At 32.0% G+C, this 59,947-nt stretch overlaps 7 protein-coding genes and 1 long non-coding RNA gene across 10 annotated transcripts; 6 read left to right on the forward strand and 2 right to left on the reverse strand.

Moving 5' to 3' along the window:
- The first annotated feature begins 2,326 nt into the window (after positions 1-2,326).
- LOC108464620 (serine/threonine-protein kinase Nek2-like) lies at positions 2,327-7,711 on the forward strand. The gene is made up of 15 exons (XM_017764988.2): positions 2,327-2,613; positions 3,669-3,771; positions 3,878-3,944; positions 4,101-4,166; positions 4,340-4,386; positions 4,469-4,514; positions 4,689-4,769; positions 4,871-4,913; positions 4,999-5,048; positions 5,133-5,214; positions 5,327-5,376; positions 5,636-5,709; positions 5,873-5,924; positions 6,166-6,609; positions 6,754-7,711. The coding sequence occupies exons 2-15, from the start codon at positions 3,686-3,688 to the stop codon at positions 7,423-7,425; spliced, it is 1,860 nt and encodes a 619-aa protein (XP_017620477.1). The 5' UTR covers positions 2,327-2,613; positions 3,669-3,685; the 3' UTR covers positions 7,426-7,711.
- An 868-nt stretch (positions 7,712-8,579) lies between these two features.
- On the forward strand, positions 8,580-10,269 carry LOC108462577 (protein IQ-DOMAIN 19-like). Its single transcript, XM_017762510.2, has 3 exons — positions 8,580-9,077; positions 9,153-9,392; positions 9,491-10,269. Exons 1-3 carry the CDS (start codon positions 8,685-8,687, stop codon positions 9,986-9,988), a joined length of 1,131 nt encoding a protein of 376 aa, XP_017617999.1. The 5' UTR covers positions 8,580-8,684; the 3' UTR covers positions 9,989-10,269.
- A 563-nt stretch (positions 10,270-10,832) lies between these two features.
- LOC108461129 (zeta-carotene desaturase, chloroplastic/chromoplastic) lies at positions 10,833-16,409 on the forward strand. The gene is made up of 14 exons (XM_017760842.2): positions 10,833-11,310; positions 11,777-11,901; positions 12,115-12,249; positions 12,483-12,555; positions 12,691-12,764; positions 12,976-13,080; positions 13,193-13,437; positions 13,558-13,645; positions 13,769-13,811; positions 13,906-14,062; positions 14,191-14,319; positions 14,542-14,614; positions 15,086-15,250; positions 16,122-16,409. The coding sequence occupies exons 1-14, from the start codon at positions 11,190-11,192 to the stop codon at positions 16,287-16,289; spliced, it is 1,701 nt and encodes a 566-aa protein (XP_017616331.1). The 5' UTR covers positions 10,833-11,189; the 3' UTR covers positions 16,290-16,409.
- A 594-nt stretch (positions 16,410-17,003) lies between these two features.
- Positions 17,004-18,342, reverse strand: LOC108462873 (60S ribosomal protein L2, mitochondrial). The gene is made up of 2 exons (XM_017762781.2): positions 17,983-18,342; positions 17,004-17,687 (listed from the first exon to the last, which is right to left on the reverse strand). Exons 1-2 carry the CDS (start codon positions 18,074-18,076, stop codon positions 17,170-17,172), a joined length of 612 nt encoding a protein of 203 aa, XP_017618270.1. The 5' UTR covers positions 18,077-18,342; the 3' UTR covers positions 17,004-17,169.
- Positions 18,343-18,371: 29 nt separating this feature from the next.
- On the forward strand, positions 18,372-20,313 carry LOC108461751 (40S ribosomal protein S24-1-like). Its single transcript, XM_017761680.2, has 5 exons — positions 18,372-18,511; positions 18,895-18,936; positions 19,040-19,210; positions 19,853-19,939; positions 20,024-20,313. Exons 1-5 carry the CDS (start codon positions 18,440-18,442, stop codon positions 20,054-20,056), a joined length of 405 nt encoding a protein of 134 aa, XP_017617169.1. The 5' UTR covers positions 18,372-18,439; the 3' UTR covers positions 20,057-20,313.
- A 3,716-nt stretch (positions 20,314-24,029) lies between these two features.
- On the reverse strand, positions 24,030-37,066 carry LOC108463060 (protein transport protein Sec24-like CEF). 2 transcript variants are annotated; one of them, XM_053024395.1, is made up of 25 exons: positions 36,904-37,066; positions 35,667-36,477; positions 34,709-34,930; positions 34,454-34,528; positions 34,241-34,339; positions 33,239-33,350; positions 32,782-32,909; positions 31,149-31,268; positions 30,283-30,363; positions 29,756-29,833; positions 29,472-29,564; positions 29,083-29,137; positions 28,445-28,521; positions 28,287-28,358; positions 28,069-28,152; positions 27,683-27,802; positions 27,517-27,585; positions 27,293-27,370; positions 27,029-27,167; positions 26,652-26,816; positions 26,263-26,414; positions 25,974-26,153; positions 25,131-25,219; positions 24,856-24,887; positions 24,030-24,389 (listed from the first exon to the last, which is right to left on the reverse strand). In XM_053024395.1, exons 2-25 carry the CDS (start codon positions 36,447-36,449, stop codon positions 24,280-24,282), a joined length of 3,213 nt encoding a protein of 1,070 aa, XP_052880355.1. In that variant the 5' UTR covers positions 36,450-36,477; positions 36,904-37,066; the 3' UTR covers positions 24,030-24,279. The 2 variants fall into 2 exon arrangements, with proteins under 2 accessions (XP_052880355.1, XP_017618486.2); XM_017762997.2 differs by having other exon boundaries at positions 35,667-37,066.
- A 9,877-nt stretch (positions 37,067-46,943) lies between these two features.
- On the forward strand, positions 46,944-50,239 carry LOC108464016 (bifunctional L-3-cyanoalanine synthase/cysteine synthase D1-like). 2 transcript variants are annotated; one of them, XM_017764075.2, is made up of 11 exons: positions 46,944-47,274; positions 47,394-47,474; positions 47,571-47,680; positions 47,794-47,851; positions 48,200-48,463; positions 48,541-48,678; positions 48,773-48,824; positions 48,926-49,005; positions 49,422-49,481; positions 49,577-49,657; positions 49,879-50,239. In XM_017764075.2, the coding sequence occupies exons 2-11, from the start codon at positions 47,436-47,438 to the stop codon at positions 49,966-49,968; spliced, it is 972 nt and encodes a 323-aa protein (XP_017619564.1). In that variant the 5' UTR covers positions 46,944-47,274; positions 47,394-47,435; the 3' UTR covers positions 49,969-50,239. The 2 variants fall into 2 exon arrangements, with proteins under 2 accessions (XP_017619564.1, XP_052880697.1); XM_053024737.1 differs by lacking the exon at positions 46,944-47,274 and having other exon boundaries at positions 47,281-47,474.
- A 4,589-nt stretch (positions 50,240-54,828) lies between these two features.
- Positions 54,829-56,459, forward strand: LOC128286927 (uncharacterized). Its single transcript, XR_008277616.1, has 3 exons — positions 54,829-54,911; positions 55,382-55,468; positions 56,095-56,459. It is a non-coding gene; the product is annotated as an uncharacterized LOC128286927 (long non-coding RNA).
- Positions 56,460-59,947: the final 3,488 nt, after the last annotated feature.

Here is a 59,947-nt window from a genome sequence, read left to right on the forward strand (position 1 = left end):
TTTATTAGGTCTTGTTTGATAAGTTTATTAAAAAATTAAATATTTATTATTTTCCCACAGCTTTAATAATCTGATAATAAGTATTATTTAATGGAATTCTTCGAAGAAAGTGTGTAAATGGTATGTAAAAATGAGCCATTTATTATTTAATGAATAATTTTTTAATCTATTTTATTTCCTTTAATATCAAATAAACTTCTAGATTTAAAATTTGATTTTCTTTAAATATTTCTAAAACAAGGATAAAATGTTAAATAAAAATCATAATTTGAAATTGATTTTATTAAATATTTTAATTATATTTTAAAAATAATATATTAAACATTTAAATTTTCAACACTTAAATTTTTAATTTATCAAATAGCACATTCACGAATGTTTTTAATTTAAGTTTAATTTGGATGAGAATTATAAATAAATAAAAATTAAAAATAGATATATATATATTAATTCTTTTAAAATGTATCCAAGCACAAATATAGTGATATTGCATAGAGTTGATAGCCTATATTCAAAATAATTTCCCGCGTGACTTCTTAAATATTAATTACTATATTATTTCTATTAATATTGAGTTTGGTGTCGTGAATCAATCAAACACTTAGATAATGATGAAAATGATCTTAAGTAGTATTCAAGAAGCTACTTAATAATTAGATTTGGGTGAAACTGTTTGTAATTATATAATAGTGACATATTTGGATAACCATTATAATTGATAGATCACATCAAATTGGATGTAATTGGAGAACTCCAATTACACTTTTCAGTTCTTAAGATAAGGTGAGAATTGAAGTAATTATGTATGTAACTACACCCAAATCTAGTTTTTAAAAAATATTTTTATACAAATTATAAAAAATTATATTATAAGTATAAACACGTATGAGTGTTTGAGATGGTTTAACAAAAAATTTTATATTATAAATCCTTTAAATATTGTATTATAAAAATAATTTGTGTATTTAATAAAATTATCACAAAACGACACATTATTTAAATCTTAAAAAATTCTAAAATTATGACAAAAAGTTTATTATAAAAATAATTTTCATGCAATAAAAGTGTTATAATATATTTATTTATAAAAGGTTATGACAAAGAAGTATGTACATAACTTATTTATGTGTCAGATTATTTATTATAAAAATAATATAATCAATCATAAAAAATGTTCTAATTTTTTATCTTAACTTATTTATAAAAAATAATTTTATTGAATTATGGCAAAACTTTATATTATTTATAAGAAATGTTGTGAAATTTTTAGACAATTTATAAAACTTTTTTTTTTGAAAATTATATATTATTTTTACTTAATTTAAAATTATAAAAAAGATATAACCTAAATGTTTTTCAAATTGAGTTTTATAATTAAATTTGGATTGTGAACTAAAATATTATAAGTTCAATGCTAATTATGCAAACAGAAAGAAGCTTTCTTATACCATATCATAAGATACACCAGACAACTCACAAACTTTTTAATTTGAGACATTCTAGGTTTCGAAATGTGATTTGAGAAAACATTTGTTGTTGTAAATAAATATTTCTCATATTAACATAATCTTAGTATAACACAAAAAATAAGGTTTGATTGTACTAACATATTGCATATTTCATAATTTCAATTATAGATGGAAATGAAATGATCCATACTTCAAATTGTATATAGAAGAAAAATATATCGATACTATTAATCATGCAAGTTCAAATTCAGATAATGATAAAATCGGTCAAGGACTAATAAATAATGATAAGGAGTATATGTTAAATATTAAAGAGAATAACCCAATACAAATGATGATTTGATTTTAATTTTGTTACTTATTTAGAAATTATTTTATCATACCAATAATTTTTATAGCAATGATTAATATTTTAAAAATATAAATTATGCAACTGCGTAATTACAATTTATACCACCAAACATGACATAAAAAATTACAATGTAATTATACTATGTCACTAACAAATAAAACTAGTGCAACTTAAACCAAAGCTACATTTAAGACGATAAACATCGTTAACCATCAAGTCAAGACATGATATTGTTTATTACATAAATTTTTATTATAAAATAATACACTGTACACTGATATTATTATAAAATAATATATGAATTAATCTTAACCACGTTAACTAAAACCGCTAACGAATCTTTAAGTAATAATCTGATAATTTTTAATTTTACAGGAGAAATTTGAAAACTGACATATGACTTGTTTTTATTATTATTTAAAATCAATTTAAAATATATTAATGTATTAAATACTCTATTAATGTGTTAAACAATTATTTTTCATATTAATTAAAAAGTAATATATTGCGGTCCAATCCAACTCTTTAATCTCTCACATTTACAATTTTTTTTGTCATTTTCTTCCTTGAGGGAAAAAAAAAAAAACCAACCCAATGGAGAAACAGCTGCAACAATCAGCAGCTTCCTCTGCTTCTTCATCTCCACCTTGTTCTTCTTCTCATATTTGGTTCTGCTGTAAACACTGTCTTTTTTCTTTAGCTTCAGCTCAAATGGTTAGGTCCACATCTTTCTTTTCATCGTGATCTCTTTGGATCAACAATCTATATACCCTTTACTGCTATCCCTCTCAGGTACATTCAACATTCTTTTTTTCTCTTCTGAATCTTTAGATTTCCTTTTTCCTTTTCTGAATCTCTATATCACTGTTCAACATTTTCCAAGTTCGTTGCTTTCTTGATTCTTGGTCAAGAAAATTGGGTTCTTGGTGATGCATTGTAATTGTTATTCCTTTATTTTTCTTCTAGGTGTTTTCAACCTAATGTGCATTTTATCTAAAGTTTTGGTCTTTTTGTTTGTTTAGTAAATAAAAATGTTGGTTTTTTAAGCTGATAACTATGTGGTGTATAAATTATAACAACTACTTTAATCAGATATTTCTTTTCTAATTTCTTTTTACTGTTCCATTTTTCTCTTCTATTCTTATGTTTTTGTTGGTTCTTATTTGGTCTTTAAATAGAAAGGTTTTAAAGCTTAGTACAATTAAAAATGGTTGCTGTGCTGAGTTATCAGTTCATGATTTTGACTAAACAAAATAATTTAACTTGACGGGTTGTAGAAAAAAAAAAGGGTTTAAAAATTGCAAGATGCTGACATTTTAATCTTTACTGTACCATGAAATTTAAAACTTCCTAACATTGTTGTCTGAAATATTTTTGAACCATTGCTTATATTAGTCCCCTTTTCTGTCTGTCATATGTTGAATGTTGATTTTCATTTTTGTTAAATTGCTGAATTGGTTTTTCCAATTCTAAAAAGCTGGAATCTTTTTCTCTTTCAGTGTATAAATTCTTTGTTTCTTATTTTGTCTATGTTTCATCTATGTTTTGTTGTTAGCGATTCACTTCTAAGAGTATGCATTCAAGTAACTGGACAGATAGTGTAGCATATCCCTTTGCATCTCCTATGTTACTTGACTTGAGTGTCGGATCCAGATATGTTCCAATTTTATTTTATTTTCCACTTATTTGGAGGATCCTTAGAGGGTCATATCCGATACCTATGTTTACTCTAGCACTTCAAGCAAAATGAAGAGTCTGAGCAAGATACTGCATCTCTATCATTTCGGAATGATTCATGGATATCTAATGTGCTGACTTCTTTTTTGGTCGAATCTGGAAAAATGAAGTCGAATACATCTACCACATGGAGCAGTATGAGGTACTAGAGCAAATTGGGAAGGGAGCTTTTGGTTCAGCTCTTCTAGTGAGGCATAAGCATGAAAAGAAGAAGTAAGACTGCGAATAAGACACATTGCCTTATGTCAATTAGAGTTCCTTGATTGACTCATTTATGTCAATTGATTTATCTTTTTATCTTTTCTTTGGGAATGATAAGGTATGTGCTTAAAAAAATCCGTCTTGCTCGCCAGACCGATAGGTCAAGAAGATCTGCTCATCAGGAGGTTTGTAATTCCCTGATAGGTCTTTTTAGTTCCTTATATTCTTTATGCTTCTTTTATGATATCTAGTGTTGCTGATTGTAGGCCAACTGCTTGTTTCTCTGGTAGGAACTTAGTTTTAATCAATCTATAGACTAACATTTCATGTGGTTCATGTAGATGGAGCTTATTTCTAAAATTCGAAACCCATTCATTGTGGAGTACAAAGATTCCTGGGTAGAAAAGGTATACTTTATTTCCACTATTTCCTGTAATATCTGCTCTGCTTGGTGGTGTCATTTTGGACTTTCTTTTTATTGTCTCTTATGTTATAAACCTCTTGCTGATTTGTCCATATCATCTGAATCTTTGCAGTGATCTATGGCCTAACACGGGTTCTCGTTTGTCTTTGTTTTCAGGGTTGTTATGTGTGCATTATTATAGGTTATTGTGAAGGAGGAGACATGTAAGTTCCTTTTCTTGCTGATATCGAGATATATTTCTGTAAGTTGTTATTAAATCATAATACTATTTTCCTTATAAACCAGGGCTGAAGCTATAAAGAAAGCAAATGGAAAGCTTTTCTCAGAGGAGGTTTTGTTTTTGTTTTTTTTTTTTCCCTTTCTTTTCGTTTTAATTTTTCAATTCGTCTTCCAGTCATTTCTCATTTCCTCTTATGTCGAAGTTTATTGTTATTTTAATCTCTTAGACAACTTTTATTTTCTAACAATTGCAAGTCCAAATTTTATTGTATCGAAACATGTTTAGAAACTGTGCAAGTGGCTAGTTCAACTCCTGATGGCTCTTGACTATTTGCATGTGAATCATATTCTTCATCGTGATGTCAAGGTTAGTGGCATGATGTTGTTCTTGTCCTGAATGTATTACGATCTTCTGTAATGCACCGAGTTACTTTCTACTGATAATATTTTATTTGATCTGTTTTTCAGTGTTCAAACATCTTCTTGACAAAAGACCAAGATATTCGTCTCGGTGAGTGATTTTACTGTTTTCAATTTAGTTCCTTGAAAGGGTTAGAATTTCTCCTCATAAAGATGAGAGTAAAACACTTATGCAGGTGATTTTGGACTCGCTAAAATTTTGACTTCCGATGATCTCACATCCTCTGTAAGTACTTACATACAATAAATTAAGGTCTCTTGATTTGGTTAATCATAATTCTATATCATTATTCAATGCTTTTTTCTTCAGGTTGTTGGGACTCCGAGCTATATGTGTCCTGAGCTTCTGGCTGACATACCCTATGGTTCTAAGTCAGATATCTGGTCATTAGGTAAACATGCTTCCACACAAAAGAGCAGTCGCCTTTGTCTGTCAATCTCTATAGAATTCCAAGATTTTAATCTTTATATGTGTTTAAATGACTTAAAAAATATATTTTCCAGGATGCTGTATATATGAAATGACTTCTCTCAAGCCTGCATTTAAAGCGTTTGTGAGTTTGTTTACCCTATCCTTTTTACTTCATAACAATTTGCAGCTTGTTGCATATAAATCTTTTAGGTTCTATTATTGCACATAATCTTGAGTTTTGACATTGTGTTGCATCCTTTTCATGAGCTTTTAGGTATAATTAATACTTTGACATCAGGATGTATTTCTCCTTCAGGAAACTTCGTTTAATGTTTAGTAATCATTTTCCGGTTTCATGTATTGTTTTCCTTTTCCTAATAAACTTAAATCATCTCGAACAGGATATGTTGGCACTGATAAACAAGATCAATAAATCAATAGTTGCTCCACTTCCAACGAAATATTCTGGGGCCTTGTAAGCTCGTTTTCCTTCCATGACAGGTGTCATTGTACTTTATTTCTTCTTGTTAAGGCGTAGCATAATAATTGGTTTTTGCCTTGTGAATTTCATTTTCTAATTTGCGCATTTTAGAATGATGGTTTATGTTGATCTAACTATTTCTTGATTTCCATTTCAGTCGTGGTCTTGTTAAAAGCATGCTGCGCAAGAATCCTGAACTCAGGCCAAGTGTATGTATAACTCTCCTCTAGTCTATGTCTTTTATGTTAATACATAGCATCTATATGAGTCGCCTATAATCTGCTCAAATGTAAGTCCATACATAAATGATTTTAGAATTGGATAGAACGAAACTACAGTTGTTTTAGTTGCCATACTGTGCTTTGTGCCTGGTTTCGGGGCATTCATTCATTTGCATGTGCACATTTCTGCAATTTATGATCTTTCTGATCATCATATCCGTTGTAACAGGCTGAGGAACTGCTCAGACACCCGCACCTTCAGCCATATGTTCTCAAGGCTCAAAATAAAATCAATAATCCAAGAAGGAACTCTTTACCTGTGAATTGGCCAGAAACCAATATAAAGAAAACTAGATTTTCGGATCCAGTAGAAGTCTGCTTCTCTGGTTACAGGGAGAGGCGTCAGCCGTACAGTAATGATCGGACATTGAATCCAAGCATTTCTGGAGCTGAGCAAGATTCGGTTTGCTCTACCAAAGGAATACATCATGCTGTACCGGGTTATTTAAATCAAAGATTAGAGGATTTGTCTGTTGATAGCAGCCAAGGAACAGTCATTTGCAAGCCAATTACTTCAAAACTTTCTAGTATCACCAAGACTCCAAGAAGTTCTTTGGCAAAAGCTGCTGCAACTGCCAAGAGAAAGACAGAGCCAACAAAGAATCGTGACTCTGTAAGTTCCTTAGAGTTCTTCTCCTTCCTTTCCCCCGTCTTTTCTTTTCTCAGACTCGTGTTCAACACATTCCTCGAGATTGCTAATAATAACCTTTTTCTAGTTTGAAAAGCTGCGGTTTTACTGTTTATCTTGTGCCAACAGTTTCCTGGTTCACGCACTCCGATTAAAAAACCTCTTCCGGCAACTCGGAGGACATCCTTGCCACTAGCAACAAGAACTACAGTACGAGAATCAGCTTCTATGTCTAAAGCTGGTATTCTTCACCTCATACAATCACCGGATGTTTCAGTTAATGCTCCTCGAATTGATAAGATAGCTGAATTCCCATTAGCCTCGTATGAAGATGCATTCTTCCCCATCCACAAAACTTCATCAATATCTGCACAGGGCTCCTCTGGCTTACCACAATTTGTTGATCGTTCAATCACAAAAGACAAATGTACTGTTCAAACAAGTGATCGAGCATCCATCAAGCCCCGTTTCACTGATGCATGGCAGGGAATTCAACGCAGCATGTTTAAAGCTGATGGAGAGAATGCAACCGATTCCTCCGATCAGAATGCCACTGCTGGGGCATCAAGCCGTACCTCATCAGACATACAGAGATGGAGATTTGACCCTTCATCGTTCCAGCAACGTGCTGAGGCATTGGAAGGGTTGCTTGAATTTAGTGCAAGGTTGCTGCAGCAAGAGAGGTATGATGAGCTTGGGGTGCTACTAAAGCCATTCGGACCAGGTAAGGCCTCCCCTAGAGAAACTGCTATCTGGTTGACTAAGAGCTTTAAGGAGAATACCGGTAAACCAGAGGATTAATAATGGTGAACCCTGCTGTCTGTATTATTATCTGTAGCCAAAAACCTGTATCAAATTTTTAGAGTCCAGTCCAGGCTTTTATCTGATTTTAGGCAATGATTCATATTGAGAGAACCTTAGCAATTAGGCATTTTGGTTTTCAAATAAATGCTAATTGTAAGTTCTAGGTTGTAGTTCCGTTATTTTCTTCGAAATGGATGATGAACATTTCTTCCACGGTTCTACCTATCGGCTTTTTATTTATATTCATGACGGATACGAAAAATGGATGATCTTGATGCTGAAACTGGTATCTTTGTTCCTGTACCTATAGAACTTACGGTTTTCACTTATCATTGCCATCTCAACCAAGATGAGAAAATATAGAAGAGTTACTTTGTGGTGATAAGAAACTCCCCAGGGCTCCATTCCAACCGTTACACAGCCTAACCCAACCACTGGACAATCCTCACCACCCGTCAAACCACCCATCTCAGACACCTCCAAATACTAGTTCACATTATTCCATTCAAAAGGCTCAGCAGAAGGGGGTTTGCAAAGGCTAATGAACAACAGTAAGGAAAAACGAATTTGAACACAGCAAGATTTGTTTGATTGGACATCAAACCATTGAAAGATAATAAATTTTTTAAATCTTGAATTGCTCTTAATTTAAGTCATACTTAGTTTTTCCTTGGCAGGTAAATGCTTTTCTATGTTGTTCTGGTTTTTTTTCTTGGTTTTATCCTTTACATTCGACACTCGTATTTGACATGATTACGGAGGTTTTGACTCCTCTAAATACATGGAAAAAAAAATTGACCATACTCATATCTGATACTTAAACTTGAGTCTAAACAATTATGTCCAAGATAATCTTGTACCACCAAGCTTAGTACTGTTGGAAAATATTTCACTCCAAGCTACAATTTACATCAAATGATTCCAGATTTAGTCTACTTGAGGGCCCATTACTTTAAAGAAACAGAAGTTTAGAAGTTAAGAAAACACTATTAAGTGAAAATGAAACTTTGCAAGAAATCTTCAAGAGAGTGGCAAATGGCTTCACCAGGATGAGTATTTCCATTGCAGGCCTTGGATAATATAATATTATTGCAAAGAAAATATATAAATAAATTCAATGGCAAGAAAAAAAAACATACTAATATACATGAATTAAAAAAGAGAAATAAAAAAAAAGTTACTAGTCAACAACACTAACAAGTTATCTGTATAAATTTATAAGATCTTTGGTCTTTTTTTCTGGGGTGTGATCAAACATGGGAAAGGCAAGCAAATGGTTAGTAAACTTCTTGCTAGGGAGAAAAGATGATAAAGGAAAAAGGAAGAATTTGTCCATATCTTTTGATGAAGAGAATTTGGTTTCATCCCCATCCGCAACTCCATCGTCCGCATCTTCGTTTAAGCGGAGATGGAGTTTTGGGAAGTTGTCGAGTAAAGATCGAGCTCATAAGAGTTCCCGGTCACTTGACTCAATGATTGCAACTCCACTTTTGAAGCAAGCTGTATTCAATATGGAGATCCGGCATGATAACAAGAGGGTTTTCACAATGGCCATGATGAATTCTAGCAGAAGGAAAACAAAAGCAAGATATGCAGCAGTGGAAAATGCGGCAGCGACCCAGATTCAAGCCGCTTTTCGTTCGTATTTGGTAATGATCATATGCTTAAGTTTTTGAATTCCATGGTTGCAGTGGCCTAATGATTTTTATTGATCAATATTGCAGGCAAGGAAAGCATTGCATGCTTTAAGGGGACTAGTAAAGTTGCAGGCATTGGTTAGGGGTTACTTAGTGAGAAAACAAACAACTGCTACTCTCCGAAGCATGCATGCGTTAATGTCTATACAAGTTCGAGCTCGGTTTCAGAGAATTCAGATGGCTGACCAATCACAACTTGATGTAAAATCCCAATCATTAAGATATGGCAGGTTTCTCCAGGAGATGGAGTTCAAAAGATCACAAAGAGTAAGTTTTTTCCATCATTTTCTAAGCAACCAAACATCAATTATTGTTGCAGTAAGTCCAAATTCAACAACTAATTTATCAATGTTATGTGCATATAGGAAGGTATTAATGAAAAACATGGGCTTGTGAAGAGCCAAAACGGTTTAATGAATCATTCACAAATGGAGAGGATTGAGCAAGGAATCATCAAATATTACTCAGGAGAGCTTCCAATCTTAAAGAGGCAACCAAAGCATGAGGAGTTCTCATTCACCACACACAACAGTCCCCGACATTCTCCTCCAACGTCGAAGGCAACGCCTGCTAGATCCTCTTTCAGTTCTCATGATTATCCGTACATGCCGAGTTACATGGCGAACACGCAATCTTCGAGGGCCAAACTCCGGTCACAAAGCGAACCAAGACAACGGCCTGCATTGAACTTCAAAGCCAAAAGCAAGAGAATAACTTCGGCCGAAGAAATGGATGATGATATTCTTCCACGTTATTCATTTTCGCAGTCGAAAGGCGTTGCGGATGAACATCAAGATCCATGGATTGTCAAACTTTATCAATCTACAATTAAACCAAAGATGGATACCTCTTCTTACAAATGAGGTAAGTCAAGTGTTCACTGCAGTAGGTCCAAGATTGAATCTCTGTCACACGGACTCCGGAGAAAAAGCTGGATATAGGTATATATCCGATACGAATATATTCAGTAAACTTTTATGTATTTGGAAGTGCTTGAAAGATGATATGTGAAATCCATATCTGAATATGTGGTAGGGTACACAAGTATCCAACAATGATACTTCAAAAAAATTGAAGAATTAGAATAATACAGGATTTAACAGATGAAAAATAATACAATCTTCTGCTTTTATATGAATGAAAAGATTGCAAATACTTTCAGATTCCAAATTTCCATTGCTCATCAGAATAACTGGGTATCCTGTTTTTTGTTTGCACAATCCATCAAAAGTATGAAAGGCAAAAAAGTTATATGAACAGATGATTTAATATGGATTCTGAAAGGGAAAGAAAAGTATACCACAGCCATACAAATATTCATAATCAACATTCAAACTGTGCAGTGTTCATTGTATGGGGAGTCCGGGAGAGCAATGCCGCCCGGAGATTTCAGCCCGGTATGTAATTATGTGTCATGTACACTAATTGAGATATTTTTATGGATAGAATTATATATTTTAATGGATCGAAATAGTCAATATTTTACAAATAGAGATCAATGGTGAAAAAAAGACAAAAATTCAGCTATTGCCAACTGGGACAGAAGCTGAACAAAAAAGCTCAGTTGTTGTGATAAGCCAAAATTTAGGCAAGTAGAACTAGAGTGGTCCCTCAGGCAATTCAACTGTGTTCTAAGATAATGGAAAAAATGACACCATCCATTAAAATTCACAGTTTAAATTACAGTTATAAAATTGCATTATATCATATTTAATTATAAAAATTAATGCGATAATTGAAAACAGAAGTTGGGTTCTGGTTGGTCGATTATAAGTTAGTGGCAAATTCACATAAAAGTCGGCTCCTTTTTCATTCTTCATTTTTCTCAAGTCTCTCAACTTCCATACTAAAAGAATTGTTTTTTAGTTTTATAGTACTAAAAAAAGAGAGAACTTTGGAAGTTGAATGCTCCAATAGATTATTTTAACTTCATCTTCCCAGACAAATACTGCTCATTTCGGCATCTTTGTTCTTTAGATTCCTTTTTTTGGATCAAAAAAGGGTATTCTTGCCTGTAATTGTATAAGGAAAGTTAAAAAGTAGCAAAAAATTTTGGGTTTATCCATGGCTTCTGCTTCTTTTCTTTTTGCAGCCACTGGTTTGAGTTCAGTGGGTGGGGTGAAGTCTCCAAGGCACTTTGTGAAATCTTCTTTAGACAACAATGTTTCCGACATGAGTGTTAATGGTAACCTCTATCTTCCTTTCTTTTTTCATGGTCTTTTTGATTTTCATAAGTGTTTTGTTTGTTGAGATTTTCTGGATTCTGGGTTTTCTTCCTTCTGTGATTTTATTTTACCGGAACTCTTTTTTTTTTTCTTGGTGCTCTTTGCCAAAGGTAGTTTATTTGGGGTCTTTTGGATTCTGGGTATTCTTGGTTTTGTAGACAACATAGTGAATTGTAGCTAATTTAGCTAAATTTATATAACAGGGACTTAGACATGAAATTTTGGGATGCTAAAGTGGGGTTACCGTGCAATGAATTGAAGTTAAACTGTAGGAGTGTAGGGATATATAGCCTAGAATTCTTGTTTGTTATCATTTAAAGATATATGGTTTTTGATGTTTGATAATCATGTTTGAAAATTATTGTTGTAATTTGTAGCAAAATTTCATGTCACCATGGTAGATAATTGGATTTGATTACTTTGCAGCTCCAAAGGGGTTGTTTCCACCTGAACCTGAACATTATAGGGGACCAAAGCTGAAGGTGGCTATTATCGGAGCCGGCCTTGCGGGCATGTCAACTGCGGTTGAGCTATTAGATCAAGGCCATGAGGTTTTTCTTGTCTCTACATACCTATTTTTACATTATCTTAACCAGATTGGCATTTTAATATGATGGGAATTACAAGCAGAACCATATTTTGGCATTTCCAGTTTCTAATAATAATAAAAACTGATTTTTGGAAATTTCTTTCCTTAGATATACATGGTTTAGTGATTTTTCAATATAGTGGCTATAATTTGATGATTACTTTGGTATCTTCAGGTTGATATATATGAATCAAGGTCTTTCATAGGAGGGAAAGTCGGTTCTTTTGTCGATAGAAGAGGAAACCACATCGAGATGGGGCTGCATGTTTTCTTCGGTTGCTACAACAATCTATTTCGTTTAATGAAAAAGGTGAAGAAGTAAGGCTTGTAATAGTGATAGGACCTTCTGACGGTCATTCGACATGTTGTCCCTTCATCTGAATTTTTTCATTGGAAAACATGTTCGACTTAGCAAGGAAATAGGTTTCTGAATATGGGAGCTACCTTGAAGATGGTCCTTTTAGCCATTAGTTGAAAATTTACTTATCAACCTTTTAAGGCTCGGTTATCTGATAGTTTTTGTTTATGTCTACCTTATCCTAGGTGGGTGCTGATAAAAATCTGCTTGTGAAGGATCATACTCACACCTTTGTAAACAAAGGGGGTGAACTTGGTGGTATGGTCTATATTTCACCCTATTTAAACAAATTCTGGGATAATTATTTTTATGTTAGAATCTCACTTCAAATAGGACTAAAAACATATTCTTTTAGCCATTCATTCCCATTCTTGACTTCAAGTTGTGATGCAGAACTTGATTTTAGATTTCCAGTTGGAGCTCCTATACATGGAATGCGTGCATTTTTATCGACAAATCAGCTGAAGGTTATACTCTTTCTACTACCCTTTTCTCGGCAGTGCATTAATATTCCTTGCTTCCGCTGACTGTTATCATACTTCTCCTGTTTTATCTGCTATAATTGTCAATACTGCTACAATATACCTTTTCTTTTCCTTAATGTAAGTTTTTTTTTTTGTAAGCTAAAGCAAATGATGCTTAAGCTAATCATTTCACTCTATATTTTTTCAAGTGTAGACTTACGATAAAGCAAGAAATGCTCTGGCTCTTGCCCTAAGTCCCGTCGTTAAGGCTCTTATTAATCCAGATGGAGCAATGAGGGATATAAGAGATTTGGATAATGTATGTAAAAACTATCCCTTTCATGCCCTTTTTGGATTCTTGTCAATTTTGAGTCTTTTAAAGAAATCTCTTTATGCTTTTCTATTTCTTTAAATTCATTCACATCTTGCAGATAAGCTTCTCAGATTGGTTTTTGTCTAAAGGTGGTACACGCATGAGCATCCAGAGAATGTGGGATCCGGTTGCTTATGCCTTGGGTTTTATTGACTGTGATAACATCAGTGCTCGTTGTATGCTTACGATTTTCTCTCTGTTTGCCACTAAGACAGAGGCTTCCCTTCTGCGTATGCTGAAGGGTTCTCCCAATGTTTACTTGAGTGGTCCAATCAGAAATTATATAACAGAAAGAGGAGGCAGGTATGTTATTAATATAGCCCTACAAACTATTTAGTTCAGATGATGGTTCACTGCTTTATCGGATTTCTTTGAAATGAGTTGACTGCTTCGCTTGTTTAACATCTTTACTTGCCGAAACAGGTTCCATCTAAGGTGGGGATGCAGAGAGATACTTTACGATAAATCTGCTGATGGAGAGACATATGTCACCGGACTTGCCATGTCCAAAGTAAACCTCCCCCAATGTTGCTTCCTGTAATTATTGGAAATTTAGTTGCAATTTATAGATGTTACGGTTTTTAGTTAAAAACTTTCTGTTTCATGCTTAATTTTAAGTTTCAAATCAATGCAGGCTACTAACAAGAAACTCGTAACTGCTGATGCTTATGTTGCTGGTCCGTAGTTGGATCTTCCTCTTCAAAAGTTCCATATTACCTTTATATATTATCTCGAAATGATTCTTAATCATTCTTACTCCGTTGATGGCAGCATGTGATGTCCCTGGAATAAAAAGGTTACTTCCATCCGGGTGGAGGGAATCAGAATTTTTTAATAATATTTATGAACTAGTGGGAGTGCCAGTTGTTACCGTGCAACTCCGATACAATGGCTGGGTCACAGAGTTGCGGGATCTACAACGGGCAAGGTGATTCTTTCATATGTATTACGGCTGTTTTCAATGGCCTAATAAAGTCTCCCTTTGCTTTTGCTTCTTAAAAACTAACATATCGCTTCGTGTGTTCCATTTCTTGGTTATCCTTGACTCTTCAAAAGGCAACTGAGGCAAGCTATAGGCCTTGATAATCTTCTGTATACTCCAGATGCGGATTTCTCCTGTTTTGCGGACCTAGCTCTCACTTCTCCCGAAGATTACTACATCGAGGGACAAGGTTCATTGCTCCAGTAAGGACACATATTTTCTTACTGTTATTACTTCATATATTTACGTTGTGCAAGGGTGTCTTTTTCGGTTAAATATTAGTTGATTTTTGGATTTGGATCTGAAGAAAATTGCGATGACAGAGAAATCCTGAGGTTGTGTATTCCTATAAAATTTTTTGATACTTGATCTGCTCCTCAATTGACCAAAATATCTTATTTCTTGTTTGGCTGTTGTCTTTTCAGATGTGTATTGACACCAGGAGATCCGTACATGCCATTGCCAAACGACGAAATCATTAAGAGAGTATCAAAGCAGGTTGGAAACTTCTAAGGAATCCTTTATTCTTAAGTTAATTGCAACTTTCAAGAGACCGAAATGCATAGTTTTCTTTGTCCGAGTTTAAGTCCATTTCCACTTTCTCAATAGTTAATCCGTGTATGCTCACAAATTGAAGTTGGTCTCAAATAGCCGTGGTTTGCTCATATGTACTCTAGCACCCTATCCCTATGTTACTTGCACTCAGTTGCAAGTTTCCAGTACGAGTATGTTCAAATTATTCTAAGCTTGTTCATGCATGTCCCAATATTTGTAGAATGTTCAAATAATATTAGTTTGGCTTGCCAGTGGATCTTGTCTGGTTTTAATGGCAGAAGAGAATCAGGAACAACTGGCTGTTGACTTTCAAGACTTTTGCTGTCTCAGGCGACACTTAATGAGATCTAGATGCACTATTATTTACCTTCAATACCTTTGTTTTTTACATCACTTCTCCTGTTCTATTGCCAGGTTTTGACTCTATTTCCATCATCCCAAGGTTTAGAAGTTATTTGGTCGTCTGTTGTCAAAATTGGACAATCTCTATACCGTGAAGGACCTGGTAAAGATCCATTCCGACCTGATCAAAAGACACCCATAAAGAACTTCTTTCTTGCTGGATCATACACAAAGCAGGTAACTTCTACCTTTCTATTGCCATCTTAGACGGGCTTGGTTATCTAATGCTTTCCTTCCAACCCAAGAATTAGAAAAAGGGTGACCAAGTGCCCAACATTTCTGCATTTCTAGGAAGACAAGCTGTTTCTGCTAGTTGAACGAATTTTTTTAAATTGTAGCACAAAGCCAATGTGGGGGAAACTAGGTTAAGGTTCGAACTCTAACATCTGAAATCCCTTCTGGATTTCTCCTATTCTGAAGCTATGGCCGCTTTTGTTTATATATAAAAATGCACGCTAGGACAGGAGACTGCAACATAAGAACAGGGGAAAGCTGGAAGGGGTGTAGATGTTTGGATTTGAACCTCAAACATACTGAATTTCACCTCTTAAAAGTTTCTATGAACCAATTAGGTTAAACACTGGGTTCGTTCTAAAGACGAGAAATTGATAAATCTAGCCTCCCAGAGAAATTTATGGGGCTCCATGTATAAACACGAAGGAGGCTGCAGCTTATGAATAGGGGAACGCCAGAAAGGGATCCAGATGTTAGAATTCGAACTCCAGGCATTCTAAACCCTACCTCTTAAAAGTTGAGGTATGAACCGATTAGGTTAAATCCTGGTTCAACCTAAAGACGAGATATGCTCGAGTTTCGTATTGACTCCCAAAACTAAGTTACTGTTTTTTGCTCTTCCTGACAACGACCCAATGTTTATAACTGAACAGTTTTCTGTAATATTTTAACCCCCAATCCTGACTCCTAAAAGGAAGGGTTTCTCCGATCTCACGCCAATCCTACCCGACACATAGTTGACTGTGATCTAAACCTTTCTTAACTAAAGAAAGATGGGAATGTTATACATTTAGCATTGTATTACTGTTTACAGGATTATATAGATAGCATGGAAGGAGCAACTTTGTCTGGCAGGCAAGCATCAGCCTACATATGTGATGCCGGGGAAGAGTTAGCAGCACTGCGAAAGAAGCTCGTGATGGTTGGTTCTCAAGAACAGATGGAAACTTCAAGTGTTACCGATGAGTTAAGTCTTGTATGATTGTTTATCTGTATAGTAATATACTCAAACCACCTAAAATGGCCGAGACAAGGTGGCTGCTGTTGCCTCCATTCAACATGTTATATAACATTTATATAAGCAAAGGAAGTTATAAGGAAATTACTTTTACACCCTTCCTATTTCCTATGTACATAATCTCAATAGATTTTTCCCAATGATTTTGTTGTTTTTTCTTTAAAAAAAACTACGGATAAAGTAATCTGACTCGATTTTGTTTACTGTTCTGTACTTATTAAATGTGAGTAACATTATCCGAATCCAAATTAAATCACATGACTTTTAACACAGAATTGACTTGAAATCTAATGTAAAACGCTTAGCCACTGATTTCTGAACCACATTATATGTTGTTTATTCATGCTAAGATAACTTACAGGGCAACAAAAATGAGAGATCAATCAAAAACATAATATCGACTGAACCATGGGTGGAGTAGAAAAGGATTTGATAGTCTCGGGTTTAATCCTAGACAACCCCTGCTTCTACTTATCAAAAAAGGAAAGAAAGGAAAAGAGCATAAACATCAAAGATGCACTCTTACAAAGTTGAATATGCATATAAAAATTTACCATCAATCTTTTGATGAACATGATTATCTGTAAGGCTTCAAAAAGAATGGGAAAGAGAAACTCTAATAAGACTACTTGACCAGCTGAAATATCGATCCAATTGAAAACATTCCAATTAACATGATTATTTTTTAACCTGTAGAAGTGCAAACATGAACATCCATATAACTTCAGCAGCTAAATGCCTCAATTCATACAAGGTGTTGTTTAACTTAACAAAATTCAACAAAAACCTGAAAATCAGATTGTTGTAAATGGATAAAGGAGCTAAATGCCAAATCAATCCAGAATTAGTTTCTGCGCCTGTTTTTAGCAGTCTTAAATCCACACTTACAAGGCTTACCCCAAGGTGTCCGAGAACCCTTCCCGTAACTTCCACTACTTTTACTCCGTCCCTCACCTCCACCATGAGGATGATCGACTGGATTCATTGCGACTCCCCTAACTACTGGCCTCCTGCCCAACCACCGACTCTGTCCAGCCTTCCTAAGCTTCTTAGCTCCATGGCTAGGATTCGACACTGTACCAACCGTTGCTCGACATCGGGTATCAATCAACTTTTCAGCACCCGATGGCAATCTAATCAAACAGTATCTTGATTTCGGTTCTTTGAGGATCTTAGCTGAAGTTCCAGCCGCCCGGACTAGCTTTCCGCCTTGACCCGGGTTCACCTCAATGTTGTGGATAAAGGTTCCAATTCGCATTGAAGCAATTGGCATACAACTCCCAATTTGTGAATTAATGTCAAGATTAAGTAAATCTCTTTTCATATTCTCAATCGTTGATTGATTATGAACATCGGCCGCAACTGCAAAAACAGATGAATTCTTTTTTTTTAAGCAAACGATATTTAAAGCTTCCTTTTATTTCATCCCTTGATGCAAGTATTGCGTTCAACAATGAACTCTAGAATTGTAATAACCCTAGAAATTACAGAACGATTTTCTATTCATTCCAATTCCTTATTCTGTCATTTTGCATCAAATTTTAAACTTACAAGAGAAGTAATTTCTCAGAATACAAATGGCGCTAAGATCAGACGCCATTTTGCAATATATATTTTAAAAATTGTGAAAAAAAAAAAAGATAGAGAAAAAAAGTACCAGAAGAGAGATTGCGATTTGGAGCACGAAACGATTGATGGAGAAGCCTATTAAAGAGATTCAAAGAAGCTGTGCGACCTCTCAATAAAGCCATTTTTTTTTACTTTAGTTATCAGATTTTGTTTTCCCAGAGCTAGGGTTTAGGATTCGGATTTTCCTGGAAAAAAAGACGACGGAAAACAAAACAAGAGGCAAAAGCCTAAAACGCTGCGTTTATTTGCCTAGCAGTCTGACGGGCTTTATATAGGAGGTCCAAATTTTCGAATTTCAAACTACTCAGCCCAAATAAAGCCCTAAAACAACCAAATCAGCCCAAGAAACCCTAATCCCCCAATCAAAGCTATTAAAAAGTTAGATGCCACTTGCGTACTCTTTCACTTCGAGCTCTTGCTGCTGATTTTAAAGCTGCACCCGAAACCAAAAGAGGAAAGGAAAAAGGAGGATTTTTTGTTTTGCGATGGCGGACAAGGCGGTGACGATCAGGACAAGGAAGTTCATGACCAACAGGCTACTTTCCAGGAAACAATTTGTAAGTTCCATTTACTCTTTTTCGTTCATTCTCCATTAATTTTCTCGGTAATCAGACATGGGCCAATTTTAGAATTTAAGTCTTATATGGGATTTAGTGTGAGCTGTAGATCTAATAAATGAAAGAAAATTGAAAAAAAAAGAGAAATAATTGTTTAGGGTTTTATTATTAGATTGCGAGTAAGATGATTGATTTAGGAATTTTTTTTTTTGAGAAACTGAAAATCAAATATGATCATTCAGAGACATGAGATTTTTTAAAAAATTTCATGTATTTGGAGGATCATACTCTCATAATATGTCCAGATAATATTAAGTTCAAGCAATATAGCTATTGGTTTTTAATTATTTGACTTAATTTAATTGTTTTTTTTTTTTTTGTAGGTCATTGATGTTTTGCATCCAGGGAGGCCCAATGTTGCCAAGGTAAATTTTAATGTTCTTCATTTGTTGTCTATTTTTGAACTGCTGGTAAACTTGGAGAGGTTGTGTTTACACGTATTTTGATTTGTTGATGTCGGATTGTTAGGCGGAGCTGAAGGAGAAGCTTTCTAGGATGTATGAGGTGAAGGACCCAAATTCGATCTTTGTGTTCAAGTTCAGGACTCATTTTGGAGGTGGCAAATCTACTGGATTTGGTTTGATTTATGATTCTGTTGAGAGCGCAAAGAAGTACGAGCCCAAATACCGGCTGATCAGGGTAATCTTCTATGTTGTTTCTATACGTTTTCTCTGGATTTTGCTAGTAGTATAACCTGCCTTTGCTTGGTATGATGTGATTGTCTAATTCGTAGAATGTTGAAGTCCTTTGTTGATAATATTTTTCATTTTTCTTGAAGTACTAGTATCCGACTCATATCCACATATGATTTTAAGGCTATGACCTTTCAAGGATTTTGTAAATATATAAAAATATTATAAATTTGAGCATACTCGTGTCAGACACACATTCGTAATTGATACTCCCACGGGAGTCCAAGTAATATAGCAGTTAATAACTCTAAAAGGCATGTAACTTAACCTTCTCAGTTCTATTGCATTCACTTCTCCTTTTGGTTCCCTAACTAACTGACTTGATGGTGGGTTATGGATATGCTCAAAATTTTTAGTTTTTTTGTATATTTTGAGAGAACTGAATCATATCTATAGTCACGTTCAAGGGTGTCAAAACACGGGTACTCTTTGAAAGGAAAAAAATGAAGAGTCGGAGCGATATAATTCCCTATTGCATGCGATTTTTCCTTTCCATTGTTAGTCACAAGTTTCAGTTGCAATGACATATCTTGGGTCCGGATATACCGGATGTGATGCAAGACACTAATTATTTACATTGTAATTTCAGAACGGACTCGATAAGAAGGTGGAGAAATCAAGGAAGCAAATGAAGGAACGGAAGAACAGGGCTAAGAAGGTCCGGGGAGTAAAGAAGGTAAAGAGTAATTCTTCTTTCTTGATAGCCTACTTGAACACTTCTGTGAGACTGAATCCTTTGACCATTTTGCTTGATGAATAGACCAAGGCCAGTGAATCAGCGAAGAAGAAGTGAGGTAAGAAGCCCGGAATGGAAAAAGGTGAGGATCGCGCTTATCTTAAAGCCGATGTTTCTCGAGAGTGATGCATAAGTAGTCCGAAGTTTTTAGGTGTTCTTGAACCTATATTTTTGGAAACTGAGTTTGGTGTTATTTTATTATTTAGTTATACGCTACTTATAGTATCTGATTATCCTATTTTGAAATATTTTAGTGTTATGCAGTTTTATTTCCAATAATATAAAAATAAATAATTTATTATGATTTTATTAAATGAGTACTCTTATCTATAAGAAAATGAACAATGGGGTTTCAAGTTGCAGTATGACTATGTACACCACATAAATATTATTTTAAATTATTCTTTTATATGTCAAGTATCGTAAATTATATTTTAACTGGAGGAAAATTATTCAAATCATTTACACTTATGGTGAAAATATCCAAAATATTCACTTATTTATTTTTAAAATTTTAAATGAAAAATAACTTATCCTTTATTAACTACTAATTATTTTATTTATTTTTCTTATGTTTAGTTTTTCATTAATAATTTTCAAAATAAGAATTTAATTAATATTAAAATTATTTTAATTATATTGAATTAATTATAAATTACATAGCATTCTAGTATATCTTAAATATTTTTTAATGTATGTTTGTTTATTTTAATACATGTTAAATATTTTAATTTGGTGATATATATCGACTTTGAGAGGAGTTTTTCTTTCTTTTTTGTTCTTTTTGCTTTTATTAATATTTTTCATCAAAACTTTCTAAATAATGATAATTAATTAATTTTAAGTAAAAAATAATTTAATAAACTCATTTCCAAGGTCAATATATAATTGTATAAAAATAATTTTTAAAATAAAATAATTGATAGATAATAAATATAAAATGAATATAATTATCTTTTTATTTGAACTTTAAGTAATCTCATTTGTTTTTTGTTTTTTACTTGTAAGTGATAAATAATAATAAAATATCTTCTCAAACTTAAAACGAAAAAAGGTGCATATTTTTAGAAACTATAGCGAGATAATGTATTTTACATCAAATCTTAACAGTAGAAGACATTTACCCTTATATCATGATGCGTTTTAGATACAGTAATTAAATATGCCAATTTAAGTCGAATTAAGTTGTGATTTATTTGTCAAGTGTTTATTTATTTTAAAAGTAATTTAAGTATAAATCATCATTGTATCAAACAAAATGTACATATTTAAATCAATCAAATTAATAAATTAATGGCAAAAATTTTATTTACTAATTTCAATTTTTCAACTCAAACTCGTTAAAAGGTGTTTTAAATAAATGAAAGGTTCTAATATCATATAATACTATTATTTCGTTCTTTCACAATATGTTTTAATAAATGATTTGGAAGAAATCAAAGATTTTAAAATTCTAAAAATAAATTTATTTATTTTAAATAACTTAAATGAGTATTTATTTATCAGTACTAGTAATGAAATCTTTGGGGAGCTTGAGGACCCTTTCAAGTTGGACTCCTCTTGAAACGGGTTGAATTAAACTCAATTCCGATTGGATTGTGTCGAGTTTTGTGGAATGGGCTTCTATTGAGGGTGTTCTCAGAGATTCTAATGTGAGTTGGTTATGGGGCTATACAATGAGTTTCGGCAATGAATCAACCTATAAAGTTGAAACAAGAGCGATGTTGGAAGAATTATTTTTTAGCTTGGGATAAAGGGTTTAGGAAAGTTGAAGTTAAGTGTGGTAATGTATTGTTGGTTGAATTATTGTTATCCAATGGAGGAGCTAGTAGTATTTTAGTGGAGTTACGAGTACTACATTAGGTACTGCCTCGAAAATAGGAGGTTCGTATTAGACGTATCCCGAGAAATCTTAATGGTGTTGCGGATCACATGACCAAATGTATTGATATAGGAAATTCTTTAATATGTTTTTTTGGAGCACCACCGGTATCGGTTATAAGCTTGTTGGAAAGAAATCGTTATGAGTCTAACTCTTAATTATGGTTTATATATTGTAGTTGTTTTATACTATCTTTTCTATAAAAAAATTACAAGTGAAAATGTCATATGACTTTATAAAAAATTAAAACAAAAATGGACAAATATCATTTTAAATCTATTTGTGAACTTATATAGAATAATTATTCAACTCAATGCCTTTAATCTTATTTTATTTAATACGTAATTTCACTATTAAAAAAAACATGATCATCAAAATATATAACTTTTATTTAATTTTAATATATATTTTAGATATATTTTATATTTCTATAAATCTAAAATATATATATATTAGAAAAGAAACAACATTAAGTGGTTATATCATATATTTTAAATATTATTATTCTTCTATAATTTTAATGGTAAATTTTACAAGTGGTTATACAAATATGTCCGTGCTTTTGTTTTGGTCAATTTTAAAAAAATTCAAGTTAGGTACTAACGGTTTAATTCATTATTGGTCACCACAGTTAAATTGATAGCGAAAGCCTTTTTCTAATTAGTATAATAACACATTTAGCCTTCAATCCTTACATATTCTATCAATTTGATCCTAATTCTAAATAATTCAATAAATTTAACCTTTTAAATTTATAAATTCTATAATTTAATTTTCAAACTTTCTGATCAAAACTTTCAGCTTAGATATTTCACATCTATAAATTTATAAACACTCCCGCCCCCAAAAAAAACTCCAATAAGACAAATGGTTAGAGGTTCTATATTGGTATCAAAGTAACTCAACAAAACCTTTTTTTTCTAATTTACAATACTCAAACTTAAAATTTTAGATATTAATTGTCTTGTTCCTTAACCTAACAAATATATGATTGGGAAGCAATACAAGGGACATTCCATGAAAACAAAGACACATTTTATATCTTGTGCAATAAAATATACTCATGCAATGCATGTGCTAAATATGTGTATCAATTAAAATATATTTAATCATTTTAATGTTAGTTTTGAGTTTTTCTTTAAGGATAAATTACATTAACAGTCATTCAATTATTAGTAAATTAAAAATAATTTAATTTAAAAAAATATCATACTTAAATTTAAAATTTAGACTATGTAAACAAAATATTTTGAAAATAGTTTAATAAAAGTTAAAATTTTAACAAATTAAAATAGGTTTCTAACAAAATTTAGAAACACTTTTTTTAAAATAAAATGTTTATTGCAAATAGATTTCATAAATAAAAAGTTTATAAATTTTATAAACACTTTCATATATGTTTAATCTAGAAAATTATATATACTATATACGTATAATAATGATTCAAGACATCAAATTTATCAAATAAGATATTGAGTTACAAAATATATAAAATGATTTAAACTTAATTATAATATAATTATAAAATTTATATAAAACCATAAAATATATTTAATATATTAAAATTGATAAATACAACCAAGTCCGTGCATCAATAAAATGTTTTTTTTTCTTTTTAAGCTTTACAAATTTATAAACGTGGTTCAAAAGTTAAAACTTTTATTAGAAAGGATCAATTGATAGAATTTGTAAAAGTGAAGGATGAAATTTATTGAATTATTTAAAATTAGGATCAAATTAATAAAATATGTAAGTATTGTTGACTAAATGTGTTATTATACCAATTTAAAAAAAGACTTTTTCGTTATCAATTTAATGAGGAGTAACCAAAACAAAAACAAATTCAAACATTAATGCATAAATTGAAAATTTTTAAAGTTGGGTGACTAAATTAGGAATGTGGGCATAATTGAGTGACCATTTGTACAATTTACCCAATTTTTTTCTTTCAAATAACACCCTACTATTATCACTGTAAGCCTTTATAAAGCAGTGATTTGAGCTTGGCAGTACTTGTAATTGAAAAAAAAAAAGGGTGAAGGATAGTAGAAAGGAAGAGAAAAGAAAAGAGAGAACTGCCAAAAAATTGAAGGGAAAAAAGAGATTTGAGGCAGAAAATATAAAGAAAAAGGTCATAAAAAAAGAAAGTTGATGAAAATAAAATAAAGATTAATGTAAAAATGAAGAAAAATAAACAAAACTAAAAGTTGGCATTGGTTCTGCCACTAAGCATTAATCCTTTCCTCATGAAAAAGAAAAAAAGGAAAAAATGTCGCAGTTATCTTTCAGTATAATATCTATAGTGTTGGATTCCAGAGGGGAAAAAGTATCTTTTGAGTTTCATCTTTGAACTCTGCAGCTTCGATTGGATATTTTCTGTTAATACAAGAGAAAGATCTTAAGACATTTTTGCTTGAATGCTCCGATGGAGATGTGCTAGAAACTCAGAATATGAAGGACCGTCTTTTGGAGTCGCGTCTTCAATCAAATACGAGAAGAACAATGCTCCTGCCAAAAATGCATTCAACAAAACAAAAGCAAAGTTACAGTTTGATTCTCTCTTGAAACTGTTCTTCAAAATTTTGCAGCATGGGTCTCTTAAGACTTAAGCTACTCGACTTCAGTTCAAAATAAGCTTGAATTCGGTTCAATCGGTGTTGACTTCATGCTCGAACAACTTCAGCCATTGAGTTAGCTAAATTGTGAGAATTCTAATATTGAAAATCTAAATTTGAACCCGAACTCACGCATAAGCGGTCAAGGTTGAAATGAAATTAAGCTCAGTTTTTACCAAGAAAAAGAGCTTAATCAAGCGAGCTCAAATAGTTTGATTTTTATTTTGAATTGAATTTTGAACCTCAAAATTTGAGTCAAGCTCGAGCTTTTTGCAGCTAAGCCGAGTTTGACTGTACCCCTAATTTAGACAAAGAACGTTGAAAAAATTAGTCACGGAATTAGCACAAACTATACATACCTGATGCATCTCCTTTTCTGCACAAAGTCCATCTGCACAAACCGGGAAAATAATAAACAAATATCACACAAAATTATACCTAATATTATCAATGACAAAAACAGTCATTAAAGTAAGAAAAGTTCATCTTTCTGAAAGTGAATTTCTTTTAAAAATTTTGCAAGAGAAATTAAGATATCTTGTCAATCTCGTTTGCGGAGCTTAAAAATTTCACTGCTGGAGGGAACGATAATTTGTTAAATAAGCAAAGCTACCAAAAACAACTCAAATCATACCGGAGATAGGAGCAACGTTGGTGCCTTATTTCGTTGACCACATCATTTAGCTTCTTGGATAATGGATTATCATATTGCTGCAGTGCAAACTGTGGAAAGGAATTATTAGATAAAAAAAATGCCAAGTTGCATAACTGTTATGGTGCCCTAGCAATTGCGCTTTTTTAACACATTTCTGAAAAACACCTCTTTCTGTACAATTCTAATAAGCACAAGTAGAGAGAACCACTTAGTTATGTTGCTATGACTCTTAATTAAGTACCCGGTAAATAAAATAAGATCTGTTAAATACTTTTTTTTTTAAAACATGGAAAAATTGAATATATACATACTCATACCCAATGCTCATATCTAGTCCAAATAACATAGCTTTTAGCTACAATGATTAAAATTTCCACTTAAAGTTATCAGAAGAATCTCATACCATTGATCACCTAAAATACAAAATGCACAATACCCAAATAAAGATGCCAAACAGAGATCACATGAGAGTCTTTAAAATGATTAGAACCGAGTCTAATAGAGTAGGCAATTTATGGTAGAAAACAAATCTAATTATATCCCAAAACCAAGGGTTGGGGATTCAGAATTTTGAGATACTGTGTTTCTATCTAATATGTCATATGGCAACTCAAATAATAGAAATCTTATATACGGACATAAATAACAAAATGAGCTCAGTTCCCTTTTCTTGAAAACTTAGCACATTTTGTGTTAGGAAAAGAAATTTTCAAACTGTTCCAACTGCATAATTTTGTTTATAAAATTAGTAAAATGCAACCCTTTTTTTTTTTTCAGTCTTGATAATATCATCATATGTTTAGATCATTAAAAAATAATTACCTGGGTAGGTGTTTCTTCAACTGTAGAAAAGCCAAATAGTTGTCGCACTATATTTGAATCCACCAAGCTCCCAATGTATATTAAGCCATTAACACCATTTTCAAGAAGATAAATGCCCTCCTCACTCACAAATTCACTGGAAAGAGGAAGTACTGGAGGAATTGCAGATCCATTCTCTTCCTGTCAACAAGCAAAACAAGCATAGGAATTATGTCAAGGATCTTTTTGCAAAAAGGAACCCTCCAAAACTCCAAAGAAATAATAATAGAAGAATGCAAGAAAGGCAGACCTGTTTATCGAAATCAAGGTTGTGAACTGCAATCATCTGAGGGAGCACTAGACAAACTGCCGAAGGAGTAGAAATGTGGGAAACATAATTGATCCAGAAAGACCGATCATCTATTCTCACATCAGTTTGCAGTCCAGTACTTTTAGTTAGTGCTGAAAAGAATTAGTAAAAGAAGAAAAGGATTATCAGTCCTCAGTCTTAAAAGGTAATCCAACTGAAAGTACTATGAGTGCAAAGCATGTATTGGCAGCTCTAAAATCCACCTCTCTCAAACATGGATTTTGAAGGATAAAAAAAATTCTAAAAGTCAAGAGGATCCAACTTTAGGCACAATGACAGTTACAAGACAGTATAGATCAGAATAAATTAATATGTAGATTGGAATTTACCAAGAGTGTATAGAGGCAACAGCTTTAGTGCTTCAGGAAGAATAAACTGCCCAGAGGTTGTTGCTGTGGTGCAAAATTTACGGTATGCGAGCAATTTATTGATGCAAATGTTTGTGACTTGTTCCCGTATTTGCAAGAGTGGAGTAAAAGGTATTTCATTTGCAACTGAAAGCAAAAGCAAAATGAAGAATAAGCACATAAAGTTGGTTTTCTTTCTTTTCATTTTTAGTAGCAGATTCCACGGAATAACAATAATAACAATGGAGCCATAATTTTCAGTATTAAAGCCTCAGATCCTCCATGAGAAAATATCGTGAAGGGCAAAAAATGTCGTACTGAATAAACCAAGTCAAAGCAAGGAAGATGGTGCAATTTACCTTGCTTCAAAGAACATACAAATTGTGCATCTAAGTCAGTTGCTCGGAACAAGTTAGTAATGTTTCTTGTGCATGGCAAAGACAAAGTTGAAACCCGGATTCTTCTTTGGCCGTACACAGTGGTATAAAGAAGAGCACACTTGATAAAGAAAGAATGGTAAAGTTAGAGCATATGAAAATTTTCATTCAACAATAAAAGATAGTGTGAATGGAAGACATCATGATCCAAGTTATTGATACCCCAGCAAGGAAAGTTGATGCTACCTGAAAAGCACACTCTGATCCATCCTGCAGTTTATCATCATGTTTCAAAGTTACCACTATAGCTTTGTCAGAGTCTATCTGCATAAAGACAAGCAGAGTAAGAAAAAAAGAAACATAAAACCTAGAAATTACCTCTCTAGCAATCTATAAATCAGTTAGTCAAACAAGGTCAATCTTCATTGAGGACAACACAGCAATAAAAATCAATTGAAAAGTAAACAGACCCCTGGTAGGTCAACATCTGTTGGAATGCGTTTGCAAAAGTTCCCATGGTATTCTTTCACATCAATGCCCTACAGGAATGAAAACAAAATAACATCCCAGCATAAAGCATCTTCTGAATATGGAACGGATAACATCATAGCAGGTTTTGGCCTCCAAGAGTAATACCTGGCTGCATCTCACACGCATCACTGCCTCAAAACCTTGAGGCCTTGTAATATTCCATCTAAGATCATTGTAAAGTTTTACCGGATCAGATATGGATGAGAAAGGATAATAGTAATAAACCTGAAAAAGAGTGAAACAAAGTGAATGAAAGAGAAGTAAATGAAAAGCAAGGAAAACAAGAAAATAAGTGAAATGGGGCAGGAGAAAGCTTTTGTGCCAAAGGCAATTTTTGCAAATGCCCCAAGAAAAATGAAGCAACATAAAAGTTTATTATCAAACTTCATTGTCTCGATTTTTGAATTAATCTTACCAATTCATTTCACATGTTTTATTTTTGCAACCTATTATTAGACAATAGAACATAAGAATTAGACATTCAACATTACCTGCCCTCCTGTAGTTCCTGGGATAACAGAAATGGAAGCAATGTCTACGTAAGTCAGGGTAGTGATAAATACATCCACGCAGACCTGGCACATGTTGGAATACAAACAATTTGCTAATAAAACTTCTTTGTAGCAACGACTGAATGCCAAGAGGCTGAATTTCCTATTATCTGTGAATCATGGGGTACTGATAGAAAAGAAATTATTGACAAGTTCACCTGGCACTCTGCAAATTCAATTGCCATTGTCTTTAAAGCTTTGTCTGCTGGTTGGAGTGGTTTATGAGGCTCCTAAAATCCAGAAAATAGCAGAACAGTTCATTTAAAACCACGAGATTCATAAATCAGAAGAGGATATAGAATTCAATTGCCGTTACCTTTTCTCCTGCAGAAATATTACCTCTTCCTTCAGCATCTCGTGCAGAAAGTGCAATCATGCCAACTGATGGTAGGACTGCATATGGTACAATCATTAGAAATCTCTTTCATTCAAATGCATCAAACAACTTTGAAATAGTGAATCAGCTTATCAGTATCTAGTTACTGCAATCAATCCACATATTCAAAATGAAATTTAGAAGTACACTGAAGTTATATGCAAAGAGAAATCCATTTCAAAAATGTAAAGAACAATAAAATAAAGAGCCTCTCACAGTAATTACAACTGGAAAACCAAATCTATAAAAGAAAAATAAAGCCATTTTTTTGTATTGAGGACCCTTAAATTCCTATTTATTTTTATTTCAAAATAGACCAGGTTAGAAAAAAATACACCAAAACAATTTCAATCAACCCACTTCATAAGAAAACAAAGAACAGAGCATTCATCTTAAAAGGAAAAGAATATCTAGTGAAATAATCTTCTGGTTTATCTTTAAAAGATTTATGTTGATAATGTCTGATTCAAATGATTCTTTTCAGTACCCTTATCTGACAATGTAAACCATTGATTTAAACATTTATAGTATACACTCAGATAGGCTTATTCATACAAATATAAAACATATAGGCTTGCCTGATTGAAATACCAAAAGTTTCCCTCCAGAACTCTTAATTGCCAGGAAAGCAGCCTGAAATAGAATGGAATAGTATAAAATGTCTAAAACTAAATCAATGAATTCTTGCATTTCCAACAGTTGGCTAATATTTACAAGCAAAGCAACAGAAAAGTTAAACAGAGTGTAATGAGTCATATTATAAAGTCAACTGTGATTAAAATATCATAATATGAAAGCATAAAACCCACTTTAAGGAAAAAAATATGGCATCTTTGGGCTGCTTTAGAAATGCTTAAAGAAAAGTGTAGTAAAGGGAAAGAAAACTTCTGCAATGCTCTCAAACTGATTTGCATGAACATGTAAAATTTATCGAGGAAGAAAAAGACCTGCTTTATCAAGAGAATACCTTGATTGCCGCAACAAAAGCTGATTCAGCAGTGCTGTTGTCCTGAAACATGGTTGGAATGCTTTCCAGCAATTGCTCTATATGTTTACGACACTAAACCCAAATTCCCAATGGTAAAATGTTAATAAATAGCTTTACTGAATGCAACTCTAGACGAAAAATCAATCAACTTAAAAATAGTTCATTTTTGTCTCATGCTTTAAAGGCACAAACAAAGCCAAACAAGCATCACAGCCTCTGTGTGAGTGTGTTGTGTGTTTGAAATATAAATATGAAAAACCAACCTCCGAAAGCTGAACAACAACATCAGTTTCAAGAGGAATATAAACATCATGCACATCTGGAACAATTAGCATCAGTGGCTGCAGTGTAAGTTGAAAGTTAAATTAGCCTGAGACTTCTTAAGAGTGTATAGGTAAAATATTTGTCAAAGCAACAAAGCATAACAATCCAAGGTGAAGAGATGGAAACCAATCCAAATATAGTTAAGAAATTCTGGTACAAACTCCACCAGGCTGAAATTGTGTAGATCACAAAGGAAATGCAGTAATCAATGGTCCTACCTATCTCTTCATGTGCTACCATTCATCTAGAAATATTAAAAATAAACTTATGCTTATTTTAAATTTTATTCAGCAGGAAAATGCAGATATATCTCATTTAAAATTTAGGGAAAAGAAGGAAGAAAATGGAATCTGAGACGTTGAAACTTGAAAGTAATTGTCAATTCCATAAAAAATTCTTAATAAAAAGGAACAAAAAACTCTAATTCCCTTTGAAAGAACTTAATGCAACTAAAACTAAGTATTACCTGATGCAGTACACGTTTCAAATTATAAAAATGAACAGTTGAGTCAAATGTTGCAATTCCCAACATTGTCCGAGGACCTTCCTGCAATAATAGAAACATCAAAACAATAGGTATCCAGTCTTCACACTGAATAAACACAGATAGATCTTATAAATACCAAATAACTAACAAAACAAATAAATATAAGCAATATATTTTGCATTCTCAATTTAGACCTAAATTAGTTTATGAACATTAACAAGAAAAGGATTATACTATAAAAGAGTAGTTATTCTCCAAAGCAAAGAGTGGACTTGGAAACATTATCTAGTTATGCAAAAAAATGCAGACTTCATTAATTGTCCAGGTTAGGGTCCTATCGTGACTATAACTATGGCTGTATTTTATAATGTATAAGTTTGAAGATAAAATTTATGTTTATTTTGGCTTTTTTAGGTCATTTACATTATTTTATATTAATTTTTATTTTAGTAATACCCTAGAAATTAGAGTTTGAAGGTTAATTACTACTTCATGTTTTATTAGTTCAGTTCTAAATACCTAAGGTTAATAGTCTACGGAGACTTTTGATTATTAAATTATTAAGATCTCAGAAAATAGTATTGAGTTACTTGTCCAGTTGTCCTACATCAATGTCCGTTCTGGTTGCCATATTGCAGCAGGGATGCCAAAATGGGACATCACTTGATTCTTAGAAAATAAATTCAGGCGCATAATCCCAATTACTAAGAGTTCATCATTGAAGATGGTAACTCCACAATTTTAAGACTGTTAGCACAGTTCTATGACCTTAAGTAAGTTTATGAATGCCAACTGGATGCCCAGAACAAATACAATCACATAAATAAGCACGACTAAAAACTCACTGGAAGGTCTGCAATGACTTGGCTGATTGCAGCACATGCTGCAGCAGTTGCACCAGTCTGTATTGCATTCATGGAAACATCGATGAGAAAGAAATACACAGCAGGCATTGGATCTCGCATCTGATAATTATGATAAATGTAATAGAGAATTACATTGTTGAAGAGCCAGAAAAATTGAATAGGAGAAGTATGAGAAACAAGGCGATGTTGTTATAAACACAAATTAAGTAGTAAATGTTACAACCATAGAGAGGCTATACACAAAACCAATAGCTAAAAAGAAAGGCTTTCGAAAACCATACCAGCATGTTGAGAGGTAATGGACACCATCGCAGGATCAAATAACATGAGTGAAAAAGTAAAATAGATATTTCATGGAGCGAAAATTCATGTTGACAGGGAATAGATCTTTTGTTCTACCCTTAAACGGTTGAGAAATGCTAACTGAACTTGAAAAAAAAAAATGAAACTCCCGCTTGGTTTCTGACAATATTTTCTGTTTTTATATTTAAAAGTAATTTTTATTTTATATTTTTGAAAATTAAAAACACATTTGGTAAATAGAAATAAAAATTATTTTAATGATAAAAATATGAAAGTATAAAATTTTAAATAAGGGCTAAAGTGCAAATCTGTCATCATACTTTAGGTGAATATTGAAATTTGCCACTAGACTTTGTTGTAATTGATATTTGCCATTATATTTTGAAAATATAAGTAAATTTAAATTTTCTATTCAACTCTTATGTGATTGAATTATACTACTATGCTTTGAATCTTAATAAATTTTGCCACCAACTTTGATTTTAATTAATTCACCCTCAATATTTATTTTGATGATTTGAAAACATAGTTTGATAATAAAAATTCTTTCAAATATTTTTTAATAATTAACAATAATTTAACTTATAAATATAAAAATTAATAAACTAAATTAGAATTTTTATTTAATGAAATAAAAAGCTTGAAAAATAAAAATACAATATCGTAAAAGAAAATTAAGTTTATTTTTATAAAATAACATTTCATTAAATTATAATATTATATTAATTAACTTATTGTTGTTAAACGTTAAAGAAAAATATAAAAAAAATATTTTTATTAAATTTTGTCTTCAAATTTTTTAAATTAAAATTGAATAACAAAATTCAGTAAAAATTTAACTTTAGTGGCAAAGTTCTAAAATGTGGTAAATTTGTCTCTAGTTCATAAGAACAATGGAAAATATCAATCAAAGTAAAGTATAATGACAATTTTCAATTTCCACTTAAAGTATAGAGGGAAATTTGCATATTAACCCTTTTAAAAAAACTTCAAACCGAGGCAAGAGATCAGATATTTAGTAATTTCTGTAAAAAAAAATATTTTTACATGGGTTTGAACCAAGGCTTATTCATTATTTAAATTTAAAGTCAGAAACCCTTATTTTGAACTTTTTCAGTTTTAAAAAAAAAAATCTAAATATATGTTCATTTTTCACAAAATCATTTTTAAATTTTTTCAATCAAACGCACTTTCTTCAGCGTTTCCAATTTTCAAAAAAAAACAAAAACAAAAATGACATCTATTTCCTTAAACCAAATGGAGCATTTAATTTCTGGTACCGTAGAGCCAGCAAATTTAATTAACTAACCATATAATCCTTCGTGGCAACAAATTCAACAGTGCCCCTACATAGCTCAGGTCTTTCATCAGCATCTCTACGCCTACCATCAGGACCTAGATTGCACTGATACTCATGGGGAGTGGAACCAACACACCCTGGAATAAAATAAGGAAATGTCAAAAGCAAAATCCTGAAGTTCAATTCCCAAAAACAATCACAGCAGGGATAAGAGGGCAAAATCGACATAGGAGTAATCTTAACATGTGCGTGTGTGTAAAAGGGTTTTGAGGTTATTATTGATACCTGTACGTAACAATATTCTTTACAAAATCAATATCTATCTCCCTATTGCCAATAACAACAAAAGATTCGTACCGACCAAAGATTCTTTGAGGTTATTGTTGATAACTTTAGACTGCAATATGTTCCAAGAACTACAATATCTTGACCAAAGAACAAAACAACAGCAACATTCCATACTGACCACAAAAGTTGCAGATGAACTGCCTGCCATGATCAGTAAACCTCATGAAAGGGTTTATGTAGCCTTTGCAACGAGAGCATCGAATTGGACCACCTTCACCAAAATCCACAACCTAGAATAAAGAAAGCTTCGATAAATATTTATATGTATGTTTTCAGCTATTACTTTATTCAAAACTGTATTAAACTCGGAGGTGATCCAAATCTGTCCCCTAGTTACCAATCATAAACTCTTCTTTTCTTTAAGTTTCCAACAAATTGCACTGAAATATTGCATCTTGGTACCAACTATCATATTGCAGAAAAACATTCTTTTCAAGACCCTAGTCTGACAAGGTAGCTTTTGCTACAGCTTAAATCAGTTTCTTGAGAACCATTTTTTATCAAAGAAAATAAAATTTGTTTTGACTACTTTTTTTCCCATTATGTAATTTATTCAAATCTAGAGCAAACCTCAGTTTTCACTTTCACTAATTATGTAATTTAATCAAATCCCTAGCTACAAGAACATTAGATATTTAATTAACAAAAAGGTGACAAATCTGCAACCCCTGTTGAGTGGAAGAGAGTTTCATTGTAAGATTTGAGGTTAGGTAAGACTTTAGGATAAAAGCTTTCATGGCGAACAAGAAAGGCGGAGATAAAATCACCCATGAGACAAGTCAACAACCAACATGCAAGTATATACAAACACAAATAGCCTAAAAGGCAAGAAGTCCTTCCAGAGAACAATGTGGAGGTCCTGTCATGCACAAGTACCAAAATTCACTGCATCAAGAAATTTTCAATAATTGATGAGAATGGGAGGTCTTTTAACTTAATTCAACAGTCCCTAGTTGTTCGTGAGAAATTTTTTGTATGGTATTTGTGCCATGAAACTTTTCATAAGAGAAATAAATAATGGCTTTCTATTTAATCCTCTGAAGAACGAATAAATAAGAAACCTGAGCTACAGAAAATACCAGACATAGCACATAAAATTTCAGAAGAAATAATGAAATACCGGAATGGGCTCTTCAGATGGGTGAAGAGGGGCCAGAGGCTGAACCATTAAGGCTAATTCCATGCCACAATTGGTTAAAAGGTCTGCAGTACAAGGAACCTGTCAACATGACAAAGGATATCCAAATTAGTGATAAAAATCGTGGCATCAAACATTCTTATTAAAAGAAGAAATTAATTGTCAACAGTTCAATATCAGAAGTTTGACTGTAACCTGATGGATTGTGCATCTCATATAGCGTGGACTGCAGTTTCCAGTGTCCTTGACAATGTAATCACAAGAAGCAGGCTTTTCAAGGAAACAATGTATCCATAATGGAAAAACATCAATAGATTTTTAAAAAAGAAATAAAAATTACAGAAAGGAGAAAGCGACGGGAGGAATCTAATAAGATTACTCAACCAAATAAGTAACAACAACAACAACAATAATAAAACCTTAATGTTTTCTGGGAGATCAGTGCAATACCGGAGGAATATTGGCTTGATTGCCTTGACGAGTGTCATACTGAATTTTAGAATAACTTGTAGTAGGCCTTGGAATTTGATTTGAATTAATCTTACGTGCATCTTCCAGGCTAGCACCAGTTTGATCAATGGCAGGTAATGGTTGGTTCGGTTGTGGTGGTGGCATTCCGAACATTCTAGGCGGTTGAACAGCAGCATTAGGTGCTGCTGTAGGTGGAGCAACCTAAAGAAATTCAGAGGACAAAAAAGAAGAATTTAACTAAAAGAGGAAATGCCTCTTTTATTTACAGCAAATACACCCATCAGAACATCCACAAATCTTGATGTTAAAAGAATAATCAATGCAGTACCTACTTGTTGATAGTAGAAAGTGTAAAACTATCAAGAAGATACCTTGCATACTAATGATATTCACCTCTTATAAGCTTTCAGCCAAGTTTAATATTGGAATATTTTTATGTTAACACAATGTCAGATGCCACTTCATTATCTTCAACAATAACCAGCTATGCAATTTAAAAAACACCGCCAATTCAATTATAGATATTAACCCTGGCAAGTAGTGATGCCCTGATATGGCAGAAATATAAAGTATCCTTCAAAGATTCTGGAAGTTATCTACTATTTACTTGGGGTATATTTTGTGTTCATCATACCACAAAACTGCTCAATACCATAATATTTTGTCCTAAACAGTAAGTCTGCAACTATATTCTGCTACTATCTGTTTTAAAAATGGAAAGTCATATATCCTCATTTTTCTACTTCTATATTCCCTTTATTATGCGTCTATTTTTGCCACATACACACACCTTCTTGCCAAACAGCAGGACATAAAGATAAAATTCCTACTTCCTGTGGACTATGTTTTAAGTCATCCAACGGGAAAAGAATAAGAGAAAACTTAGATTTTAATTCTCTCAGCAAGTTACTGGTACAAACAATGATAAGAAGCTCACCTGACCAGGGGCCCATGTCTGAGTCCCAAAAGGAGCAGCCAGAGGCGCTGAAAAAGGCGGAGCAGATTGCGTAGGAGGACCTGGCTTAGGACTGGCCTGAGGACTCCCAACAAAAGGCCCCATACTAGGAGCCGGGCCAGGAGACCTACCAGTCACCATCATTGGTGGAGGCACCCCAACAGGTGGACCATTTCTACTCGAACTACCAAAAGCACCTGGACGACCACCAGGTCCAGGTGCACCTGAACCTCGTGGACTGATGACAGGACCACCCCCCATTGAAGAAGGTAAAGACCCTGGAGGTGGTCTAGTCCCAAAAGGCGAAGGCGGTCCACTTGGTGGCCCAAAAGGCGAAGGCGGTCCACTTGGTGGCCGAAAAGGCGAAGGCGGTCCACTCGGTGGCCCAAAAGGCGAAGGCGGTCCACTTGGTGAACGAAAAGGCGAAGGCGGTCCACTGGGTGACCGAAAAGGCGAAGGCGGTCCATTTGGTGGCCCAAATGGCCTAACTGAACCAACATTTGGAGGAACATTGGGTCCAGGAACCACCAATGGAGGTGGTGCACCAGGGCGGGAATTTGGCTGGGAAGGAGCCGATGTGGAAGAGCTTGGTGGTGGTCTTACTAACGGAGGAAGCGTTGGGGCTGAACCGGGCAACGGAGATGGCTTATTTGGATTCCACTTCTGCAAATCATCTGGTAAAGATTCTTGTTTTTGCTGGAAATTTGGATTGTCAGTCTGAGGTGGGGGTTGCCTTGGTACCCCCGATGGCATAGGAGTTGCCATTTCCCTCCCTTTTTGTCACTCTTTTCAACTTTTTTTCTCAACAAAAAAGAATTCAAATCGAAGCATCAACAAAATAATAAATAATATACATAAAACAATAATCAATTCCTTTATGCATTTTACATCTTTTTATTTATAATAAAATCTTCAACATGATAAACCTCAATTCATAACTTATATCAAAACGAACAAAACAAAATTTTACGAACTTACTTATGCAATTATTATAAACATGACAATGTAATCAAACCTGAATATTTACGTCAATCACACGAAACAAATATCATGTTCCTTTAACTTCCTAGATTTTCAAATAAAGAACATGCTCTACCATTCAAATTTAATACGTGTAATTAATCTTAAAAGGCATTGTTTTAATTGATTTTATTATAATCCATAATACATGCAAATGAAAAGGAGAAAATGATTAAACAGGAAAAAATGTAGAGTAAACCTGAGATTAAAGAGGACCAAAGAATGGTGATTAAGGTTTTGGATCTGGATAAATGCAGGTTAGGGTTTTAAAATGAAAATTGAGAAAAATGGATTAGGATTTGGGGATGAAAATTTTAATGGCGAAATGTTTTGCAGAAACAAAAGGCGCGTTTTTCGTATTTTCTCGGAGTGATTGAAAGTGTCCGTACGAATATATATACATAGGGATCGTGCCACGTCATTTTGAAAAGTGGAGGTGTTCCAACAATTTACATTTTCCCACGTGGGAATTTATATGTCCACGTCACTAGTACTTTTTTAAGCTTTTCTTTAAGAGTTAATTGCACCCTATCTCCCCAAACTATGACCCTCATTCTAACTCTATCCCTAAACTTTAAAACATTCTAATTACATTTTCAAACTATTGATTTATATCAATCAAGTCCTTCCATTATTAAAACCATTAATTTAACTATTAAATTATAGAAAAATCTTATGTGATGAAATTTAAAATGAAAATTTAAAAAAGTAAAATGTTATTGCATAATTTTAAAATTAAAACTAACAAAAAATAGAGTGAGCAATAGTTTTTATAAAAACTTTGAAATCTCAAAACTAATATTTTCACAACATCCATTTTCACAATATTTTTTTCTTTAAATTTTTCATATTAAATTATGTGACATAAAATTGACGTCTCATTTAAGGGTTAAATTAATAATTTTAATAATGAGATAACTTTATTAATATAATATTCATAATTTGAAGGTATAATTATAATGATTTAAAGTTTGATAACTAAAATAAATGAAGGTTGTGATTTGGGAATGTTTGGTGAAAATAACTATTCCTTTAACTTTCTTTGGATTTTTCGTAAAACTAAATTGATTCCCGAGCTTCACGGTGGGAATTTCATCCAAATCAAGGACAGTAATTACATAAATGTATTTTACAACATCATGTACTTGTCGAAAGAATAATGGTTAAATTCTTCTACTAGACTTTATATTTTATAAAAGTTGTGGATTTAATCTTGATATTTTAATATGATCAATAGTTTTTATAATTTTCATATTAGTCAAATTTAGTCCCTTTACTTTTTTGAATTTTAAAGTTTAGTCCTAACTTAATTTGTAGTTGTTAAATACATTTGGTTAAATTCAATTACTAGTCCTATATTATTTGTACCATTATAGATTTGGGTCATGTTCTCCAATTAGATCATTCTAAGTCATTATACTTTTCAATTAGAATAACAGATTACTCAGTAACAGATTGTCAGATAATAATTTCAATGTCTAATTCAGATCATACAGACCCTACAGTCGGTCTACATTTGATTCAAACGACGATTATGATCCTAGAGAAAATTTTCGAGTTTTGACCCACACACCCGTGAGGATTCACATGATCTGGGTGGTTGGCTCGTTTGGTTCACACGGCTGTGTGGCTCAAAACAGTGAGTTACACTGTTTGGCACACGACTAAGCAGATGTCTATATCTCTAGCCCATGTGACCCTAAATCCAGAACAATAAGTTACATGTCCTGAACACACACCCGTGTCCCTAGCCCGTTGACCAAAAATCCAAACAATGAGACCCAAAATCCAAACAATGAGTTACACGGCCTAGACACACATCAGTGTCCCTAGCCCGTGTGCCTCAATTTGAAAACAGTGAAACATACAGACGTGTGGCTCGCATGGCCTACCACATGGCCATGTGGCATCGAGAACCAAGTTTTCCAATGTTCACAATTCGCAGAAAATCGGGTTTCATTACACACGTAAGGCAAAATCGACTTAAAGGTAACAAGATTGACTTAGAAACCTAACAACAAACAACCAAAGACCAATTCAACAATTAATTCCCAAAAGAATGCTCGAGAAGTCGAACAAACAAAGTTATGTCAAAAACTTCGACGAAGAACACCAATCTCGAAAAATTTAGGCACTCACATCGTACAAAACTGTGATATACCGAACTAACACGTTGAGGGAACGCTACTTTCAGGATCTTTGCCTAAAAATGACAATCAATTGACACATAAACAAAGGAATCAATCAAAAATAAATAGGAAATCAATTCTTGACAAAAACGAACAAAAAGAAACAATTAACCGAATTCCAACCTTGAACTTACAAGATTAACCTTATCGTTGGAAGAAGTAACGAGACGCGCCAACAAAATGACCAAACAAGAAGTAAAAGAGGGGAAATGAAACTATAGGATACAAAAAGAAATAAAAGAAAAATAAAGAATAAGAAGAGGGAAAGAACAAAGAAAACAAACATTGAAGGAGAGGGGGAATTTAGGAAACTTAATTTAATAATAAAATTAAACAAAATTTCTAGAATAGTAAAAATATATCCTCGCTTTGCTTACGCCAAGACTCAAACACAAGACTAAAGGCATACAAAAGCTTATCTATTAAACCAATAGGCACATTCTTAACACAAATTAACACATAAATAAACTTAAGTCACCAGTTCAATGATAGGGGTTATGCCAAAATAAGTTGTAAAATTTAAGAGGAATAACTCGAACCTTCAATCTCAACACATAAACAAAACACTGAACTACAGATACAAAGACCTACTTATCAATAGAATTTATCAAACAATTGTTCAAATTTTGGGGCGTTACAAAATGAGTTTTGAAATATATATTTATATAAAATTGGAATTCAACTTTTACAAAACAATCATTAAGATCGACCGATTTTTTAAATTAAATTGTACCTTTGGAAACACTAAGTTTTTCTATTAAAGTAACAAATATTTTAAAAAGATCGTTTAACAAGGTATTTCAGTGGCCAATGTAATCTTCTGAATTCGATCGTAACGTCTAGGCTGAGTTTGGGAGATTATAGTAACAAAATTGACTCATAATAAGTATGAGTGTTGTTTTGTTTAATATATTTTCAAAATAATATTTTTGTTTCAAATAGATGTTATTTAAAATATTTGTTATTTAAGAAAAATTATGGTCGAATAACCATGTTTATAACAAGATTTGAGTTTAAAACATCCATAATATATATCATCTAAGAACAACTTTTGTTGAGAACTGTTAATGTATGAAATATCTCATATTTAAATTAATTGCCGTTTAAGAACATATACATTTAGGATAATCATGATTCATACAAACTTTTTAAAACAATTGTTTTTTAAGAATAGTCATTATTCAAAATAAGCTCTTTTAATAAAAGCATCACAACAAAATAACTATTGCACAAAAAAAGCTCTACTGAAAACAACTATGTTGAGAACAACTATTATTTGGAACAACATCTACTAAGAACAACAATATTGATAATAGTTCCTATACGAAACATGTAAGAACATCCCTTATTCATGTATAATTATTCTTTAAGAGCAACTCACATTTAAAGAGATATTCTGTAAAAGATACTTCGTATGGTACTACTTCATTAAAATAGAAGTGAAAATAATTCCTAAATTTTAGAATTAGGCTTTGTTTGTCTCATTAAAATGACTTTCGAAAATGTGTAAAATATTTTCAGTTGTTTGACATATTTCTTGAAAATATTTCATAAAAGTTATTTCAAATGAAAAAACATACATTTCAGATTTTCTTATATTTTCATTATTTAATTAAGTTTATTTTATATCTATAAATTTATATTTTACATTGTTTTTGCATATATTAAAATTATTTTGTTAAATTTAGTTTCATTACAACGCCATTTTTTAGTTACATGACTACTAAGTGAGTATTTTTATTTAAAAATGTGACATCAACAAAATTGGCAAAAAATTAACAATGTTAACAATTGGACTTGATTTTCAAATTTGAAAAGTAGAGGGACTAAAATCTTGAAAATAAAAGTACATGAACTAACTAAATTCTTAAAAATAAAAGTACAATGATTAAATTCCAAATTTGTGAAGAGTACATGAACTTATGACATATTTTAACCTTTATATTATAAAACATTTACTATTAATATATCTATAATTGTAATAAATATTTATTACTAAAATATTAATATTGAATATTTTAATAATATGTGAAGAATATTATTTTAAATTATTATTTTTAAAATTTATTATTAAAATAAAATTTAAATATTAAATAATTTATTAAAATACTAATTTATATTAATTATATTAATAATTTATTATATGATTAAATATAAATAATTAAATATGTATGTTTAATAATATTTAAAATTATAATATTTTATATTAATATATTAATAATTTTAAATATTTTAAAATAAAAATAAATTTTATTATCAATATAATAATCTTTAAGCTTTATTTAAGTTAATTTCTATATAAAAATAAAATTAGCCATAGAGGAGTTCTTTTCTAAAAATGATTTACGCTCTCAAAAGGGTAAGTCATTTTACGGGAAAAATGGCTTATTCTGGGGCGAAGATAGAAATTCTTTTAAGGGTCGAATTAAATTGTAATTTTTACGATAGTAAAATATTATTTTAAAAAGATTAAATTAAAATTTTATCACTTTTAAGGAGGGTTAAAATATAAATTTACCTTTATCAATTTAAAGGTTAAAATAAAAAAAATTATTTTAGAAGGTTGGACCTCGAAATTCGCCCCTGAGCTTATTTTATGTTAACAAAAATATTTTCTGTAAACAATTTTACAGTAAAACAAACAAAGCGTTATTGATTTTATTTTCATTATTGAGATGATTTAAAAAGTTTAAGTTGACAGATTATATATAAGGATAATTAAAAATATTTCCTCTTAACCCTTCTTTACGAGTTATAAACCTCAAGTATATATATATATATTTTAAAACAACTTAAACTCTTTAATAATAACCCTTCTTTATGAGTTATAACCTTGAGTATCTCTTTTCATTTCTTAAATACGAAAATATGAAATTCAGACTCATGTGACAAGCCAAGGTCTGAAAGAATCACTAACGAAATATCGCACCTAGAAGCCCATTTATTCCATAATTTAGACAAAATGGAATTGTGATGTGGGATCTTGGATGGAGACAGCGATATTTTAGTAGGTAAATTAACGTCTCGGTGGCGAAAGAATCATCGTATGCTCCGGAAGATAGATTATTACGGGCCATACTTGGGATTCGTATCCACTTCAAAGGAAACCTGTCTAAAATTACCTATAGGTGGGAGGGTCGAGTCATCGATGTGAGATGGGTCCGAAAAAGGAGGTTCTAGTTATAATCCGGAAACGATTCATGTCTATATTTCACAGAAACGCGAAATCAAAGTAGGCGATAAAGTAGCAGGAAGGCATGGAAATAAAGGGATCATTTCAAAAATTTTACCTAGACAGGATATGCCTTATTTGCAAGGCCAAAAACCTGTTAATATGGTCTTTAACCCATTAGGAGTACCTTCACGAATTAATATAGTACAGCTATTAATTGCTTAGCTTTTGATCTCTTATTCTTGACAACCATCGCAGTTTACCAAGGAACTTTTGGCATTGGTTTAAATATAAAGTATTGAGATTTAAAATTGTCCACTTTTCTCAGTCAACTGAATTTATATTTTTTTCTAGTGCCGTTAACGTGACAGCACTAGCTAATTGTGCGGCTTCTTTCGATGAGCTCTCCGACCAACGACGACACCAGAGGACTCCTTTCCTCCCTCTTTTTCAATATCTCTTATTATTTTTCTGAAATTTCTCAGAAAACCTCAAAATCCACACTTAGCCTCAAACCAATCGAAGCCCGATTCATCAAATCCGACCGTTTAGTTGTCTCCAAAGTTCAACAGCAACTCCGCAGTTCCGAAATCACTGCTATTTGGGGATTTGGTTAAGATCTAGGGAATTATATATTTTTATTTATAATTGTTTTATATTTTAAAATATTTTATTGGCTGCTGCTGCCGCCGCCATTGTTGTTGCCGCTGAAGAAGAAGGAGAAGGAGACAAGTACCGTGACGGAACTTGTCTACCTCTGGGTTTTCTTTTAACGGTGGAGCCATTATCTTTAAGAGGAGACCATTTTTTCGGGGTTTCTTCTTGATGGGTACTTTCTGGTGGGTAGTGTGTAAATGAGAAAATGCAGCCACCATCTTCATTTGAGACTGCCAAAAGGGAAATTAATTTTCTCTCCTACATTTCCTTGGAAAGAAAATTCTCAGTATTAACAACCATGGGTCTTCCTTTTCATGGCTGATAAACCTGAAAAATAATAAAAATATACAAGATTTTAAGCAATTTTGACGATAATGGAGAAGAACCCATAAAGGGATTCCAAATGATTCTGCTTTTAGACTTCAACAGCAGTGAAAAACCCACAAAGATTTTCTGGGTTTTCTAAGATACTGAAGAAAATAGTATGTATACGGTGAGATTTGGAAAAAAAAAAAAAAAACTTAAAAAGAGTTCTTATGAATCTTTGGAAAGATGTTTAATTAGTTATTCCTAAATTATATTTTAGTTTTTTTATTTATAATTGTTTTATTTTTAAAATATATTTTATTAATTTTCAATATATTTTTAAAATTTTTTAAAGCTAGCCTTAGGCTGGTTATTGTCCTTTTTTTTTTTTCTCTCCATCAACCCTTTCTTTCATCTCCTGGTTATTTTTATTGTCTTCACAAGTTATGATAGACAGATGACGATACTTGTCATTCGTTAAAACTCCACCGACCACCAGTAGTTTTTTTTGGAAAATGAATAGCTCTTCATCAACTTCTTAATTTATTTCTGTTTTGAGAGTATTTGAGAATAATAAATTATTTCACGTGTCAATTTGTACCTATGTTGTCTAAAATTTTATTTTTTTTGTTTATTTTTCCACTATTCCACTTCTTATGCATGTAATTTTAGTTTTATAATAAATTTTAGGGATAATTTTATTGTCATCATCTCTAGTTTGGTGAATACTGAATTCTTTTGTCAATTTTTGCTTGTCACTTTAGACCATCCATGGCTGATTTTCTTATTGTATTAAGTGCTTACAATCACTCTAAATATGGCATATTTGAGTTATGACAAAACTAATTATCAACGTGTCATGATATTTTATTAATATTGACGTTAAAGCTTTTATTATATTGATTAAACTTATCTTTCACCCTTTACGGTAAATATTTATTATTTTCTTTTTAAAATATATAATTCCATTCAATGAATGAATTAATAATTTATCTAAATTTCTTAATTTTTCAATATTTTCATTTTAACTTTATTTCTTAAAATCAACACTTGGCACTACACTCAATATTATAAGGTTTTATTTTTCTTTTTGGTTTTCTTTGATCCGTTCCAGTTTACTGATTTGAAACACTTCTTTTTCTCTAAAGAAACCCAACCCAATACACCAAACTACTTAGATTTAGACTTGATGAGAAGAACCACAACCATCGGTTGAAATACGAAACATTCTTGATTAAAAATTCACATATACCTTTTGTTCTGATAGAAAAAGTCAAATTGTAATAATCTCTCGTGCTATCATTAAGTCAACATAAGATTTCCAAGATTAATTTATATGATAATACAACAAACCTTTTAATGGTATTTAAATTTGAGACTCGAGTTTATATAATATTGGATTTTAATTAGTTGAATGTTTAAATCATTTTAGAATATTTGTTCAACTCGTTTTAGTTTAGGAATAAAATAATTTTTTGTTGAAATCGTATTGATTTGAGTTAGTTTTGGATTTAAATCAATTTAGGTTCAAATGAATTCGAGTTGGAGTTAAATTGGTTTGTTAACATTTTGTTACATACCAAAAGTCATATTCGGAGATGGAATTGGATTCTTAGGTTTATATCAAATTTGATAGATCATATTTAAAACATTATATCATATGTAATATATAGATATATTAAGCAAAAAGTCGATTAAGTCTTAGAATAGTTGACATCAATATTATTGCCTGTGTTGAAGGATATGAGTTCAAGCATATTGAAGTGCATTTATCCTCCTATTTAAGAGTTAGGAGGGGTTATGGGTAGTTCTAAGCATTGATTCAAAAAAAATATATTAAGCAAAAAGTGTTAATAAAATTTTTAGTCCTTGAATTTTGTAACTAGGTTAACTTTTGTGCTTGTATTTTTTTCTACACTAAGTCCTTAAACTTGGATTCCATCAAAATTTGATGATGTGGTACTCAAATTGTGGTATTGATATGAAAATTGTGGTATTGATATGGCATAATCTCGTAATGTCATGTCATCAACTTTTACTTTTATTAAAAGCGGGTAATTCTAGGCATTGTATCAAAAAAATATATTAAACAAAAATAGTTAATATAATTTGTAGTCCTTGAATTTGGTAACTATGTTCACTTTTGTACTTGCATTCTTTTGTGCACTAGGTCCATTTAGCTTGGATTCCATCAAAATTTAATGATGTGGTACTCAAATTGTGGTATAGATGTGGCATAACCTTAGAATATCATGCCATCAATTTTTACTTTTATCAAAAGTTTAGAGATGAAAAAGAACCCAAATGCTGAAGTCAAATACCAAAATGAACTTAAAAATAGTACATATACTAAAATAGACCTAATAATAAATTTTATGGACTAAAAGTTAAATTAACCCTAAACAAAGTAGAGGTTGAGTAATAGAACTCAATTTCCATGTTCAATAGGCAAACTTGGCTTGTACTATTGACTTGAAACTTGAAAACAAATTTTATTATTTTTATTAAGAAGGTAGGCAAACAAAGCAAACTGATAAGAATGACAGGCATGCAAGGACCACAACCCATTCACAAAAATTTGGGATTCATAAATGAATTGGTTAGATCTGCTCATGGGTTGGGTTGTCCGGTCCGGCCCGAAGGTCAGCCTGAAATGTAAGAAGGTTTGAGCAAAAATTTAAGCTCGAAAAATGAGCTTGAACAAAAAAATGAGGCCTGTTTAAAAAATGGGCCGGGCCTCGGGTAAGGTATTTTTAGCCCAGGCTTGGCCCGGCCTGGCCCGAATTCACTAAATGATAAAAAAATTTGTTTTTTTTTTTATTTTTTTAATTTTTAAATGTTATTTTATTGTTGTTTTCTCCCTATTTTTCTACCATATCACTATTAGTTGCTACTATTTTGTTGTTATTGTTTGGATATTGCATAAAACTTATTTTATTATTAATTTTGTTATTATTTTAAAGGCATTTGTTAATTTTGTTATTGTTTTAGAGGTATTTACTTGTTAAGTTGCATCTATCTTAGTTCTATTTAAGTCTACATATTTTTAAAATTTATTTTCAATTTATTGAAAAATATTTATATTGATTTATTTTAGTATTTTTGATGTATTATATATATTTAAAATTATATAAAATAATATAAAAATAAATCTGGTAGTAACAGGGCTCGGCCGAGTTTTAGTATTTTTATTTGGTCGAGCTTGGACAAAATTTTAGGCCCATTTTTTGGGCCCGGACCGACCCGAGCCCAATGAATGAGACTAAATTTTTAGTTGAGCCCGACCCGAACCTAGCCCGGCCCGGCCCATGAGCACATCTAGAATTAATTAATTGATTCAATTTAAATTAATCAATTTATTTTATATTATCTAATCACATAATATTTTATTTTATCTAATCATTAATTAATGTTTATAAGAAATTAATCCTGATTTAAATAGTACAATTATATTTTTTGAAATAATAAAAGTGTAAACTTGACATTAGAAACTAATTGTTTATAAATTACTCATTAAAAACGCAAATCATAACTATTCTTTGTAATCTACTGAAATAGAAACAATTAAATAACAAAATATAATTGTTAAAAATATACTATCAATCTTTTTACTCTTTATAAATTTAGAATTTAATTACTGTATTTTTAATTTTAGAAATTTAATCTTTCTATTTTTCAGATTTTAAAATGTAATTATAATTGTTAATATGATTAAAATTTATTTATTAAATTTGTTAATATAACATTTTGAAATAAAAATTAAACTCAATTTGATAATAAAAATAATGCTATAATGAATTTAAATTTAATAAAATAATTTTAAAATGTTGATAATTAAATTTAATTTTAAAATATGAAAATAATTTTTTTTACTCAATTCTATGAAAAGGATTACAGTCTGCTAAGCTTAACTTTGAGAATTTGACCATAGTAAAGTAAAGCAAGAATATAAGCGGAAGTTGCTTATTTCAAGGCAAAGTGTGATGGGAGTTGGTGTAATATCAATGCATAATTGGCCTTCTTGTTTATTGTTGAAACATCCAAAGGCTTAGCCGCTGTTTTCCTTGTTTTTATTTTATACTATTTGCTTTTATTAAAAAGTTGTCTTTTTCCTTATTGTTGAAATATCCAAAGGTTCCCTCTTCTCTGCCAGCTATTAATTTTGATATTTGATTCTTAGACATTTTTGGGTGTTTCTTATTTTCTGTTTTCAGTTGACTATTTGATTGAAGAACTTTGGAAACAAGTAATTCTTGCCTATTCCTCTGTTATCTCATCTGGTTGTTTATGCCCTTTATAAAGAGTTTCAGAAGCTTGGATTTTGCACTAAGAACCACTTGTTGTTTTCCTTTTGTTAAATTGCAGTCTCTTTTTGATTAAATTGAGGAAATTCAGGGGGAATCGGTCATGGAGGGCAAATGTGCAATCAAGAAAGATGTTACTGAAGTAATATTTCTTCTTCTCAGTCATTTAATAGTGTTGGTGTTTTATGCCATTAATGTACTGCAAACTTGTTTTTAATCTCCTTGTGGGTTTATGCAGTTAATAGGTAATACCCCTATGGTATATCTGAACCATATCGTCGATCGCTGCGGTGCTCGAATTGCTGCCAAGCTCGAGCTGATGGAACCTTGCTCCAGTGTTAAAGACAGGCATATGCTCTCTTTTTTCATTTGCATTTTTGATTTTGTACATTGTTCACAGCATCTTGGAAAAGTGTTGCCTGCAAATTAACACCTTTGGTCATTGTTTTATCTATGTGCAGGATTGCATACAGTATGATTAAAGATGCAGAAGATAAGGGCTTGATTACACCAGGGAAGGTATGGTACCATATTTCGGATTAATGCATATAAAGTGATTGTTTGATAACCTAACCAGGAAGAAATATAGATCCTATGATCTAATATAGTATGGTCTATTTTTCTGTTTTGCTTGGTATGGTACCTTATTCGGTTTAGCTTTCAGGTTAATGCGTATGAAGTGATGATAACCTAACCGGGAAGGAAGTATAGATCTGAGAACACTTAAATTTTAGATTGTTTCGTAAGATTTTGTTATCATGATATCTTCTGCAGTTTTGCTTCAGTTGACCTTTGATCAAATGAGGGGTATTTAAGCTAACAAACTTCTCATTTGTTCTGCTTATGTTGAAATAATATTGGTTAAAGAGTGTCCTTATCGAGCCTACCAGTGGTAATACCGGCATTGGATTGGCTTTCATTGGAGCAGCTAGGGGTTATAAAGTTATTGTCACAATGCCAGCTTCTGTGAGCATCGAGAGGAGAATAGTTCTTCGAGCTTTTGGAGCTGAAGTATGCCTCACAAGCCCAGCCAAGGGCTTTAAGGGGGTATTAGACAAGGCTGACGAGATACTGAAGAACACACCTAACGGTTACATGCTACGGCAATTCGCAAACCCTGCCAATCCTCAGGTAGCACTTTACTGTTGCCACATTTCTGCTGTTTCATCGGGTGATGTTTAAAAGAAGTAACGAATTCTTTGTTTAAGATTCATTACGAAACCACCGGTCCAGAGATATGGAAAGACTCGGAAGGGAAAGTTGATGTACTGGTTGCAGGCATAGGGACTGGTGGTACAGTAACAGGTGCAGGGAGATTCCTTAAAGAGAAAAACTCAGAGATCAAGGTTTGTTCCCCATTCGAGACCGAAATTTAGACAAGCAGCCTATGTCCTTGTTGTTATATTCATAAGAACATATTCTTCTTTTGTCAAAGTATAGGTATATGGGGTAGAACCTGTTGAAAGTGCAGTCTTGAATGGTGGAAAACCTGGTAAATTTTCAAGTCACTTTCATCCTTTTTCATGTGGTTCGTGCTATATCTGGTACTTAACTATTTCCTTCATTGCATTGCCTGTGTGATGCATGTCAAAGGCGCTCATCTGATCCAAGGAATGGGTGCTGGTATCATCCCTGATGTTTTGGATGTTGGCCTCCTTGATGAAGTTGTCCAGGTAAGTCTCAACAGCATGTTCAATATTTCAAACAGCTTTTGGAAACTTTGCAATTGGTTCGATTTCTGAAAAATTAATGAACTTTTGTTTTTGTCACAAGGATAGTACTTGTTTTCCTTCTAATAAACCGTTTTCGTTTGCCATGGCAAGCATCAATCGTCTGATCCATTGATTATCCTGTATGATGGCCATGGTAGCTTCCTAGAAACAGTCCAATGAAACTTTGCACATCAATCACCTGATCCATTGATTCTCCTGTATGATGACCATAGTAGTTCCTAGAAATAGTTCAATGAAACGTCGCAATCGCTTCGGTTTCTGAAAAATTAACGATTTTTTCATTTCTGTCATGATAACAGTACCATTGATTCTCCTGTATGTTGACCATAGTACTTATTACTGTTCTAACTTCTTAGGTATCAAGTGAAGAAGCCATTCAAACTGCTAAACAGATAGCCTTGAAAGAAGGTTTACTGGTATGTTTGTAATTGTTAATCAATTCTTATGACCCTCTAGATCACTTGTTCTTCTTTTGTCCTTATTTTCTTGGTCATATGAATAATGTTGACAGGTTGGTATATCATCTGGTGCTAATACAGCAGCTGCAATTAAGTTGGCAAAGAGGCCAGAAAATGCTGGCAAACTCATAGTTGTGAGTTACATTCCCTTCTTCAAGTTTATCTATATCTTATAGGCTATAATAATTCTTGATATTATTCGGGTTCTTCATTTTTTTTCTATACTATTGGTGATATATACATGAACATAGGCAAAAAACATAAGAAGGAGATATGACCCAAAATGCTCATGTTTTTTTATTTGTTTAAATGGTTATATACGACTAATACTTGAGCTTCTCTGTTTTTATATCAGGTAATTTTCCCCAGCGCGGGTGAGCGTTACCTGTCGTCTGCAATGTTTGAGTCCCTAAGGCATGAAGCAGAAAACATGCCCATTGAATGATGCCATTGTTATCCTCAATCACAAATTCTTTGTACTTTGCATTCCACTGTGAACTATGTCTACCTCTGCCTTCTTCTTTGTACTTTGTGTTCTATGTTTTTCGGGTTTAAGATAAATATTAAATACGGGTATGTGTATGACATGTATAAGCTCAATTGTTTTTTTTTTTCTTTAATTTCCATATTTGAATATTTGGAAGGTTGTCAAAGAATCATATTTTTATACCATATTTGAATCTATGTGGATATCGAAACATGAATACCAAATTTAATATGAATTTTTCTAATATAATAGAAAAAATGTGGCATAAATTTTTAAAAAAAAAAAGTTAAACAAGGTAAGGTGATTAGTAGTTGCGGGGTTGCTCGGAGGGTTGAAAGACATGGGCGGAATGGGATTGGTAGGGTTAAACGATGTAGAATTCTGTGTTGTGGGGGCATTGAGGAAACTAGCGAAACGAGAAACAAATGGATCAGTAAAGGATGGAACAATAGGAAGCGATTATGAACTCTTTTTTAGCAGCTTTTGATAATAACCAAAAGATGAAAATCCGAGGATAAGGAGAATAATAACTCAAAGAAGAAGCCTATAAGGTGGCCATCGAGGAGGATGTTAACACTGCAAAGGTGAATAAGCTGGAGCAAATTCTCATGACATTTTCTGTTTGGCAGAAGGCAGACTTTTGCATCCATGGCAAGAAAATATAAAGGGAGAAGATCAAAAGTTATGTTATTTCGATTCTTTAATTTTTTTGAGGTATTCATGTTTGATATATTTGGATATGAGTATGATTGTATTAGGATATAATCCTATGAAAAACTTAGGAAAGCAAAAAAAAACCTGTTGGATACCCATATTGGATGCTCACTTGGAGTTTGAATTTGGGTAAGGTAGAATAAATGCTATGTTGCTCGGACTTAGGTATGGTTTTCGAAGATGGGTAAGTTCAATTTCATCTAAGCTATCTTATGAATTTGAAAGGCATTTGGAGGTTGACATATGATAAGTGCTAAAAACAACATGTTCTAATTCCATTCTTAATGCGATTTTGGGTGATTATTTGATATTAATGGTAAATTTTATGCTTCTACTCCTTTAAATTCATGTTTCTATACTTAGAAAAGCATTAAGGAGTAAAAGGAGGGGAAATCAGAAAATCGAAGCAAGTTACAGGAGCTACATGTGTAACATCTTGATTTTGGGCCTAGTCGGAACAATGGTTACGGGACCAAAAATCTGATGATGAAAATTTCATTTTTAATTATATTTTTATGGTCTACGATTTCACGGAATGATTTTGTGAAAATTTCGTTCGAAAATTTCGACGTTTGGGCACTCAATTTGGTCAAAAGGACTAAATTGTAAAAAAGTGTAAAAGTTGAGTTCTACATATTAGAAGTGTCTAATTGTTATGATTTTTTTTAAATTAAAGGTCCTTAAATGATAATTAGACTATTTTGAAGTTTGTGGACAAAAATGGACATGGTATGATAGGTTTTTAAAAGTTTTTCATTAAGAGACAATATGCATGTGTTTGAAAAGTTTTAATTTTGGGCGAAATTTGGTAACCCGATTTTGCATGTTTGTGAATGTTTAAGTCCGATAACACCTCGAACCCTATCCCGGAGTTGGATACGGGTGAGGGTTGTTACAACATGGGTTGACCCCTTCCACATGACCTGATGCTCACATGGCTTGCCATAAGGCCATGTGGTAGGCCGTGTTGATTTCACGAGTTGGCTCTTCAAATAGCAAGAAAACGCGATTTTTAATTTCTTTCGGGTATTCTAAGACCAATATATGACAAACATAAGAAGATAGGAGTAAGTCGTCATAGAATAGTCAAGAAAGCAACCTAGAAAACACCATTGAAGTCGACTCTGAAGTAAATTTCCGTCAAGATTGACAATTTCCAGTTGATTTCTTAGGAGATTATCATGAGTTTCTTTAGTTCTTTTAGTTATACTGTTTCTTGGTTGTTTTTATTTTCAAGCATGAACTAATTTTCTAAATACCTAAAGGGGATGAACCATATGATGGATTCTGTTGTCTGATTTTTTACTTTACGCAATAAACACTTAGTTTCTTGTTCTTAATTACGTATGCTTAATTCATGGTTTAATATTTCTACGGTATTGATCCATATTTGATGTGTTTAAATCAGAGCAGGAATAGACCTTATTTAAGAGTAGATTTGACGTAATTTAGTGGAGTTGCATGCAATCCTAGAAATAGGACTACATAAATCTATTGGATTAGAGTCAAATCTAATAGAGGTATCCATAAATCGAGTTAATGTGATAATATGGGTTTTAATTAGAAAGAAAATTCAATTAATCAACCTAGAGTTAGTTGCTTTTACTCTTGAAGGATATATTTGCATAAAATAGGGATTTGTACAGATCAACATACTAAGTAAATAAATTGCGTAATTTATTTTGACAGTGACAGATGAAATCTAAGCGAATTCTTTCCTGGATATTGTTTCGCTTCTTGGTTGTTAATCGTTTATTTTCCTGATTTATTCTTTTTCGTGTTCGTTAGTTAATTAGTTTAGTTAAATTTAGTCTTTAATTAATCATTCGAATTTTTCGGTTAAATAATAGAAAGACAGTAATTACTAGTACTTGTAGTTCTCGTGGGAACGATATCTTTGCTCACCGTAGCTATACTATTAACTGATAAGTGCACTTGCCTTAGTCAAGTTTTTAGATAGTTCATGGTTTGCACATCAATATCCATATATGTTAGAACTGGTTTGTGGGAAGGTCTTCCACAGTCCTACGTTTCGTGGGATCATTCTCACATGCCTAGATTTTATTGCCCACTACTTTCATACATTTGTATGTATGATAATGAGATGTGTAGTTGGTGGTTTTTTTATGGGAACCACCATTAGAAATACCAACTAGCATAATGTCTCGAGGCATCGAAAAATAAAAAACAAAGAAATATTTCATCTAGTGAGGTTTTTGAGTGCTTAGAAGACCTTGGTGGTTTTTAATTTTTCGTATAGCTAAATTCGATGGCCTCGTAGTGGTTTTACGTGCTCGATAGTGATGTAACAACATTTGGATTTTGACATTTGGTTCAGACAATGGTTGGAAATATTTTTGTTCGATCTTTTTCGCTGCACTTGTAACAGCCCCTTTTTCAATGGTGTCGGAAACAGTGATTTCGGGACCAATATTTTGATGAGAGTCTATAGATACATTTAATTAATATTTATGAGTTAAATATAATATAATAGTGAATAGTGATTTAATAAATTTTATTAATTGGTAAGTTAGTCAAGGTACAAGTGATGCGTACCAAAAGTCAAGTGGTTTTGGAAAATGAGGTATCGAGACCTAGTTTTTGTACACCAAGCCTACGAATATTTTTATTAAATATTTACGAAACTATTATATAGGTGAATTGAAGTTTGGTATAAAAATTTTAGTGTTTGGATGGTTAATTAAAGAAAAAAGACTAAAACGTAAAAAAAGTAAAACTTCATCACTATTGATTATTTTTAGCTTAAGTGAATAATTAAAGTTTGTTTAAGGATTTAAATGGTAATTTACCACTTTTTAGTTTAGTGGCTGGTTTATACTTGGTTTTAATAATATTATTATAATAAAAGTTAAGTTAAATTTAAGTTAAAATATAGGAAAACATAAAAATATAAGTGGATGGCCAATTTTATCATTCTTTCTTCTTTTCAAAGACTAAAACTCAGTGGATGAAAGCTTGGAGAAATTCGCCGAGTTGCCTTCCTTGCATGTAAGTAAATTTTTTACTAGTAATTTTTATATTTTTGAAATCGTTGCAACTAGGTTTAACTAAGTTGTATTTTCATTTTCAAAACTATTTAAATTTTTAAAAATTTTCATTGATGATTTTTGGATGTTCTTGATGTTAAATAGAAGATTTTGAAGTTTGGAAATGTTTTAGGACTATTTTGTTAAGTGAATTTTGTTAATTTTGCATGTAAGGACTAATATGTAAAAATGTTAAACTTAGCATAAAAATATTGTATTTTTTAAGTGACTGAAGGCTGATTAGGGACGGAATTAGAACTAGTTATATGTATTGGGGCTTTAATGTGAAATTTTTAATAGTTTCGGGGTTAGGGACTAAATTGAACAAAGTGTAAAAGTTTAGGGAAAATATTTAAAATAGAAATTATTAGTTATATACATAAAAATTAATATGACAATGCATTTAATTAAATAAATTGAATTTATTTATTATGTAGATCAATGATTGAACCGTACAAAGGAAAACAAAAAAGAGGAAATTGCAAAATAGTCCCTACGAACAAATTTGCTTGCTGGTTGTATTAGGTAAGTTCATATGGTATGTTTGTGTTAAATTTTTATATATTTAAAATTATAGTTGTAAATATGTTTAATTGAAATTCTGATCGTTTACACTTCGATACGAAAAGGTGAGATAGGAGATTAAATTGAACAAAATTGAAGATAGTATAATTCGATATGTAACATCCCAAAATAGGGCCTAAACAGAACAGTGGTTGCGAAACCACAAATTCGAGGTAGAAAAATTTATTTATTTATTATTTTGAGGTTCATGGTATGATTGCATGATTGTGTGAAAATTTCGTGATGAAATTCTATGCATAAAGTGCTTAAGTTGAGGTTAGGGACTAAATCGAATAATTTGCAAAACTTGCAGCTAGAAGTTTTTAGTATGAAATTACTTTGGAATATTAATTAGGAGGGTTTAAATAACAATTTGACCAATTTTAAGTTCATGGACAAAAATTAGGACATGGAAAGAATTTTTGAAAGTTTAGTAAGGAGGGGCAATTTGGTCATTTGGATATTAAATGAATTAAAAAGGGAAAAATAACACAAAAATGGTCATCTTCTCAATTAGTTTCTGCCGATTTTTTCTCTCCTCCATAGCTGGGGTTTCTTCAACTTTCAAGCCTCATAGTAAGTGATTCTAAGCCCCGTTTTTAATGATCTTTACGTTTTTGGAGTCCCGGTAACTTGATTAAGCTTATTCTAGCAATAATTCAACCTAGGGTTCATATTTGGAAAAATACCCCTAGCTGAAATTTGTGTATTTTGGTGTTTTATGATAGAATATGAGGTTTTAAATTATGTTAAACAACTTATGCTACTCGGTTTTTAGTGAAAACGAGTAAAATGGCTTAAATCAGAAAAAAATACCAATAGTCATAAGTATATGTTAGAGTGTGATTTTGATATTGCCATAGAAGGGAAAAATGATCAGCATGTCATAAAACATAAGAAAATAGGATGAAGTTTAATTTACGAGCCTTGGGGCAAAAGTGAAAATATGTGAAAGTTTAGGGGTAAAAATATAATTTTTCCAAAGTTTGGGTCATGGACTGTTTTAATAAATGTGAATATTAAATGAGTTAAATTTGCTATTATAGATCAAGAAGAACGAAATTCGGGAGTAGATCAGGGAAAAGAAAAAGTAAAGGACTAAATTGTAAAGTTTAGTCACATTTTGTATCAAGGTAAGTTACAGTAAATAAATGCAATATTCTTTTATTTTATATTACTATTGTCAATTTCCAGCATTTATATATTTATGTTATGAAAATATTTAAAGTCGAATTTAAGGTGAAGTGACAGAGGAAAAGTGTTAGAAAGCCCCGGTTGAACCCTAGGAATGTTAGGATATTAGGGTTGACAGGATAGAACAGAAATGAGCCATGTAAGTCCATATTAGAAATATGGCTTTGGAGACAGGATTGAGCCATGTAAGTCCATATTATATATGGCATTGGAGACAGGAATAATTCATGTAAGTCCATGTCAAAGACATGGCATTGGCAGGATATTGAAAGACAGGAACGACCCTAGTATCCTTAGTATTCCGAGTGGTTCAACGGGTCAGGGTACGAGTTAAATTACAGTGAATTAACAACAAAGGAAAAGTAGATTATATTTATGAAAAAGGAAAGGTCAGGTAAAAAAGAAGGTAAGGGAATAAAGAAGAAGATAGAAATTGAGAAGTAAAGAAATTTATGATGTTAGATGATATTATGCATAATTATCCATTATGTTGAATATTGTGATTTATTTGCTTGTAAGCTTACTAAGCCCAGTGCTTAATCTCTTTATTTTCTTCTTCTTATAGTACTTATCTAGCCACTCGGGGATCGAAGGAAACGTCGGAGGCCGATCACACTATCAAAGAAATAACTCGGTATAATTAGACGTTTTGTTTTGGGTATGGCATGTATAGAAACTTAGCTACTTTTGGTATAATATGAACAATGAATGATGTGTAAATACTTGCTAGTGATTAGCTAACAAAATGGCCGATGATATACATGTTTATTAATATGTATGATTGAATGGTGATTATCACATGAAAATTATGAAAAATGTGAAAGTAACCTAAAAACAGATTCAAGTAACAGAAATGACGTAACTTTGAAAAATCACTAAAAATTGTAGAAACATAGTTTGAAGATGAATAATATATGAAATTAAATCTTATTATGTCTATTTTCTTATGGAATAAGAAAAACAGGTAAAGGTATTATATTTTATGAGATATCTGAGTTTTAGTGAAACAGGGTCAGAGCGATTTCTGGATCCCCTATTTCAACTTTGGAAATTCACCTTAAATTTTAAAAAACTAATTAGAAAGTGTAATTTATATTGTTAGAATCCTTGTTGAGTCTAGTTTTAATAAAAACAAACGGTTTAGTCGTATGAATTTTGTACAGGAAGAAACATGGTTCGTAGTAAGAAGAGGTCAGTGCAGTCGAGTTTTGAAACAGGGGAAACTTTAACTAATAAACTGTACTAATTGGCCAAGTCAAAAATTCTAAAAAAAAATTAGTAGATAGATATATGAGTCTAGTTTCAGGAAAAATTTACGGATCTTAATTTCGAGTTTTGAAACTTGAGAAATGAATTTTTAAGCAACCATGACGCAGAAAAACAGTTTATTCCAAAAATTAAAATAAGTGGTTTAGAGTTGTTTAAAAGGTAAGATAAGTTTAGTAACACCTCAAGCTTGAATCCGGTGACGGTTTCGGGCGTGGGGGTGTTACACGATAAATTAAGGAATTGACTTTGAATTGGATTGAAATAAGTTATGTTATGTGATAAAGTGATAATTCGATAAAAATAAGTTAAATTGATTCGATTTAAATTGGCCGATTTAAATTAATTGTATGTGAAAAGAACTGAATTGAATAGATTAAAAAATATAGCAAATATTATTGATGAGCTATGATATATGTATGAAATTCTTGATTTGATTGATTGATAGTAAATTGAGTAATGAATACTCTATTAACTGTTCGGGTAGAGACGGATATAGTTGGCATGCCATAAGATAGGAAGAGTTCAGGGTTACTTTGGCGACGATTCGATGAGGCACTGGGTGCTAATTTGCTTCGGTTTAACTAATGAGACACTGGGTGTCAAACCTATTTATAGTGCTGGGCGCAACTATTTGCTTCGAGTTTATCCAATGAGGTACTGGGTGCCAAACTGATGTGTTGGTTGGATCGTGTATCTGTATGAGTCCAGTCGTGTTAATAGGGAGATAAAAGATAAAAAAAATTGATGATAATGAATAAGCATTTGAAATCCATGAAATCGTAAAATTGAATGTGAGATGTGGTATTCGTTATTGAGATGACAAATGGATAAGAAATGGAAGAAAAATGTGAAATGAAATGTTTTTTTTGTGAAATGTGATGATATGATGATCAGATGATACATATACATATTGATAATCGGTTATATAAAACCAAGGGGGTAATATGAAAACATGATAAATTGATGAATGTGATTCAAAATTAGTATTATGAAATAAAATAGTGATTGATATTTAATTGACATTCAATATTTATTTGGTACAAAGTTGAATTTCTATGTTCTGGATTGAGATTTCAAATTATGAAATGAAAATCAATGTTGGCATTAATTTGAAATGAGATGTCTTGTAGATAAATACATTGTATGATAAGTTAAGATAGTGAATTGATTTAAATGATTATTGTTTTGCGAATGGTAATGAAATGTTGGATAAGTGAATTGAATATTATATGATTGAGTTACTATATGGTTTGATAATTGTTGAACTCACCTTTTTTTATATGTAATTTGTCACGATAGGCAAACTTTATGAAGTTAAGTAGCAAGTAGTGTATAATTATAACTTGAGGTAAGTTACTTGGTGTTAATACCTGTGAACTTACTAAGCAATTGTAATGCTTACTCCCTTATTTCATTTTTCCCTGTAGTGTCAACTTGCGGAACGTGTCAGGTGGATCGTCAAGAAGCTCATACATCCTGGTATTGATTCAGTAGTCTTTCTATCGTTTAAAACTCGATTCTGTGGCATGTATATAGGTGAATCATTTTTGGTCATTCTTGAATGTTAATATTTTGGTTCTTGATTAAGGTTTGTGTTTTAAATGGTTGTATGGTATGTACATAGGCTATTTCGGATTGATGGTTTAAAGTTATAAGTTGAAGTTATAATTTGTTATAATGGTTGTCATTCATAAGGATGAATTTAATGATTACAATGGTATGTATATAAAGAGTAAATGATGATTACATGTGTGGTGATGGTATGCTTGATTATGGATCATGAATTAGTTGAGAAATGGTAATCTTGGGTGAAATGTATGGTAAATGTAAATTTGATAGTTGTAGTATATGCATTCATTAAATTAAATTGTTTCAATGATATGGTATATTTTGAGTATGTACAAAGGTAAATTGTACTACGATGATACATGCTTGTATGTATAACTGAGTTTAAGTTTTGAATTTGGTTGTGATGGTGTCAAATGGCATATTAGTTAGTATTAGGATTATGGTACCTAATTGCATACTTAGTTATTAATTATAATAGGTAAGATAATTCGTAAATCATGGTTGAATCATGGCATGTTTGTAATGGATTGAGTGAGTTTTATGCAAGTCATATGTGTACCTATTTGTATCTATGAATTAATATATAGGTTTGGGCATGAATTGAACTTTCAAACTTGATATTTTTGACCATCTCGATAAAAGTATTAATGCATTGGTCCCCAAATGAACAGTGTTTTCAAATTACATAATGCCAAAATGGTATTGATATCAATTTTAGTATCGATACCTATCACAAAAATATAGATACTTATTTCTTTGGTTTCGATACTTAGTTCAAAGCTTTGAAATAATTTCCAGTTTGGTCTTTTTTCATGCTTGAATCTAATCTATTGTATTTTAAAGCTCAATTTAGTTCCGTTTTCATTTTTTTAATAATTAATGTGTATATTTATATGATAATTTTAATGTTTTAAATTACATTTGATTGTTTCGAATTTATTTGTTACATTTCGTAGTTCGGGTTTGACAATCAAATTGGGTATAAGATATTACAATATTATAACGTTTAAATCGTTATTTATGCTATCAATATACTCATGTGTCAAATGCGGATATTCAAGCAAACAAAAAGAAGAAAATGTTTTCCACAACAGTGGGCAAGTGCATACACTGTTGACTAGAACCATGGAAACACAATACATTATTTTAAGAATGTAACTAGAAATACTCTTCTTTGTAACCTAGTGAACAGGGGCCACTTTAATGAGTTATCAGTGAAGTGGCCACTCTACATGTTCTTATATGTTATCTTCTTTTATTTTTGTCTTTTGTTCATCACTGATAACTCATTGACCATGTAAAGTGACCACTTCACTGCTAAAATGTTCTTATACGTTATCTTCTTTTATTTTTGTCTTCTTATTTATTGTTGGAATATCCAAAGGCATCCCCACCAACTATTGATTTGTTCTTTGATTCTTTTTACATTCTTGGGTGTTTTCGATTTCCTTTTTCTCATTACATGTTTGACTGATTCTTCTGTTTCCACGGCTTGAGGAACAAGTATTTCTTGTCTATTCCTCTTTATCTGAGCGGGTTGATGCCCTTTATAAACAGTTCAGAAGCTTGCGTTTTGCAAT

This window comes from Gossypium arboreum, chromosome 13 (assembly GCF_025698485.1).
Source record: "Gossypium arboreum isolate Shixiya-1 chromosome 13, ASM2569848v2, whole genome shotgun sequence".
NCBI lineage: Eukaryota > Viridiplantae > Streptophyta > Magnoliopsida > Malvales > Malvaceae > Gossypium > Gossypium arboreum.

What these genes read in the sequence shown, in the direction of transcription:
- LOC108461751 (XM_017761680.2), top strand. Translation starts at nt 18,440, where the DNA reads ATGGCGGACAAGGCGGTGACGATCAGGACAAGGAAGTTCATGACCAAC. An exon ending in GGAGGCCCAATGTTGCCAAG is followed by an intron (nt 18,937 to 19,039) that starts GTAAATTTTAAT and finishes TCGGATTGTTAG; the next exon opens with GCGGAGCTGAAGGAGAAGCT. An exon ending in CCAAATACCGGCTGATCAGG is followed by an intron (nt 19,211 to 19,852) that starts GTAATCTTCTAT and finishes TTGTAATTTCAG; the next exon opens with AACGGACTCGATAAGAAGGT.
- LOC108464620 (XM_017764988.2), top strand. Translation starts at nt 3,686, where the DNA reads ATGGAGCAGTATGAGGTACTAGAGCAAATTGGGAAGGGAGCTTTTGGT. An exon ending in CCGATGATCTCACATCCTCT is followed by an intron (nt 5,049 to 5,132) that starts GTAAGTACTTAC and finishes TTTTTTCTTCAG; the next exon opens with GTTGTTGGGACTCCGAGCTA. An exon ending in GTCAGATATCTGGTCATTAG is followed by an intron (nt 5,215 to 5,326) that starts GTAAACATGCTT and finishes TATATTTTCCAG; the next exon opens with GATGCTGTATATATGAAATG.
- LOC108462873 (XM_017762781.2), bottom strand. Translation starts at nt 18,076, where the DNA reads ATGGCTTTATTGAGAGGTCGCACAGCTTCTTTGAATCTCTTTAATAGG. An exon ending in AAATCGCAATCTCTCTTCTG is followed by an intron (nt 17,688 to 17,982) that starts GTACTTTTTTTC and finishes CTGTTTTTGCAG; the next exon opens with TTGCGGCCGATGTTCATAAT.
- LOC108464016 (XM_017764075.2), top strand. Translation starts at nt 47,436, where the DNA reads ATGGAGGGCAAATGTGCAATCAAGAAAGATGTTACTGAA. An exon ending in TGCTCCAGTGTTAAAGACAG is followed by an intron (nt 47,681 to 47,793) that starts GCATATGCTCTC and finishes ATCTATGTGCAG; the next exon opens with GATTGCATACAGTATGATTA. An exon ending in AGAAAAACTCAGAGATCAAG is followed by an intron (nt 48,679 to 48,772) that starts GTTTGTTCCCCA and finishes GTCAAAGTATAG; the next exon opens with GTATATGGGGTAGAACCTGT.
- LOC108463060 (XM_053024395.1), bottom strand. Translation starts at nt 36,449, where the DNA reads ATGGCAACTCCTATGCCATCGGGGGTACCAAGGCAACCCCCACCTCAG. An exon ending in CAGGAACTACAGGAGGGCAG is followed by an intron (nt 27,803 to 28,068) that starts GTAATGTTGAAT and finishes ACTCTTTTTCAG; the next exon opens with GTTTATTACTATTATCCTTT. An exon ending in CAACGTTGCTCCTATCTCCG is followed by an intron (nt 24,888 to 25,130) that starts GTATGATTTGAG and finishes CGGTTTGTGCAG; the next exon opens with ATGGACTTTGTGCAGAAAAG.
- LOC108462577 (XM_017762510.2), top strand. Translation starts at nt 8,685, where the DNA reads ATGGGAAAGGCAAGCAAATGGTTAGTAAACTTCTTGCTAGGGAGAAAA. An exon ending in CCGCTTTTCGTTCGTATTTG is followed by an intron (nt 9,078 to 9,152) that starts GTAATGATCATA and finishes TCAATATTGCAG; the next exon opens with GCAAGGAAAGCATTGCATGC. An exon ending in AGTTCAAAAGATCACAAAGA is followed by an intron (nt 9,393 to 9,490) that starts GTAAGTTTTTTC and finishes ATGTGCATATAG; the next exon opens with GAAGGTATTAATGAAAAACA.
- LOC108461129 (XM_017760842.2), top strand. Translation starts at nt 11,190, where the DNA reads ATGGCTTCTGCTTCTTTTCTTTTTGCAGCCACTGGTTTGAGTTCAGTG. An exon ending in ATATAAGAGATTTGGATAAT is followed by an intron (nt 13,081 to 13,192) that starts GTATGTAAAAAC and finishes CACATCTTGCAG; the next exon opens with ATAAGCTTCTCAGATTGGTT. An exon ending in ATAACAGAAAGAGGAGGCAG is followed by an intron (nt 13,438 to 13,557) that starts GTATGTTATTAA and finishes TTGCCGAAACAG; the next exon opens with GTTCCATCTAAGGTGGGGAT.